A 72,089-nucleotide genomic window follows, 5' to 3' on the forward strand; every position below is an offset into this window, starting at 1 on the left:
CCTAGCTAGAACAGCTGGGACCAGCTCATCACCGTGTGGGTGTAACCCAAAACTGTATATTCTATACCCTTCCATGCCATTGCCCAGAAACTGTTAACAATAAACCATTTACAGCAGCTGCCCAGAGCACGCCTGAGCCCTCAGGTTATAAGCTGGGTGTTAGAGGCCTGTGAGATAGGAGGATGCTCCTGTCCTCACACCCATTGTGGAACTCCCCGCCCTGAGGGAGGTACTGGGCATTCCTACCTGAACCTGAGGATACATAATCTTGAGGTCTCGGGACTTCTGGTACCTCTCGTGGGATCCAGAGAAGGACTGGAACTTGGACTGGACTGTGACCACCATTCTCAACCAGACTGAGACCACTACTCTTGACCGGACTGCAACTACCACTCTCAACCAGACTGCAATCACCACTCTTGACCAGACTGCAACAGCACTCCCAACCGGACTGCGATCACCAGCCTTGACTGGACTGCAACCAGCACTCTCACCAACAGGTTTTCCCTCTCCTTTTGCTTTTTGGACTCAGGGGGACCATGTGGGGCTCAGCACGGGGAGGGGAGGCCCAACGAACACCACTCTGTTCATGCCCCAGGGTGGGATGCTGGGTCATACATCTGGGTTTTGTGGGTTAAAACCAATTGTTTGTCTGTGTAATTGTATTTATTGTATTATTTTTATTAAATTGTTATTCTGACATAATCTCTTTTGAGCTGGGTTCACTTCTCCTACTGGTTTACCTTTAAACCAGCATATAAGCCCTAAAGTACTTTGAAGTAATGAAGGTGGGAAGGAGGGAAGAAATATTGAAAGTATTGCTTTGGTACAGATTCTCCCTTTGTTATTCAAGCAGGATCAAAGATGCACTGGTATGGTAGTCTCTCCACACAGAATGGTCACAGTGTATCAAGGCATTAGCTGCAGCAGATCCACAAAAAGAGCCTGTTAATACATTTCAGAATAAATCTACTGCTAAAAGCAAGGTGTCATTAAGTTGAGAGGAGAAAATTGTATACATGAATCCAGATCCCACCAAAATCCAAGAGAAGTTTCCCACTGAATTCAATGTCAGGAGCTTATAAGAGTTAACTACATCTGTGCACATGGATCTGAAAGCATTCCAAAACACCTGTCATGATTTTGTATATGTTTTCAATATTTCTTGCAGATTTTGTGGAAAAATTAATCTTTGGTGTAAATAAATGCAGCAGATTATTATTATTTGCCTACTTTTGCTTTGAAAAAAACCTTCTTTTTTTATGTCCTAGATATTCATGCTTCTATTATTTACAAATTATTTCAGAGTGTAATGTCTGAATTCTTATATCCAGGAGCTGGCTCTTAGAATTCAGGTTTTTCCTTCTTTTATTTTTTGTTTAATTTTTGTTCTGTTGTTCCTGAAAAACCCCATTTGTAGTACTCCAAGACTTCTATAAATAATTATCAGTACAGACTGATAATCAGAACTGTAGAAATCAGGGAAGTCTTGAATGTTCACTGGTGTCTTTTTCCTGAAGTAGTGTATCTTGCATATATCTCTTTCCCTTCCCTCCTCTCCTCAGAGTATTTGTCTTGGATCAAAAAACCTGGCAAAATCACATAAGGGAGTATAAGTTTTTGCCTTGGGTCACACAACAGCTTCTTTGTGCCCTCCAGCAACAGATATTTTTTACTTTGATTTAGAGAACTGTTTTACATCTTAAGATATGAAGATATGTCTGGGATTCTCATTCCTGTTCTTGGTGATTCAGCATTGTGCATTTCAACATCTGTTTGCGAACTGCTACTAACAGACTCATTAGAAAGAAAGCTGTGTTTATTTGCATGTTGTAGCATCCCAGTTGTCAGATGTTACTGCTAACAGTACAGAAAAAAATGAGAGATGTGTGCTTGCTCCAGAAAACATGGCTACTTTTACTGCTCATTTTTCTTATTTGTGAGAGATGACAATACCTGAAAAGCATATAGGAAAATTTTCACAATAATGGTGCAATGACAAAAGTCACAGTTTGGTAGCCATTGAACTTCATACAATGCAAAAAAATCATCCTTGGTACAAAAACCTTACAAACTAAACACAGTATAAGAAGTAATCACAGGCCAGGTATGAAGATAATAGCATTATCACATAGGAGACAATGAACTCTATTCTCAATTCTCCCACAATGATGACAGACTACATTCCCTTTGGATTGATATGTAATATTATGCTTATCTTCTATAATGTTTATAACAGACTGTAGAAATCAACTGCTCCAAGAAAAGAACACAACCTTCTAATTTTTCTCTTCATGCCTTGATTAATAGAATTGTCCAAAAGTAGTTTAAAAATGTAATTTGTCTGAACACTGTGTTATGACATTCGAATAAAACAGATCACTAGGAGGGAGAAAGTGAACCTAAGGAAGCTGTAACCTCTAACGAACCTAACCTAAGGAAGTGGGTATACCTCTGCTGAGTTTATGTCTAGCACCCAATGCCAGCCAAATGCCAGTCAATCTCTTACTAGGAAGTTGTGAAGACGAGGAAGAATGGTGAAGAGAAGTCAGAGCTCATCAAAAAGCTTCTCTATTTCTTTTTGCATCAGAAGCTTGGAAGTGGTTTGGCATTTTGGATTTCTGCAATCATTTGCCCGTTTTCAGGACCAGATAAAAAGCATAGAACAGAATGCAGGAAGGACAAACAGCAGAGCTGAACAGTAGTTTCCACTAGAATAAGCAAAAGTGCTTTGATATTTGGGAAATCCAATAGGAAGCTTAGAACACTGGCATTGGGAAAGGCGATTTGCCTTTTGAAAGGTGTGAACTGGAAACTTGCTGCCACCCAGTGTCAGTAGGTATCTGTTCCCATGAATGGTCTGGAAATCCGGGGTTCCCTTCGTAAGGAGCCTGGAGCGCACTGTTGCCAGCTAAGGCACACACAGGATGAAGAACAGCCCACTGAAAGGGATGTAAACGGTGAGGGTGAAGACCCCGCTAAAATTGAGCAGTTATTCTTCCCTTGCTGTACCTCTCTTTACAAAAAATGCCAGACATTGCAAACAAAAATTGCCATTCAAATGCTGTTCAAGCCCAAATGCATGTGGAATTCCAATAAGTACTTACATTTTTGACACCATATGGAAGCAGCCTATCTCTTATTTGTTAGAAGTGGCAGTAAAATGCATGGCAGCCCATACTGCTCACTGGCAGATCACTCTATAGGTGAAAAGCTGTACTGGTCACGACAAAAAGTAATTTTAAAGTATTGTTTTATTTTAAAATTTGAGTACTCTTTTGAGGGTTCCTTTGGGATGAAGACAGAGGTGCACACTCTGCCACATCAGACAACTATGGAATTCTTCTGTAAGAAAAAACTGCAAAATTTTAGCATCATAAAATTTGACTAATAAATGGCCAGGCAGCCAGTGTAAGCACAATAATGGTGTGGCTGGAGATTTCTTCCACTACTAAAGGTGGTAATTTAAATAAATGGGAATAGTAATTACAATAAAAAGAAAAAAGCAAACCCAAAACCCAGCAGTAGCAACCTACAGAATATAGGATTTAACTAAAAAAAAAAATAATGAAAAAATCAGTCTCATTTCCTGCATCTTACTTATAGTTCCTATTCTTTTTGTCCCATTACCTGTTGTGCAGATGACTTGCATATTGAACTGTTCAATGTTTTCATAAACAAGTCTTCTTGAGCCATTCAAAAAGAGCTATAAAAACAGGGATACCGACCTGGTCAAGCAAGCAAGTTGTTTCTGTAGGTTCTGTAAGAGCTCCAACAGAAAAGTAACTGTTGCCTTTCCAGGCTCCTGACCGCATGAAGGATTTGTTTCTCTCTCTCCAGCATCATGAGTATGCAGTTGTATCAATGATCTCTCACATTTTCCCAGAATTTATTACTTCACCTCCTACTGTTCAGAATCTTCATGTAACAGGAAAAGGAAGCCTAACTTTAGAGATGGAAAGACTATACTAAGAGAATACCCCAAGTGTGTCACGAGCATCGTACACTATAGCGTATTAGTGCCGTGGTACAGCGCTTAAGTGGAATGGCCAGGAATGCCCAGGAATGCCCTTTGACTCTCACACTCAAACTATCTCACCAGTTAAGAAAAAGTTTTATGTCAACAGTTACTTTGGTCAACATCATTATCCTGCATTAAAACATACCACAATGACTTTTTGGTACATAAAAGCCTTCAAAATACATTGATCTTGCCTGTCAGAATTTTTACCCCGAGAACGCTGTGTTGGGAAGTTTAATAGAAGTCTGTGCATTTACTCACCCTTCTGGTATGTGTAAATACCTTACATACGTAGTTAACTAATATTTTTCCCCCATATGTTTCTATGCTCTTTCAATGGTGGAATATAATAGTATCTGGAAATGTTTAATATTTTTGAGAAATATTAACTCAGGTAACAATAGCATTGCATCTACTTTGTAATCCCAGCACACAAACCTGTTCTCTCCCCATGCTTTAGTACTTTAAAAAATTGTTCAAGATAGGAATATTTCATGGTTATCAACAGGCAATATTTATTATTATAACTGTGGACTCTACACATATAGTTGCATAAAATTATAATAGACCAATCAACAAAATCATGTTCATATGCAACTGTAAATAGCACTTTAGCAGAAGTTTAACACGTTGTGCATTAGTTGTCTTAGTAAGGTGACAACATAGATTCATTTCATGGGAATACAACAGTGCAAACTTTCACTCAGGGCATACACACAAACACGTGAAAAGGATTGCTATACATGCCACAGGTTTAAAATAAACCTCAAATCAATCCCTCCCACCCCAAAACAAGTTAAATGAGTAAGTACCAGCAATCTTAGCAACCACCAGTGTTACCACATTTGAAGTCTTATTTGAAGAAATGCCCTTAGATTGGAGTTTTAGGTGTAATGCAGCTATGTTATGTTTTTGTTTGGCAAGACTGAAAGACTTACAGCACTACAGAAGCACTTAGCCAGTATATTACCAGTGATGTCTGAATTACTACATAAAGTAACTGTGTAGAATACTTGACTATTGAAGGAAACAGTGTTTTTATTTCAAAAAGTGACATACAACCAAAATTCAAGTACTCAGTGTTAGACTACAGGTAATTCTGACTTTCTGTTCCTGTGCACTACATAAAGCAGATGAAGCATTATTTCATTTTTCAATTTTTATTCTTCCCTCTGGCCTGGGGAAAGTATGGAGGGAAGAACCAAACTATAGCTGCAATTCTACGTCTACAGCAGTTGGTGACAGGCATATGGGCACAACTGTCCAGATCAAGATGACCTCCAGATTGTCAACATGCAGCCTTAATACTCTCAGTTCACTCTCATCTCAAGACCTTCTTGTTCTTGACTGCAAGAGCCCTGTTGCCCCCTACTTTTTATTTGCACCCGTTTCACCACCTGTTCCAATCAGTTGCCCAGGCAGATGTTATCTCCTTTCGTGCACAAGTGAGCAGCTTAGCTGCACAATGTCATCTTTGGATAATCAGGACATAAATGGGCAGAACAGTTCCTCTCTCATAACAGGTTTTGGGAACATCTGGAGAGCTATTTACACTTCCACCTCAGCACCAGTGAAAAAGTGCTGAAGGCCATATAAGCTCGAAAAACACTTGTTTAAAAAAAACAAATTCTGATTAAGTACATTTAAATTCCAAAGAAAAAAAATGGCCTCTTGTACTATTTTAATTACTGTCTAGATTAAAACTATTATGAACTACTAATTTTTTTAAAATTATAAACACATTTTCTCCTGTTACCAAGTTAACCTCAAGACAGGAATTAAACAGAAGTTACCATAAGCTTTGGTGAAAAAATCCTAGAGAGTTACAAAGAAGAGTTCAGACTGTAACAAAATTAGTAGCAGGCATGACTACAAAAGAAAAAAAAAAAGTAATGAGAAATCTAAAATTTGTCTCTCAAAAAAAGCATTTATAGCTTTTGGTGCACACAGAGAGCACATCTTGTGCACATGGGGAATCAGAATGTGGAGGCTGTTTTACCAACTTTGCAATTTAATTGAGGAACGACAAACAACAGAAGTGTGAAAAACAAGGCCCACATGTATCGAGATTTAGTCCTCCAGTGCCTAAATATTTCTTGTTTTGAAAATGACCAAGTACAGCAGAGACTGTGCCTTCAACAAGGAAAGGAAAAAAACTAAATTTAGGCTAGCCCTCTTCGAAGCATTTCTACAAGCAGCGTAACCACTATATTAATACATGAACAACACTTCTATTTCCCTGGATTTAAGGGCAAATAAACCATCAGAAACGCACTTGTAAAAGGATGAAAGCATCAGAAAACTATAAAGCAAGCAAGGACTGTGTGCCTGTATATATAAATTTCTATAAACACACACACAAATGGTTGGGTTTTTTTGTTCATTTGTTCGTTTGTTTTCTTCGAATCAAAGCAGAACACAGTGTATTCTTTCAAATGGGTTTGGATGGGCAAGTATGAGTAAGATGGATAAAGAAAATGACAAAGGAAAAGAACAGTGAGATTTTATTTCCTTGGTAAGTGGAAGTACAGAGATGTTACTTGCAGCACTTACTGTTCTTACCTTTTAGATCCCAACTCATCACAAACTACAGGATAACTACATCAGTGGTGGAATTTACCACACAACTTACATTTTCAAAATTATTTATTTTTCTTAATAGTATCCCCACTTTACACAGGCTACGAACCTGAAGGAAACACATCTGCTTCTGAATATCGTAATAGTATGTGTTTTGGGCTGTTCAAAGTCAAAGAAGTAGTCCTGAGATTTCAGATGTTAAAGCTTTCTCCACAGCCACATGTTCCTTTGATGTTTGGATTATTGAAAACAAATTCACTGGACAGCTTATCTTCTACATAGTCCATTTCAGTTCCTAGAAGTGTCAGCTGTGCCTTCTTCTCAATAAACACTCTAACCCCTTGAAGATAACAGAAAAAAAGAGGAATTACATATAGCAAAATCATCATTCACTTTGAAATTCTCTTTTGCCAGGTGATTAAAAAAAAAGGAGCTAAATAAGAAGACTACCAGTATAACTTGGTTTCCCTGGTCTAATTTCATCACTGTTTTCACTCTACTTACAGAAGTTTGGCAACAGTCTAAAACCGTTACTTGTGTGTGGACATGCATGTCTGTATTGTGATGGGGGACAAAAAATAATGATACTGAGGAAAATAAGCTGTAGAACCTGTGAACGAGTCTCAGCTTCAGTACACAATTCCCATGCATTACAGACAGTAAATCATTTCATACCCTTCTTAAAGTCTGTGAATCCAACAAGATGACCCAAAACTTTGAAAAAACAAATGTTCTTCTCTCAGAATGATTGGTTTTTGCCCCCCCCAATGTTTTTCTGCTGCACCAGAAACTCACCATCTTGAACTACTTCTTCATCAGAGTCTCCTTTTGATTTTGTATACTCTAATGTGTAAGAAAGTCCATTGCATCCCCTTGTACGAACACCCACTTTCACACCTACCTAAAAAAAAAAAGACAACAAAAAGCCACCACCACATGCATGACTTCTCCTTTAAAACCTATTGTGGAACATCAAGTTAAAAAGTATGCAGAACAACAAAATGCTGACATTTATTATTCTTCACTGCCTTAACAGAAAAGTGAATTACCTTAATGGATTAAGAGGTAACATGTTTCTCCTTTTACAGATTTGACTGCCAAAGTAAAAGAAAACATCAGATACTTGCTGCTGTGGATCAAGCCTTAAATGATGTTAAAGTTTTGAAATAACACATTGTTGGCATCCTTGTAGGTACCGGGTCTCACAAAGACAGTTAATTTCAAAGACAGTATTTTTGTGACTTTAAGTTGAAGTTTACTCAGATGCTAAATCAGGTACTACGTAAAGATTATTGATGGTAAAATAATTATAAAGCTGTGAGACCAGACAAGGGTAGTTAACAGATTTTCACAGAACTCTTGTAATGACACCATCAGAAAATTTAATTCAAACCGCAGTTCTGAAAAAACTTGGATTTTGTCACTACCTTTATTGCCAGTTTCACCTAAAAAGCAATCCCTTCAAGTATGTATATTTGCTTACTGTTTTAATTGACCTTAAAAGCTAACCTAGTCAATGTTTGTAACACGCCATTCAACAAGTCTGACAAAAAGAGCATATCTGTAAGGAAAGAGCTGAGAAAAGGTTTTAATGAAATCGAAAACTATCTGTGCACAACAATCTTTCAGAAGTATCTGTATCACCTTCCACACACCAGTGCTTCATAACTGAAGAGGCAAATTTTGTTATCTATCTCTGTAATCAATGTTATGATAAAAATGTATCAAAACATATCACCTGCCATCAAATGGGCTCTCAGACAAACTACATCTGACCCTTTCAGACTAAATACCTTTCTCTACAGGAACTGCTACCAATAATGGGCTGGAAAATGTAAACACCATTCATAGAAAGGGAATGACTGACCATGCAACTTGTAGGCCCAAGGCCTCCTTAGGATGGTTTAAAACATTAGAACAAATAGTCTAATGAGTTGCAGATGTGCAGGGAGCAAAACAAACAATGGACCTTGTAGGAAAGAGAAAAGAGAAATAATTCTTCTTGTAATAGTAATACTTACAGTAAAGAAAATCTAATGCTTTTTTTTACAATGGCTATAAAGGAAGACTCTGTGTGTCTTTTGCTGAAGAAGAAAAGATGACAAGCTCAATTAGTTATTTGGGGAAACACTGATTACATGAAAAATACATTGTCTGGCAGGTTTCCTAAGAATTAGATGTTTTCTAATGCATGAATATAACTTTATTATTGCATACTTCACAGTGAGAATTTCTAAAAGAACTTAAATTACTTCTTAATATCAACAGCTGAAGATCTCTTTCCCCTCTAGAAGTCACCACTGTGCCGTACTAAAAGGCTTCATTAAAATGTAGCTCAAAAATATATGAAGCTTAAAACTTTTTCAGTTTTTTTAATCTCAACAGTAACTGTACAGTGAAATGTCATTACAGTTGGTTATTTCCTGCATTTCATTTCATTCCTGCATTTCATTTTATAACAAAATGAAGCTTGACAGAGAAACAATCTTATGCATTCCCCTCCAAAAAAAAGATGTCAGTATCGCTAATGAACACCTCAGTGTTTATTTCAAACTTCTAAGTTAGCCAGAAATCGTCTGCAATCATGAGCTGAGCTGTGCTAATACCTTAGCACAATGTACAGACTGACTCTGTCTATCTATACTTACATGCTCAGGTTTATCTTTCAGAAGCTCTTTTATCTTCTGAACAGCAGATGGGGTCTGAAAGACAGAACCATACACATAAATTTGAAATTATTCTGTTTGTTTGTTTATTTGCTGTGTTTGGATGTCTTAAAGTGTGCAGTGTACTTAATTTCACTGTAAAAAAATTTTATTCCAACTCCGTGTACTCAGATTTTCCTAGTTTACATTTGTCTTCTATCTGCAAAGTCCCCCTTCAGCATCAGCCACCTATCAGTATTGACTATTCTGTGTTCTACTTGAAACTGATGCCTGTTCCGAAGATACACACTCTGCTGTAAAACAGATGTCTGTTGAAACTAATTCATATAGAACACAATAACTCTTCACTTGCCTCCTCACCCAGCTCAAGAAACGCAGTGCTTAAAAGTAGGGGGTTTGGTTGTTACAATCATAGAATGGTTTGGGTTGGAAGGGACCCTAAAGATCACCTCGTTCCAACCCACCTGCTGTGTGCAGGGAACCTTCCACTAGACCAGGCCGCTCAATGCCCCATTCAGTGTGGTCTTGAACATTGCCAGGGATGGAGCATTCACAGCTTTGCTGGGCAATCTGTTCCAGTGCCTGAACACCCTCACAAGGAAGAATTTCTTCCATAAATCTAACCTAAATTTCCCTCTTTCAGTCTGAACCCTCTATTCCTTGTCCTATCACTACAGTTCCTGACAAAGAGTCCCTCTCTGGCTTCCCTGCAGGCCCCCTCTGGATACTGGAAGGTTGCCATGAGGTCTGCATGTAACCTTCTCTTCTCCAGGCAGAACAGCCCCAACTTTCTCGGCCTGTGTTGGTAGGGGAGGTGCTCCGCTCCCGTTATCAACTTCGTGGCCTCCTCTGGACCTGCTCCAACAGTTCCATGTCTGTTTTGTGTTGGGGGCACTAGAGCTGAATGCAGTATTTCAGTGGGGTCTCACCAGAGTAGAGTAGAAGGGCAGAATCATCTCTTTCACCCTGCTGGCCACACTGCTTTTGATGAGCCCAGGATATGACTGACTTTCTGGTCTGCAAGTGCACATTGCTGGGTCATGTCCAGCACCCGTGAAGCTTCTCAATTAGGCACAGAAGGGCTTATGGCCTACTTCTCTCTTCCCATTATCCTAGAGGGTGACTTTACAGCAGATAAAATTCACTGTTCATGCAGATCTAGTTGTTGCAGAAATTCAAGAATACAACACAAACATTAAAATTTCCATCACATGCCTACAAGTTTCTAAGACACTGAGAAAAGCAAAAGCATTAGTAAGATGAAGTTCTTACACTGAGCCTGCTTAAACATACAAAGCAAACCACAGATAGCCTTGCAGTAGAAAATTTTTTCTAATTACTGCTACCACTCTTCGTTTGTTACAGAACCACTACTGAAAAGGAACTACCTGCTCTGACAAACGACTGAACTGTGTGTGCACACAATCTGCCCCCGCTCCTGGAGGGAACTGACTGTACTTTCCTCTGCACGGACCCCTCTCACGATCAATTAGGCTGGAAAAGACCTCTGAGATCATCGAGTCCAACCCACGACCGAACACCAAGTTTTCAAGTGTGGCCTCCCCAGTACGGCCGCTAGTACAGAATGCACTTCCTTTATTATTAACAACAGGATATAAAGCCTTCGTGGAAACAACCTACTCGTCAGCTTTGATAGGCAATGCATTTCCTTTTTTAAAAAATTTTAAATAAATGCATAAAATACACATCCTGGGGTGCCTGTGCAACAAGGCCCCGTGCACGAAGGGCCGCTCTGGTGCTGCCCTGGGACTCTGCGGTTCCCCAGCCGGCGCGGGGGACCTTCTCTCAGCGGGATTAGCGAGGAGAAGCAGCCTCTGAACTCGAAGGGGGAAGGACGGCCCCCCCAGGCCGCTCGCAGCGCTCTCCTCCGAGCATCGCCCGCCGCAGCCGCCCCGCGGAGGCTTCGGCCCCGCCGATCCCGGCCCGGCGCCGCCCGCCCAAGCAGCCAGGCGGGGCGGCCCGGCCCCGTCCTCGTCCCCACCCGCTGTCGCCAGGGGCGGCCGCGCTCCCCGGGCCGGGGGCGGGAGGCCGTGGCGCAGCTCCCGCACCCGTGAGGAGCCTCGACCCCGGGCCCCCCCCGCTGCCCACCGGCGGCACTAACCAGGGTGAGAGCAGCGCGGGTCGCCTGGATCCTGCGCTTGCTGACGGCGCGCACCGTGGCGCGCACCACGGACGAGGCCATGGCCCACCGCCCTCGGCCATCAGCAGCGCCGCCCGCCCGCACTGACGCCACCACGCACGGCACCGCCCCGCCGGGCCCGGCTCTGACGAGCGGCGGCTCCGCCCCCGGCCCCGGGCGGGGCCCCGCAGGCGGCGGGGCTGCGCGCTGCGATAAAAGGCACGGGCGGCGCTGACGCCTTGTTCTCAGGGTACGCCCGCGGAGGACGTAGGGAAGACGCCCGTCCGGGTGTCACGTGGAAAGAGAAGGTTTTTCTCGAATCCTTTAATGTTTGATTAGTCTGTCGGCGCCCCTGAAGGACTCACGTTAACTGGTTATGGAAATACAATCTTTATTGATACAGAAAGTTAAGGGGTTGGAATGGACCTTAAAGATAATCCAGCCCTGGTATCCTGCCATGGGCAAGGACACCATCCACTAGACTAGGTTGCTGAAGGCCCTATCCAGCCTGGCTTTGAACACTGCAGGGTTGAAACATCTGCAACCTGCTTGGGTAGCCTGTCCCAGTGTTTCACCAACTTCACAGTAAAGAATTTCTTCCTAATATCTAACCTAAATTTCCCCCCTTGTTCTATCACTACAGTTCCTGACAGAGTCCCTCTCTGGCTTCCCTGTAAACCTCCTTTAAATACTGGAAGGTCACTCAGTTCTCCACACAACCTTCTCTTCTCCAGGCTGAACAGCCTCGACTTTCTCAGTCTGTCTTGGAAGGGGAGATGCTTCAGTACTCTTACTAACTTTGTTGCCCTTCTCTGGACTTGCTCCAACAATTCCATGGTCTTAAGCTGGGAACACCAGAACTGTACACAGCACTCCGGGTGAGGTCTCACCAGAGAAGAGCAGAGAGGCAGGATTATCTCCCTCAGCCTGCTGGCTATGCTGCTTTTGATGCAGCCCAGGATTCTAACAGGGCAAGTTTCAATGGTTGCTGGTGATAATATCTGGCTGCAAAAACGTATTCAAAGCAATATAGTAATTCAAAGCAACCTATTAACGAGCTCTAATCCCAAAGAAAAGCTAGCTGAAGATGGTAATTCAGTGTGCATAGAACACTGTTCTTACCTGATAGGCATCCCCATGGGGGAAAAGATGGGTTCAGGCTGTTGACTGACCCCAAAAATTATGATGGAGTCTTCCCTAATTTCCCCCTATTCTTAACTCACTTTTGTATTATTTCCTTATGTTTAGGTAGAGCTTGAGTGACTCCAATCATACATCTTACTCAGTGAGCAGTGGTCATACCCTGGGGGTGGATATCTCAGTTAGTACCTGAGATAACCTTGGGATGGGAAATGCATCAGTCCAAGGAAAATGATTTCAGCATGGTTGCTGATTCAACAGTGGGATGTCTTCCTTTATCTCTCTTGGTTTTCAGCTGCTGTGCAGCTTATCAGCTAGAAAGTACCACCAAATTCCCTCCTGTGCAAGGGAGCATGGCTTACAGTGTCTCCGTTCTGCTCCACACACCATTTAGTCCTGATACTAGTTCTGAAGTGTAACAGGACTAGTACAAGAGAATGTACCATGGAAAATTACCTATAGCTGAGCCAAGCAATTTAAAGAAACTAGCCAAGCAATGTAAATAAACAATGAAGAATGCGACCAAAACAGCCAGGTGGGCAACACCCATTTACTCTGTAACCAGCTATATTGTCTTAAAGATGTTCATAAGGCAGTCACTTAGAACTCTAGGGGCTCCAGACAGAAATGACCACCAGAGACCCCTGGTGAAGCCATTCAGAGATCTTATAAGGATATATGCTAATAACTGTTGGGATATGTCATAATATGTAACAGGAATGCAGAGAACAAAAATTAATAATCATGTAATGCTGACATATCAGCTGTAGCGAAGATACCTCTGTGTGCACTTTGGGTTGGGATAAGGCAGTTTATTTAAAGCAAAAAGCAAACTGTAAGCTTATGTGCACAAAAGTGAAGCAAAGCAAAAGATAGCAGGGTTTTTTCTCTACTTCCCATGAGCAGCAATGGTCAGACACTCCCGAGCAGCAGGGCTTCAGCACACGTGACGGTTCCTCAGCAGGCAGCCATTAGACAATGACTGCCTGCCTACCTGCTCCTTGCCTTAGCTTTTATATCTGAGCTGACATCATATGGTCTGGAATATCCCTTTTTGTTAGTTGGCCTACTTGGGTCCCCTCCCAGGATCTTGCCCTCAACTGAGGAAGCAATGTTACAGTGCTGATGCTGTGCTCAGCAGTAGCCAATACAGTGGTGTGTTATCGACACCCTTCTAGCTACCAATGCAAAGCACAGCACTGTGAGGGCTGCTGAGGGGAAATGAACTCCAGCTCAGCCAAACCCAGTATAATCACTCACAGTCTACCATGCAGGCATAAAAGGACAGAGTATGCACGTGGCTCAAAAGAGGTCTTCTAAAACTATTTGTTTATTAGTATTTATTACTACATTTTATTAGTATGAATTTAGTTGTAAACTATTATTTTATTACTGTTACTTTTAATATAATTCCTTTTCTAGAAACTTTTTACTAATGCAGTGTGTCTATGTGCAGAGTTGCTCCCTTGAGAACATACTCTCATAAGGCAAACAGGATATCTTCTATGTCAAGAATTGTTATGAAGAACTTACAGATCTCCAATTTTAATTTTCAATCAATCTCCTATACTTTACAACTTAATCCAGCAGATATATATGCTATGCCTCCTCAACTGCATTTCTTCTATGTCACACATCCTGTAAATTATGACTGTGGTATTTAAAAACTTTTTAAGCAAACAAAGGATTGCTTAATAGTTTAATGTCTGTAATATATATCCCAAGTTTGGGCATTTCACTTCAGGGCTATGAGATTAGCAACTATACAGAATTAGTAGTTGCATAAGAAAACAGCATCTTCAAATGAGAAGACTCGCGGATCTGCAGAATGAGTTTTTATCCAGATGCAAGTTTAGAAATTTCACTGTTGAAAATGTCATCACTGAACTACAAAGTATCACAAAGAGAAAAGGGTGAGTATACATAAATCTGATTACGTTTTTCTTTTAAAAATAACTTCTGTCTTTGAGATTAAGCCATAGTCCCCTAGAGGTTTACACAATTCATTCTCATCAGCAAAACTGGAACTCTGAACAGAGGGTTAAATAAAGCACACAGAATTCATGTCAGCCTTTTTTTTATATATATATGAGTGAAAAACTACAATAATTAATTTATTTTTGAGGGAAGAACTGACTTTATTTCAGATGATGAAATATGCTATAGAAGATAAAGTTGGAATTATTTTCTCTTTGTTGCTGGCATATGTTTTGCTTGAAATTATGTTTAGAAAAGTACACAGAACAAATTCTTTGTGAAAGTAGCACATCTAGAAGTTCACAGATAGCTAACTTCAGATGGATGAAAACCAAAGCACGAGTTAGGATCCCAGTTCCTTAAGACCACTTTGGCAATTATAGTTTTCAACTTTAATAAAAATAGATGGACAAGGAAAAAAAAATTGAACATGATATTTTAAAACAAGATAATTCTAATAACTCATCATTAATTCTACATTTATGTTAGGAACATTGAAAACTACAACCTAAGAAAAATTACAAGATCTTAAATCTGATTTTTTTTTTAAATTTATTTCAGATTCATAAATTAACAGTGGTTTCCATTTTAACATGTAATTTATTCTTTCCTGAACAAGATAAAATGGTACATTACCAGCTCTGGAAGGACTTCAAGTAAAGCTCAAGTTCATACTACTAATGAATGTAAATTCTTGACTGGTACAAGGATTCTCTTCACATTCTATGAAAATGGATGTGTGTTTTTCCCCATTTGCCAAATATAATAACTCTATTCCTTAAAATACTTCTATTCCTTTTGTCTGTATCCCCAAGGCCTTGAAAAAGATTCTTAGCAGCAACAAAACAGGACAGACCTGTTTCTTAGTCTTTTTTTCTGCTTGAACACAAGCACAGCAGCAAATGAACTCCCATGAAGTCACAGAACAGAAAAAAACCTCACAAAATCTCAACGGTGCTCCTTGGCCAGGGATTGTTTTACATATGTTTACTAGTGTCTATGTTTTCAGTTCTCTACAGAAATTAAAGATAATGTACCAATCTACAAACATTTCAAACACTTACACAAGGATTCAGTAAACAATTAACATTAATAAATATAATTTGCTCCTTCAAAAAAATTAATTTTTGAAGAAAATATAATTTATTTGGCTTGCACACAATTTTAGTGCAGTTTAAGATGGTCAGGTGGAACAGCAAAACCTTGAAAACAGTTCATTTTAGTACCTGCCCTTTTCTAGATGATTTACCTAGTAAACAAATACAAAACATCACGGCTTTCTATTAAAATGTTTAAACAATCTATTTAAGAGCAGGGTTCCATATTAGAATCCACAGTTGCTTGTACTAGCAATCTAAAATAAAACTTAAGTCGAATGTTGTCTGTGCTGCTGTCCTGTGAATCCAGATGCTTTAGCCAAGGACATTTCTTTTAAATGAATGATGGGCCTGTACTGCAATTTACCAGTGCTTAATAACCCTCATGATTCTTGTTGGGTCCTCTTCTGTGAGGCTTTTCCCTGAGTCATGTATTTATTGGAAAGGCTGCCTAAGATTGGGAGGAAGAAAGCATCACACTTTAAAGGTATTGTTTTTTTCTTTCTTTCTTTTTTTTAAAAAAGACAAGGCATAAACCAACTGAAAGAATCAGAAAGGAGAAAATTACTGTTAAGTCAAACTATAATGAAAGGACACACAGATCAATTTTAGATCATTACCTGCTGAAGGACAGTAAGAAATATTAAAATACAAAATTGAAAATCAGCATTTTTTTCAACTAAACACCTAATGACAGATCACTTTGTGTTAAAAATCCCCAAACATAGATTTGAAAAATCCTTGCGGTGAAGACAAAATCCACTGTGTCTTCCCAACAAAACTGATAATTTGAGATAGTTAATTGCAGTAAAGTCTTTACAATCTTTGGAAAACTAATTAGGTCTCCCTTCAGCTGCCTCAGTAGAGATTTGTATATTATAAACCCAAGCTGCTAAAAGGTTTGCAGAGTTGTACTAGAAACTCAAAATAATTGAAAAAAACCAGTTGTTTTTAAAATCTTCATTGTACCTGTTAATAAGTATGTGAAATTACTGTAAGGAAGCTACATTTGTAATCATGCATCTGAAGCAAAACATCTCTGATCCAGAAAGAACACATAAAGGCCTTTATAATATAATTTCACTACTGCTTTTAAATGTAATTCTAACTTGTTTGTATTTTGGCAGCTCAGACCAAGGATGTAGTTTGATTGTCTCTCCTAAGTTATTTTATCATGTATAATTCTAGACAATTACTCTGAGGAAGATGCCCAAGAAAGCACTCCATGTTTTGTCCCTGAACAACCAAAGAACCCCATCTGTGCCAAAACAGGAAAGAGATACTGACAAAAACCCACCATATCCTTCACAATAAAATAAGTGCACAGAATGTTTATGCCCAAGTTTTGCTTCCAAAACAAAACTTAAAAATTGTACATGTTTCCAGCTGAAAAAAAAAAAAAAGGGTGTCTTCAATCTATCCAGACTGCCACTATGTTCAGCAAATTAGGCAGAGGTCCCATATGGAGTGATGGAGAATCATATAATTATAGAATAGTTTGAGCTGGAAGGGACCTCTAAAGGTCATCTAGTCCAACTGCCCTACCATGAGCAGGGACATCTTTAACTAGGTCAGGTTGCTCAGAGCCACACCCAACCTGACTTTGAATGTTCCCTGGGATTCGGCATCCACCACCTCTCTGGGCAACCTGTGCCAGTGTTTTACCACCCTCATTGTGAAGAACTTCTTCCTTTAATCTGACCTTAAAGTTGACTCTCAGTTTTAAACTGTTACCCCATGTCCTATCGCAACAGTTCCTGCTAAGAAGTTTGTCCCCACCTTTCTTACAGGCCCCTTTCTATAAGTGAAAGGCCAAAATAAAGTTTTCCTGGAGCCTTCTTCTCCAGGCTGAACAACCCCAACCTACTCAGCCTGTTCACAGCAGAGGTGCTCCATCCCTCTAATCATTGTTGTGTCCCTCTTCCAGAATCGCTTCAACAGGTTGATGTCCTTCCTGTGCTGGGGACCCCAGAGCTGGATGCAGTGCTCCAGGTGAGTTCTCACCAGAGCAGAGCACTGCCCTCAACCTGCTGGCCACACTGCTTTTACACAGTTTCTAAATTGAAATGAAGAGATACAAACCTGACTGGGGACTCAAAAACACTTTTCCTTTTTGTTTCTTTTTTTCTTCATGTATAAGCACTCCCTATAAAAAACATACACACATCAACAAAATTGAAATATGTCATTCTACAACATAAAAGGTTTTCCCTGAAAGTCATTCTTAATTACTTTATATGGACTTTAAACCATATAAAAAATAAAAGATCAAACAAAAGGGACACTTGGTGTTTACCTGATTTAATCTACCAGCATGTTTGACAGCACTGGGCAAAGAAGGGGATCCACACAACACTTCTGGTTTTGAGCCACCTGAAAAAGTCATAACAATGAGTTGCTAACTTGAAACTAGTGTCCATTTCAGATATCATAAGAGAAGAATATCAAAATATTTGCAATCTAGTATCACAGAAAATAGAAGGTAAGACAGTGTAAATTTCCTCAATTTTATAACATTGACACAATGTGACATGCATCTGAGTCAGGAACCCACCCAGAACCAGGGAACTTAGAATGAATGAAGATATGGTGATAAGTGAATTGTCCGTAGTCTTACAAAATGTAGCAGATCAAAGATCAAAGGTTCATTTGTTCATAGTACTTTATTCAACTAGAGAGAACACTTCAGGCACTAAGCAAGCAATATAAGACAAAGCCCAACCTGTAGCAATTCCTTTCAAATTCAAATACAGAAATTCCCAAAATTCAGGTAACAGACAAAAACACCTACTCCAGAATTTATTATTTTAGACATATATACTGTACAGCCTAAGCATGGTTCCCCTATGATGAATACTAAAAACCATTAGCTACAAGTCAGGCATATTCCCCTCCACCTTAGCAAACTCAGTATCATGGCAAACAGAATGGCAGAAAGAAAAGCTGAACGAGACAAGGTCAAAGATAAACAAACTCAAAAGTTAAATTTAGACTTGACATACACCTTCAAAAGGTCAGAGGCTGAATGAAGCATGGCTTCAATTTTTAAACATCTTTTCTGTCCATCCAATACTTCTAGTGGTCTATCAAACTAGGAATCCTAAATACCTTCACAGTTCTGAATATATTTGTACCACTTTTCTCCCTCTTCCAGTATTTTAACAGTCTTATGCCCTCTTTCACTAAATACATCTGACTATGAAGGGTCTCCTGACCTAAGCCAGAATGTTTTTGCTAGTAGAGAAAAGGTGGTTTGAAAAATGTTTATACACAAGATTCCTATCTGTTCCTTTAAGAGGTCAAGTCATGAGTAATCTGTAATTCCAGCCTGAATTTAAATGCACTTAGGTTTACCTACAGGGAACTGTGACACAGTGTTCCTTTGGAACCTAACCACAAGTACTATCTATTGTCTTAAGCCTCAGTTTTATTAAGAAAGATATTCCTTCACAACACAGATGATCCAAATTATTTAAAGGATGACTTAGATACTGCTAAGCAGAAGTATTTAATTTTTTCATTCAGGTCTGTCAGTCAGGATCTGTAAGACGGACTGCTGTATCCCTCCAACTGCTGAACTGGCAGAAATATTCTTTATTTTATTTAATTCACAGTATTCTATCTGAGCAATCTGTATACTTTCATACTGACTTCAGGTTCATATGGAATAATTCTGGTTTAGGTGATGTGAAGAGCTCTATAATGCTAGCTTTTGTTGCAATTATGATGTACTGGAATAGAAGCTGTAATCTGAAATGTTAGCAAGCTCATATATTGTGACAACACCGGAAGCAATTTCAACATAACTGATACTCATACCCTTTTCATTACAAATATCTTATCTGCTAAGGGAAACCATACCAGATCCCTTGAGATACAGCAAATTTCTGAATGAAAGGTGAAGATGAGGGGAAAAGAGGTTAAATGTGACTGCCTTTAAATAAAAAAAGATAGCATTTACATGATGCCTTTCAAGGTAAAAACCTTACCTGTTAGTCGATCCTCAAAAAATTAGCAAAAACCTATAAGCGCTGTTTAAACTATTCAGCCTGATCTGTTTCATACCTGCAACTCCTTTATAGTGTGGGCATTCCTTTTTAATATGACCTTCTCTTCCACAGATAAAACAACGTTTTTCTCTTAAGTCTCTGTCTTCCAGGCGCTTCCATTTCTCTGCTGGTTGCCTGGGAGTTTTCTCTCTTCCAGTTTCCACTATTACCCTTGCTAGTTTCCTCTTCTGAGGTGTACATACATGCAACTTCCCCTCCTTGATTGAGCTCTCCTTTTCTGTTGATTTATTATGCATTTCTTTGTCCTCTTTGCTTCTTTTCTCCTTGACTTCAGCATACCTCTGTGTACCTTCATAATCACGACGCCGTCTTAGTCTGCAGAAGCAGAGAAATGCTGCAGAGTTCACAGGCCTTATGTTCATACACAGAGTCAAAAAAAACCAGAATGAAAAACCACATGCTGTCCACAGACAACAGCAGTTCTTCAGTGGGTTAAATAAAGTGAATTCATGTACCTTTCCCTTTGACTCTCTTACCAAACAGTGCTACACTGATGTAACATATATTTAATAACTTAACTTTACAATTAGATGACAATACAGTCCTAAATTCTAATAGTTATAACTCGAAAAGTATAAACATGACTGAAAATCTGAGTGCTCAAGTTGCAGACAGTGGAAGAAAAGACATATGAAGCAAAATGCCAGCAAAGTGTAAAAAAACAGGGCTGTTGTTCTATTTTTTTTCCTATTTGTACAATTTGATCAAAACTCAGTTCCTTCCTTCTGAACCTGTGCATATTCACTCTAAAAATCTCTCCTACTGGGAGAAGCTTCTAACATTCTATGTAACTTAAAGATCTAGCAGTGGGGAAACAGCTACCACTGCCAGACTTGTTTCATCTAATATCTTTATACATGACCTAGAGAAGGAGACATCAGTGAAACCTCCAAGTCTGTTACTAGGCTCCTCTGGTCATGAGATGCAGTGCTAATTGCAAGTAACTTGAAAATACTTCACAAAACTGAATGAACGGGCAAAAGAATGGCATGAACAGGCAAAAGAATGGCATGAACAGGCAAAAGAATGGCATGAGCTTCAAGGTGAGCTTCTTTTTTTTTAAAAAAAAGCAAAAAGGAAGACCTGGGGCTGTTTAGTCTCACCTCTGCCTGGTAAGATCATGGAGCAGATCCTCCTAGAACCTATTGCTAAGGCATGTGGAAAACAGAGAGGCAAATGGTGACAGCCAATACACCTTCACTAAGGGCAAATTATGCCTGACATATTTGGTAGCTTTCTATAAGAGGGCTACAGAGTTGGTGGGTAAGGGAAGAGTGGCTGATATCATCTACCTGGACTTGTCCAAAGCATTTAGCACTGTCCCACACAACATCCTTGTCTCTAAAATGGAAAGACATGGACTTGAGAGATGGACCACTCACTGGAAAAGAAACTGGCTGGATAGCTGCACTCCAACCATTGTGATCAATAGCCTGGTGTCCATGTGAAGACTAGCTATGGGTGGTGTTCCTAAAGGTCTGTATTTGGACCAATATTATTTAACATCATTATTAGGGACATAGCAAGTTAATGGATGACTAAAAAGAGATTGGCTTCGAACAGATACAAGAAAGTATTACTTTACACATCAGTCAGAACTCTTATGGAACTGGTTGCCACAAAAGACTGTTAAGGAAACCAGGACAATCAGGTTCAGGAAAAAACCCCAAACAAACAACTAAAAGGATGAAATCATAAAACAAATCCAGTCCACAAATGAGCATTACCAGACCAGGGCATGTATATGCTCTAATATCTCTTATACAGCAACTGCAGATGCTGAGGGAATAAGTAAGAAGAGACTACAGAAAACACACAACTAGTTTGCATTCCATAGACAGCACCCCTATTGCAATGAATGGACAGAGGACTCAAATGTATCAGTGGTTTTACCCACTAAGGCATTTCTGTTCTTAGATGCATAATCCCACTTACTTTCCCTCTAATGTTTTGTTGAACATAGCTGAGTATGTGCAACGAACTAGTGTTTCACTTTAGAATGCAAGATTAAAAATTCATGTGAGACAGTAGTTTAGACATTTCACACCACCTTCAGCACTCTTTAATTTCAAACTATCATCAGCTACTGTACTTGCATTTGCTGAAGCTGAGTAAATGTCCAAATTAATAGTCTCAACAATATAAGTTCACAATTCTCTAATGTGGAGTAGAACAGCTACTTCATCAAGCCAATGTATTTTTTTATTTAGTTATATAAAAGCACAGGTGATTTTTAGTTACAACTTTTAACATAGATAGACTTTAAACAATGGTTAGATTTTGCCATCCATCTTATAAGTTAGCATAAAGGCTTTTTCAAGATTTCATTCTTTTTAAGTTTTATTTGTCAGTTTTCACTATTTTATAGACATGAAGTCTTTACAGAGATTTGTCTAAACTAGAAAACAAAATGAAACGATCAGTTTCAAGTTTAGACATTTCATAACAGGAAGAGCAACAGAAGCCATATAGCCAATTTATTTGTTGCAAAAAGAAAATTGTTGAATATTTGACATGTGGTTGTTCAGGGTCAGGAAACATTCTCTTGGATGTAAAACAGAACATTGTTCTCATATGTGTATGCTTATAAAAAATAATGCATTTTTGTCTTGCTTTTTGACATGAATTACAGGATTCTGTGAACATGATAAAATTGTGTCTTGCTGGGAACGCAGAGTTCTGGTAGTAGATGCTATTGAATAAAAAAAGTATAAAATGCATCCATGAATGCTTTTCACGGAACACAGTTATTGAGCTCTGCTTTTCTCTTTGACTACTCCTTTCCTATATGATGAAGTGCAGAGTCAGCATTGCTACCTTAAGCTAAACAGTTTTGCAGCAATACCATCCACCACTGCCAAAATTGGTACTGATACATCTTAATTTCAGCAGTGAAGGAAATAATCTGCAGCATGTACAAGTTCTGCTTTAGCATTACTATTCTAATCTTTCTTAAATAAACCTAAGGGAAAAAAGTTACACACAGACACCAATACTATACTCACTTTCGTCTCATGGGACAATCTTTCATGAAATGGCCAATTTTACCACAAGTTCTGCAGCATCTATCATTTGGTGCCAATTCTCCTTCTGTTAGTACCTCAGGATCAAAAAAGTACTCCTGTAGAAGAGATGCATTTAAAATGAAAATCCATACACTTGGGAATAAAGACAGATATGTAGAGTGTTAAAACAATAGTAAGAGTTACAGAAAAGAATAAACTTGGTGTCTGCAGCTGAATCCTGAAAGACTTGGTAAGTTAACTGGCCGCTGACCTCTTCTTTGACAGGCAGCCTAGCAACCAGGTCTGCATGCTCTTTTATAAAACTGCAGTTTTAAGAAACGGTGGTTTTGATCTGGATTAAAATATGTAAGTCTGTACAATGAAACTGTGACTTGACTAGCATTCTGCTTACCAACATATTTTACATGCAAATAACATTAAAACAGTACTCATCAATAACTCACATAAAGGTTTTTAGAGTACTGTGGAAATGTAAGAGAAATAGTTTAAAGTAACCATACTCCTGCTAACAGTAAGTTACACGCCAAAGAGCACACACATACTCCTCTTAGAAGAACTTACCATTTTTGATGGGTATTCTTTAGGAAATATTTTTATAGGGGTACCGAACACCCTTCTGCCATTGATAAAAGCCTTCATTATAAAATTTGTCACTGGGGAAGAAAAAAAAACCAAACTGAAATACTCATCTAAACATCAAACGGGAAAGTAAAATGACATCTAAGACAAGATCTTCGCTTTGTAACCGAAATTGTTAACAGAAGACTTACTTTTTCTTGACAATCCAGCTCCAAGATTGTGGTTCAAATCAAAGGGATCTGTAGAAAAAACACGACAGGCATTACTAAGTCCAGGGCAAGATCGGTAAGGCATATATACATATGAACAACCCAAGGCAACTATTCCAGATGCAGAATTAAGACAGTGAAATCGATCTGTTCACAAATCTACTGGGAATAAATTAAGTCCATGGACAAAGGATCACAGCTGTCCAGCTGTGAACCAACTGAATTATTGTAAAAGAGTAAGCTGAACGTGCAAGCAAGAGAATAGAAATTCTTTCCATGAAAGTGAAATGGGCCAGAAAATGATTTACAGAACACTTCTAAAATGTGTCACTGCATTTTCTTGTCAGAGACCATAGTGTAATACTTAACAGTGTAATCATACACAGGGTTAAATAAGTAATGTAAATATGGGCTCAGCTAAACTTAGTATTTTTGAGAAAACCTCAACTGCATTACAATTAATTGCTTTATCAAAGCATTTCCTTAAATCTATTATTCTGTCAGTTACTGTCATAATGAAAAGTATGAAGTCTGCTATGCAACTTCTTTTCAGTAGCAAAAAAACCCCTTAAGCACTACCAAAACTGAATCGCAATTTTGTGATGATTTGAAAACAAGAGCAAATAACTTATAATCTAGTAACAGCAAAATAAATAAGCCTTATGAGAAAACCAGAATTTTCAAGTGGGCATTAAAGAAATTCGTATATTCACATACTTCATATGCTTTTACCTTCAATTACAATATATTTTGAAGTCCACTGCTTCTTGAAAGTTGTGAGCAGATTTTTTCTCCTAATGCAGATGACATGCTCTTTAAAATCAAATTCTTCTGTGTAGAACCGGAGAAGTCCCAGCCACAGTTGCCCAACAGATTCAGTGTTTTTGCCATAGTCTGGCCAAACAACTGACTGAAAATGACAGAAATATTTTTATGTCCAGTATTTACATTAAGCAGAATAATTTCCATAATTTCCAAACTCAAACAATATAAGTCTTATTTTATAAAGAAACACAACTGAGTTATACCAGAATACTTCCTTTCATAATTGGTATTAATAATCCAATAGTGATTTTAAATGGTATATTTTTTAATTTATTAAAAACAAAAGTGGACAACTAATAAAACTTCTAGCATTAGGTTTTGCCAGTATAAAAAAGAATTTATTAATTCACTTTATGTATCTACATTATAAAATAAAATTATTCAACAGGATTAACTAGCTATGACCAGATATATAGAGGGTATTTTTAAGAGTTATCTCCAATCGGTGAGACATACAGAGCGACTAATCATCATGAACACCTTTTTGATCTATTTTTTCAGATTTTGGAGATTATATTTTCACAGATGAATTACAACCAACCATATTCTAAAAGCTTTACAGCACAGAACTGGGATTTCAAAGCAGAAGTTCCTTTACTTCCACTCCTATATTTGTTGTTTTTTCAGTTGTGATAGAGTTAGTTTTCTTCTTTGTAGCTGGTACAGTGCTGCATTTTGGATTTAGTATGAGAATAATATTGTCAACACGCTGATGTTTTAGTTGTTGCCAAGTAGTGCTTACCCTGAGTCAAGAACTTTCCAGTTTCCCATGCTCTGCCAGCCAGCAGGTGCACAAGAAGCTGGGAGGGAGCACAGCCAGGACAACTGATCCGAACTGGCCAAAGGGACATTCCGTACCACAGAACATGATGCTCAGTATATAAACTGGGAGGAACTGGCCAGGAAAGCCCCATGGTTGCTGGGGGATGGGCTGGGCACTGGTCAGCGGGTGCTGAAAATTGTACTGTGCATCTCTTGTTTCTCTTCGGTTTTATTCCTCTCTTTTTTAATTACTATTATTATTAATAGTAGTGGTAGTATTGTAAGTATTATGAGTATTTTATATTGTTTCAATTAACAAACTGTTCTTATTTCAATCCACAGGTTTTTTTTCTTTTGAGTCTCCTTCCTACTGGGAGAGGGTGGGGGGAATGAAAGATTGGCTGTGTGGTACTTAGTTACTACCTGGGGTTAAACTACAATACTCAACCACTATATTTGGGGACAATGTCTTTAAAAGAAATTTCTTTTCATTTGCCCAGCTACAGGTAACAGCATTTCCAATTAGCCTGATTTACTTACCAACTCCTCTATCTTATCAAAGAAATATATGTTCCAGCCATCAACTAAAATTTCAGGCTTTTTTGGTTCTTTGTAGATCTGAAAGTATAATATTAAAACTCATTAGAAGAGCCCCTCATATTCAGCACTGACATTCTTCTGGTCAATACTGTGTACAGATATGCGTTTCTTTCCAACATACTGTACCTCTTGAAGAACAGGGATGACAGGTGGATTTCTCTGTTGAAGAAAATAAAGCACCATAAGAGTGTATGCATAAGATGACAGGCTACCTCGAGATGCATCTCCAATGTCACACATCTAGAAAAAGAAACATGATTTGTATCTTTCATGGTTATCACTCCTTGCTGCAGGCACTACTGCTTTCAAATGTCTGAAATATACTTACTTTTGTGAAGACTTTCATTGTGTAACACAGATATTTTACTCTAGGATCAATAGCTGCATAAGATGACAGAAGTCTTGTGTTATGCAAGGCCTACAAAAATAAGAAAGTCATATAGAAAACACCAGAGTTCTGAAGACATTAAAGAAATAAGCTGAAAACACAAAAAACAAAAACTCTAAGTTGTGTCCTCAAGAAATGCAGATGTGAAGCCTGCAGAGTAGGAACACAGATTAAGAAAGGAAGCATTCCACCATGAGGTTATCACCTGCTCTGTTAAAAAGTCAATCAACTTCCTTAATTTCTGTGGATGTGGTACCAAGCAGCACTCACAGAACAGTATTTCAAAACAAGAAGTATTGATCTACTACTGCAGTTTAATATTTGGTAGAAGGTAACTTCTTGAACCAAGAGTCAGTCCAGAAACATGAGAGCTACCAACGGACCCATATGGATGCATAACTTCAAGAAAACTTTCAGACTTACTTAGTGGTTGAGGTGTATTCCTAAGACTGCTCTTGAACTCATTCAAAATCTTCAGAAAGCTTAAGAACTGGCTTTGAGATTTCACTTTGCTTTGTTTCAAGGAACTGGCTTTCAAAATTTAGAGATATTGAAATAAACAAAACCTGGTTTTAAAATATTTGGCCAAAAATATGTTATAGTTCAGGCAAGCTGGGTTCAAAATCACTACTTCAGGTCTCAAGGCTAGGCAACAGCCATGATGGGAAGTGGAGTGTAAAAAGGCTGAGGTTACATTATTTTCTCTCATTTACAGAAAGACACTTAAACCACTATTTCTTACTCTTAGTGAAGAACTAACAGATTTTGTTAGAAAAGTGACAACTCCAAAGTCGCAACTGTGCAGCTGACTCCACTAATAGTCAAGTAAAAAAAAAAAGTTTTTTTAAAATATAAAACTGCAATAGCTAATTGGAAACAGTCAATCACTTCAATCTCAAGAAGGGGAGAGGGGGTGTTGTGAGGGGATTGGGGGCACTGAGGGCATGAAGTGTTACTGGTGAAGATATGGAATGACACTGAGCTCCTGGTCAGTGATGACACAGGGAATGTGCAGCTCCCTGTGGGTTTGGGACAGGAATGTGGCACTGCATTGTACCAGGTGGATACACTGCAGCAAATCACATCTTCAGAAAAGGTCTCTGTTAACTCATAGCTCCAAGGATGCAGCTCAAGGGATGGCAGCGTTGTAGTTGTTGTTGACAGATCAGTGGCACTGCCGGACAGCACCAGGCTGCCTCTTCTGCTCCACGTTCAGTTTGATACTAATCTGGATGTAGTTGGTATGTGTCAAGAAAAACAATTCCTAGTGGTTGGTGAGAAAAGCGGCAACTTCCATCTTATTCACATTCCATCCAAACAAACCTTGCTAACTAAGATTTTGGTTAAATATTCTTCAACTGAAAAGGGCTTACTTAAACCTCTTTATTGTAAAAGATATTGCAGATGCAGATGTTTATCACATGTTTATTCTCACAAGCAATGGATGTTTCTGCGTTATATGTCTCCCACTTGCTAAAACACAGGAAGCAATGAGAAGATGGACATGACTATAGCAAAAAAATTACAAGGACAGATAAAGTCAACCTTCATTTCCACAGAGGAGCATTACAGCCTGGGCTGTCAGGATTTTGTGATCAGCAACACAGTGAACAAGATCCATTTGATAACTGGGGATTAAGGAGATCACGTGCTCTCCAAATGGGAGGTGGACACTACCAATGCCCTGGCCTCTCTTCAAAGTTTTGCTGATTCAAGTTTGGTCAAAAGTGCCACAAAACTTCAAGTCCTTGACAATCTGCTGTTTGTTTTAGATACAGAGAACATCTTAAGCATGTGGGATGTTTATTCTCTTACTCTAATTTGGGATTGGCCTTGAATACATACTCAAGAATTTCTTCTAACTACAGAATCAGATTCTTCTCAAGTCTTGTGGGAAGGGCTTGCCAACCTTAAACTGATTGTCTTGACTATACCAGATAACAAAATAGATCTGCAGTTTTTTGCTATAAGACATAAAATAAGAAAAGGAGATAACCTTACCAGAGTATTATATAAACTGATGTCTACTTCAAGACCACTTCTGACATGGAAAAATTTGACAATGGGGACTTTTGCAGTTGTTATAGGCAAGACATTTCTTAAACCTAGGACAAAATGTTTTATTACTGAATGACTACAGTACGGTCCTAATAGTATCAAATAACTTCTAACTGTAGCAAAAAGGCTACAGAATAAAATCTAGTTGATACTAAACTTATGTTGGTCAGTTATGTTTTAATAGTGATTTTCGATATGTGTCAAACATGATCAATCTGCTAAATATAATTTATACATTTAGCCCCCTCAAAAAACCAAGATCAGTCTAAATAAGAGAGAATATTTCTTTATAGAGAAATAAGCTTAAGAGAGAATTGACAGTTCACTCTAATTGCACAAAATTAACTTGAGATCCACCAAAAGAAGCACTAAGAAAGTCAATGATTTCTTGCAGAAAAAACAGAATTCTCATTGCAAACTTGTATCAGAATATCTTTGACTATCAACTTACTCCTCACTGAACATACAAATACAACATAACTACTAACTTGAAGCCTCAAATCTTAAATTGTTTGTTCTTATATGTAGGTTATAAATATCTGTCCAATTCAGATGTGGACCTATTATAACCTCATAGACCCACATATGCAAAAAAATAAAAAAATCCAAATGTTCACAATATTTAATCTCACTCTTACTACTATTCCCTTTGATCTAATTTTATCTTAAGGATTTTCATCTACAGTGCCCCAGAACATTCTCAATACATCAAGTGAAGTCACATAAACAGAATCACTTATTTTAATTTTCCAGAAAGTTACCTGACTGTTTCTTGAGAACTTTTGCTAAATCTTCAATGATTCTGATGCAATCAAGTCCCTAAGACATTAAGAAAAAAAGTTGAAAGATTTATCTGCTCTATTTTAGCAAACCTTTTATTATGTGCCATTAAGGTTAAAGCTGTATAATTGAATGTTTCATGTTATACAAAATGTGTATATGTCTGAATACCAGAAACTGTTTCAAAATAGCATGTATCAACAGTAGGCAATATATTAATGTAAGCTTTTAAAAAAAACTGATATTAGGCATGAAAGGAGAGTAATGTGCCCTTCCACTGTTTACCATTCCTAGTTGTTTATGCTACAAAGCATGTTACTTATCCGCACAGATAAAACTAGAAGTGCAGAATTCAGAAGAAAACTGGCTACTGAAAGTTATTCTTAGATTAATGCTTAGATCAACAGCAAAAACCTTAAAAATAATCTGACTTTGTGGCACCTTCTTCTATATGAAAAGCTTCTATAAAATAATAAATTTGTTACACTAGATATACAATATAACAGTAAAATTTTGCATTTTTTTAACAACAAAACCAAAATACTTTCAAACTACCTCAGCTGTTTGCAGTCCATCTATGGTCATACAGATATCAAGGTCACTTTGTTTGAAGCCAAAGCCATTTTTTGAGGAGCCAAACAAATCCAGCTTGGTTCCTGTAAGAAATGTGATGTATAAATCAAGTTAAAATAATTATTACAAAACTACTCTCTGCAGCTTTGATTGTTTTTTTCCTTAACTTGCCATTGTTCTTTCCTACTGTGTTCTAGATATGAATACATAAAACCCCCCAAATTTAAATGAAACCCTTAAAAGACTTAGAACAGAAATTAATGTAATGAAACATGGCAATGCTGGTATAAATGCAACATTTATATGTTAAATGTTCAAAACTAAAGTGTTTATTATACTGAAATTATATGTTTTCTTGGAAAACACTCAAGTATGAACAGTCAAAAGTATAAATATGAAGTTAGAATGGGCTTTTTACCTGGGAAATCCTGTCTAATGAAGATTTCCAAGTTTTGTCTTATATGTTCCCGAGCTTGATCCTCTACTATATTTGGAGCAAAATCATCTTAAAAACAAAAGACAACAATTTAGGCATCTGTAGAAAGAGCGAACAGCAAAGATTCAAATGAAAATAGTGAGGGGTTTACAGTAGGGCAGGGGAGGGGAAAGAGAAGAAGCAAGAGAAGATTCACATATGAAGGAAAGAAAGCAAGGATGTAGGAGAAAAATACCTGTTCAAAGAAAAACATTAATTAGACAAATAATGCATTTTGTCTGGTCAGAAATGGCGAGAGAGAAAGGAGGAAAGTTGGGTCACTCTGAAAAGAACAAAAGTGGAGAAGTATTACAAAACTGTATTTTGACTGTTTTTTCCTAGAACATTTAAGTCTTTGTTTACTAAAAACCACAAGTTAAGTAACTAACAAAATTCAAAGCAGACAAATGTAAAAGCATCAGTCAAAAACCCCACCCAAAATCAGATTCTCAGAAATTAAATTTATTTGCCTATATGAGTAATCAGCCAGCCACTCCGTGGAAGACAAGTCTGAACACTTTCTGTTTCTCTAGATACAAACTACTCAGTAGTCCTAATAAGCTGTTACAAATCTTAGAATTGTATCTAAGAGTTGGAGGCTGTGTAGCAAATAAAGGGTCACCCTTTGTAATGCCATTAGCCTGTGGTGATTTCATTATTTTTTCTGATTCTTTTTTTATGACACAACAATATTCAAAGGAAAAAACTTACGGTAACATTGGACACAAACTTCATCTAGAATAACTGCAAATTTGGGTGTCAGTGCTGGCAATGGGTCAAGCTCAATTTTCTTGAAGTCTTCTGGACAATCACTCTTTAGATGACCTTCCCGTTTGCACAAGCTACATACTACTGTAGGAGACTGCATGAACAGAAAGCAAAGACCGGTTTTAAAAACTATAGTCCTTTAATGAATTTGAGCAACACTTTCATATAACTTCTAATAGAACATAAGCAATGTTTATGTTCTGATACAGCTTGCTTACCTTGCCCTTTGTAAAAGCTTGTTTACTGAATTCATAAAAAAGTTCAGATTCTAAGCACTGCTCTGTTGCTGTGTTGTCTTCAAGATGGCTTTTCTTCTCATTAAGATCTTCTTGACTCAAATTAACCCGCAGAGGTCCATCTACATTTTCTTTGAAATGTTTATTCTCATATTTACTTAGGATGGAAAAACCACCTTCTACCTCTGACAGTGCATCATCCTCTCCAGATCCAGTGTATGTGTTATCTAGTTCATCTCCAGCTCTTATGGTAACACTGCATTCTCTCTGAAGGTTTGGTGCTTCCTCCTCTTCCTCTTCATCATCTGAGTCAATAATTTGGGATATTTGACTCCATGCTGAACATATGAATTTTTTTGGGGATTCATCCAGTTCATCAGTACCTTCACTGCTATCCTCATCAATGTCCATCTTGTCATCCATTATACCACTGCACTTTAAGCCAAACCCATCATTCTCTGTAAGTGCAGCATATTGAAAACCTTCTAAGTCTGAAGTACTACATGTCTCCACATCATGCTCGTTCACTGTAACTAGGAAATCTCCACTGTCACTGTCTTCATCTATTCTCTGCTCAGCAGCCAAAATATTATTCCATTGTCTTTTTGATTGTTCATGTTCCTCTTCTTCCTCCTCTTCTTCATCTTCATTTCCACTCTCTGTCTCTTCACAACTTGGTTTAAAATCCTCATTATCTTGAGAAATAATTTCCTCGATTATACAGTCTGATTCTTCATGGGTAATTCCCAAATGACTTATATCATCAGCCAATTCTTCTTCTGTGAAACTTTCTGAGCCATCACACAGTTTTGAAGGACCAATTTTATGTTCCTTGGGAGTGCATGTAGTCTCTTTTACACAATCTTCCACTACTGCTGTGTTTGTTCTACCATCCAAGTTTCGCAAGTCAGAATCTTCATGCTTTATAGCAGCTTTCCCATGGTTTGGCATTTGGGATTTCTCCTCACTGGCATTTGAAGAGGGTCTTTTGCTCAATTTTGCACTTCTTTTATGAGGCAAGGCAAAATACTTGTAAGTTGCTCTCAGGCAGTGAAGAATATACTCATACATTAGCTGGCTGTTCAGAGTTCTCGCCACGTTCCTTTTGACTGAATATGGGTCTAGTAAAAAGAAGAAGTGAGCCAGCAGTGAAGGAGTTCACTTTTTAAAAAAAATACACTTAAAGCTTTACAGAATTTGAATATACTACTGTTAAGTTACTCTTAAACACTGTGTAAGGACATATGATCTACGAATTGTGCTGAAGACAATTTTTAAGTTCACTTAATTACTTCTGATAATAATATGCAAGAGAAATACTATTTAAATTGATTCTTTTCAAGACATATTCTAGTACATTGGAAAGCACAAGTCAATATTGAAAATTTCCAAGTTATAACACGCAATGTCAATAGCCAAGTCAGTACTCTACAAAATTAAAACAACAGTTCTTTGAAGTTTGTTGAGATACCTTCCACAGCAATGCGCTTTTTAGGCCAATCCTTTGATTCACGAGACACTGTTTCTTTGAGTCGTATGCTAATCACCAGATCAGCCATATTGAACTCCAAGGCATAGAAACGAAGCAGTTCAAGCCAGAGCTGACCAACAGGTGCTGAACACTGCTGACCTAAATTAAATACTAAGGGAACCTGTCAATTACAGAAGAAAGTCTTAAATAATATTTAGTGCACAGGTGTTCAACTGTTACACTGCCTCGTATTTCATCTGCAATATAGTATGACAGAATTTATCACTGCTACTATACTCCTGCAATTGCAATATAACTGCAATTAAAAAATTGGAAGGCATAGTATAAAATCAGATTATGAAACTTCAAAATTAAAGACTGAAGCAATGATAAAGAATAGCATCAATGATAACAATTGCTTCTTTAAGTTTTTATGCCATAATTTATAAATTTCCAGGAAAGTAGCATATCTCATCTAACAGGACAGAATGGATTATAAAGCTCATTTTTTAGTGAAGCCTAGGCTGTACTGTTAACTCTCATAACATGCAATCATATAGTGATACCGTTTCTTACAAAGCTGTCATAGTAGAAATAAGGAAGAGTTCAAAGCAAAGAGGAAATATTTTCCATATGCTTTACCTGCTTCTGAGATAAAACTGCTCCAACTGTATAAACTATTCTCCCATGACAGATTAAAACCCAGGGTCTTATCAAAGAGTTTGAAATAACATCTATTTGCCTGCCAGCTTCTTAGCCAATAGGTAAGGATATCCTATAGGTATATCCTTACCAATAGGTAAGGATAGCAAGGCAAGCAGTCATGCAATTGCTTAGTTCAGCTCATGGTTTTGAAACATAAATACAAAACTAAAATAGAAGATGGCTCTTTTTTGTGAACAAAACCAATTGCTAGACTACTACAGAAATAAATTTAAAAGTTCCAACCTTGCCCCTTCTAGGAGAAGTTTCTTGTGGCAAATCAGAATCATCAGTAGGGTTATGCTCCCAAACCACAGCATCACTCTTGACTTCTTTCAGATGAAAATCAGTTAATTTGTTTAATGAGAATCCTCCAATCTAAAGAACCAGAAAAAGAAACATATAGCTAAGCATCATACGAACTTTAAATCTTACCACCACTCCCTATGACAATAAGCCAAATGAGAACAGAGCAAAGTTTAAAAATAGCTGTTACAGGTCTCAAATATGGCCCAATCTTTTTCTCTCTTCTCCACATACTTCTCTACAAAAAGCTCTCTACAAAAGCTCGATGCTTTTGGAAGTCTGTGCACTCCAGAAGTGTGGACAAATGTGAGGTGGATTGAGAACTGGCTGAATGGCAGATCCCAAGAGGTTCATAATCAGTGTCACAGGGTCTAGTTGGAGGCCTGTCACTGGTGGTGTCCCCAGGGTTCAATACTGGGCCCACTGTTATTTAACTTTTTCATCAGTGACTTGGATGAAAGGACAGATGCCTCCTCAGCAAGGTCACTGATGACACAAAGCTGGGAGGAGTGACCGATACCCCACAGTGCTGTGCAGCCCTTCAGAAGGACCTCAACAGGTTGGAGAGATGGGCAGGGAGGAACAGTCTGAAATTCAACAAAGGCAATTGAAGGGTCCTGACCTGGGGAGGAATAATAATCTCAGGCACCAGCACAGGCTGGGGACTGACCTGCTGGAAAGCAGCTCTGCAGGGAAGGACCTGCTGGACAATAAGCTGTCCATGGGCCCGCAGTGTGTCCGTGTGGCCAAGAAGGCCAATGGTATTGTGGGGTGCATTAGGAAGAGCATTGCCAGCAGGCTGAGGGGGTGATCCTGCCGCTCTACTCATCCCTAGTGAAGCCACGTCTGGAGTGCTGTACCCAGTTCAGGGTTCCTTAGGACGAGAGACATGGACCTCCTGGAGCAGGTCCAGCAGAGGGCTACAAAGTTGATTAAAGGACTGGATCACCTCATGAAGAAAGGCTGAGAGAGCTGGGCCTGTTCAGCCTCAAGAAGAGACAGCTGAGAGGGGAATCTCATCAATGTATACAAGTATCTGCAGGGAGGGTGCAAGAGGACACAGCTAGGCTCTTCTCAGTGGTGCCAATCAACAGGACAAGATGGGGCAGAAAAAGATGAACAGGAAGTTTTACCTGAACCTGAACATGAAGAACTTCTTTACTGTGTAGGTGACTGTGCAGTGGAACAGGTTGCCCAGAGAGGTTGTGTATTCTCTCTGGGGATATTCAAGAATTGTCTGGATGCAATCCTGTGCCATATGCTCTAGGATGACGCTGCCTGAGCAGGGAGGTTGTAGGAGGCGTGTCCAGGGGTGCAGAGGCAGGGAAGCCCAGGGGACATGCATGGAAATATGTACCCTCATTGGTCACAAGGTCACATGGTTTTAAGGGATAAAAACAGCACCAGGTTTGAACTAAACTCTCTTTGATTACCATGTCATTGGGAAGCTGACTCCATTTCTTTATTATATAAAGACCCCATGCGACATGTGGCGCCCGAACTTGGGGCTTAGAACCTACATTAGGCCAGAATAGAAATCCCTGAATCAGGGGAATATCGGTAAATTCCGGTTATCGTATTCATTTTTAGAATATGGGAATTTTTCACCGAAAAAAAATCAGACGTCTTTAAGCTGTTGTCTCAGCCGATACTGAGAAACACAGTTAGTATAGAGAGCTCAAAAAAAGATTAGGGAAAGTGCACAGGAACAGAGAAAAAGAAAAAAGAAGAAGAAGCCGAGAAACCGGGACAGCACCTGTGGAGAGAGCGGAGCGGGGTTGACTAACCACCTGAGCGGTGAGTGAGCTGAAAAACAGCGCCAGCAACCTACACCGTGGCCAGGGCTGCTCCCTGAGCAGCTGTGAGCCCACAGCTCAGAAACCCGAGTGGCGGAGCGCGCCGAACCCCGTCGGGACTCCTGCCGCCCGCTGCTTGCCGTGCACTAAGCACCAAGCGTGAAAGCAGCGCCACTGCTGCTTGAACACCCCCAGCTCACCTGTGAGACCCTGTGAACCCCGCACTGGCACACTTTTCCGCCAAGCGGAGAAGTGCCGCTGCTCCGTGCAGCCCCCTGCCCACCCGCACTCGCCCGCCGCCTCTGCAAGCCCCGCGCCCACACTAAAAGCAGCACGGGACCCGTAGCAGCTGCACCACGAGCCCACTGCAGCGCCTGAGCCCCCGCCCCGCCCAGTGGACTGTGGGAGCTGGCAGCCGACTTCTGCCAGCCCGTGCATGCCTACAGCTGCCGCGTACAGCCTCCATGCCACCGAACCAGCTGCCGGGAGCGCCGCAGACTGTAAGGGAACCTCAAGCGCTGCCGCGACCACCGCCGCTGCTGCCACCGCGACCGACGCACCGCGCTGGGAGGTCCTCCCACCATCTGCCGCTGCCCCCAAGCCACTGGAGCAGCAGCCGACACCCAGACAGCACTGGACGCCAATGGAGACGCCGAAAAGAAAAAAGCAGTGAAGGAACAGCTGATCCAGAAACCAAAAGTAAATCTCAGCAGCTGCAAAACAAAGGACCCCTCCACACATGTGCATCGACAGCGGCAGGAATAAGGTAAAAAACATGGGAAGTTTTTTCTCCACCAAGATTTCACAAAACACAGACGCATTATCTATCCTGCTAAGACCTTACCATATACAAGCCACAAGGGCTGAATTAACAGAGTTTTTACATTTCATTAAAGCAGCAGTCCCAGAGCTGCCACTGGTGGAAGCTCTGCACATAGAAATATGGGACAAGATAGGAAACCTCATGAAACTGAAAGCTCAGGGGGGAGACCCCCAAGCTAACAATGCCATTTCAGCCTGGCAAATCATAATGTCTGCACCACACAGAGCCCACAAGCGGACAGTAAAAGCACCCAACACCAACACACCACCCCCCACCCACACTACTAGTCGCAGCCTGAAACCTACAAGTAGAAACACAAACGCACAGAGTTTACTGGGAGGGGAGGGAACTGCTCGTGAGTTAAGTTACGGATTGGGTGCCGATAGCCACGGGAACACGGGTTGTTGGGAGGGAACGAAGCCTGTAACGTGGGATCCCAGCCCCGCATGCGCGGGATCAGCGCAGGGGACTCTGTTGCAGCAATGAGGGGGGGAACCCAGCCTATTTGCCACCCCCGCTGTAGATGATCAGCGACCATGTGCGCTGGCACAGGTGCAACCATATTCCACGCCAAACGGATCAGAAGTCAATCCGTCTCTTCTGGCCCCAGCGCCGCCCTGCTCCAGTCATAGGCACGAGGGGAGGGTTGGGGGCTCTCCCCCACGCCACGTCCATCACCCACCACCACCCCCCCACAGGGAACCGGGTTTACTGGGGCCACAGGGGGGAAGGGTGTGGGGGGATGAGGAGGAGGGACCAGGGATGGTTCCACCAGGAGGGAGTGAGGAGGCAAATGGGGAAAGGTCAGTTGACAAGGGGGAACAATGTCAGGAGGAGGCATTTCGAGTGGGAGACTTGCAGGTTATTCATGCATGCCCAGTCGTTTTTTGCCAATGTCAGCCCCCTCAATTCCAGCCTCTGCCATATGAGGTGACAAAGGAATTGAGGCAATTGGTAAGAGATACTGGCGTGTCCTTAACCAATACTTTCACGTATTGGGAGACATCGAGTTCCATCTATTTTTTCACCCCACATGACTAGAAGAACCTAATGAAATTAGTTCTTAACAACACTCAGTATACAGTCTGGTTAACTGACTACCTGGAGAATTGTGCTACATGTGCAACCAACACCCAAGCAGACATAATTGCAAACCAATTAACCGGGGAAGGAAATTACAGCACAGCAGATGCCCAGTCAGCCTGTCCCTGGGAGGTGTACGAAGTAATAGCCAAACAAGCCCTACAAGCCACGAGAAAGCTACGCACTACAGACCAGAATAGCAACCTGTCATCCACAAAAGTGTTACAAGGTTCTACTGACTCATATTCACAATCCCTAGATCAGCTGCAATCTGCTTTAAACAGGCAAGTTGAGTACAATGAAGTCAGAGAGATGCTTTATAGGCAACTGGCTTTTGAGAAGGCAAACCCAGACTGTAAAAGAGGTTTGACCCTACCAAGGAGTTGGCTCTGTGGAGCACCAGTCTGCCTCTTTAGCCATAGCCCTAAGCGCCCAGCTAAGAGTGCAGAAAGGGGCCAGACTCAGAGCGAGTTGCTTTAGATGTGGTGCCCCTGACCACTTTCAAAGGGATTGCCCTTGGAGACCCTTAGCAGCAACACCCCACAAGCTGTGGATTGGATTTTTTGGGCTCTCAAACCATGACATACATAATGCAGACAAGGTCACACATAGAAATGCCAGTACCAATAGCTGATGGGAACCGAGAGGCTGACAAAGCAGCTATGTTTAACACCGTACCTAGAGTCTTAGAGCAAGCAAAATTGCCTCATTAATTTTTCCACCAAAACGCACATTCACTGAAGAGACAATTTCAAATAACACTCAATCAGGCTTGAGACATAATCATGTCATGCCCAGACTGCCAGCAAATCACACCCATGCCATCTCAGGAAGGCGTTAACCCCAGAGGGTTAATGGCAAATGAAATTTGGCAAACAGATATCACACACATAGCTGAATTTGGCACATTAAAATACATACATGTAACAGTTGACACCCGTTCACAATACGTAACTGCCACAGCACACTGGGGAAAAGGCCAAGGATGTAATAAGACACTGGCTCAGTTGTTTTGCGACCCTTGGTACTCCAAAACAGATTAAGACTGACAATGGACCAGCTTTCATCTCAGAAAAGGTAAGAAACTTCCTATCAGATTGGGGAATCTCTCACACCACAGGTATTCCACACTCACCCACTGGACAAGCAATTGTTGAAAGGGCACATTGCACACTGAAAGACATGTTAACAAAATAAAAAAGAGGGGAATCAGTCTGCAAGAGCGTCTGTGGAAAGCCACGTCATAAATTTTTTAAACTGTGACAATGCTGAAAAAAGCAGGCACGAAAGGCAGCACAGGCCTCAAGCTTTCGCCTCTCCCAAACCACCAGTCATGGTAAGAGATCTGATTTCAGGGCAGTGGATGGGACCAACGGACCTCCTGACTTGGGGGCGAGGCTATGCCTGTGTGGCTACAGGAAAGGAGCTGAAATGGATTCCTTCCAGGTGTGTTAGACTCTACCTAGGTACACAACCACAGCAGCAAGAACCAGAGTAACGCAGAAGTTATAAAAAGGTTATGTTTACGTTTCAAGTTTACATATAAAGGATGACCAGTGTGGCAAAATGCAGAGTCTATACAAAATCCATGAGTGTGTGTATGATGAATGGAATGACGGCCATCAGAGAATGTGTGAGTAAATGAATAAGAGAGTTGTTTGACTGGACAAGTGCCTTAAACACCAAACACCTCACAAAAATAACACTACCTCCGCCACATGGACACTTTAAAAGAATTTAGTTTGCTAAGCTTACCCTGTTTTTGAAATAAAGTTGAACTCCCCAGTTATTTAAACCCTCAGATTAATAAAAGTTATAAGTCTACGCACGGTTGGGCTAAGGCCCCTAGGTTAATAAAGTTGTTTTTCCAAGCTGTACTACCCCCTAGAAATATAAGAAGGCTTAAAAGGTTTACAATAGATGTATAAGAAGCCAAAGCAAGCGATGTATTGGGTCATTGCAAAGCTATGGTAGTTTATAATGTACTGTTCTATTGTTTGCACTGTTGTTTTTGCACTGTTTTCGTGACTGCCTTAAATAACTGAGAAGGGGGTGATGTGGAGGCGTGTCCAAGGGTGCAGAGGAAGCAGCCAGGGCAGGGAAGCCCAGGGGACATGCGTGGAAATATGTACTCTCATTGGTCACATGGTTTTAAGGGATAAAAACAGTGCCGGGTTTGAATTAAACTCTCTTTGATTACCATCTCATCGGAGAGCTGACTCCATATCTTTATTATATAAAGACCCCACACGACAGGAGGTTGGACCAGATGACCCACTGTGCCCTTCCAACCTGACCCATTCTGTGATTCTGTATCATGCAACCTTGTCTTTGCACATTAGACAACCACACACATGTATCTTTTACTTACATCACCATATACAACAGGACATTTTTACTCATCCAGTTCTCTCATCCAGACAGTGGAGATGCTTTGGAATGAGTCACTAATGTACTGAAGTAAATTCTTAACTACAAGGCCCATGTAATTGGTTACAGACACTGGAATATGCACACTTAATATAACAAGATTAAAGGAACAAAAATGGGTGCCATGAATATAACACCTAAATGGTGTCCTGCAGAATTGGATTCTGGATTTGCATCCGTAATACAAGTCTTGATGTTAAGAAGCATTTCAGTTTCTAAAACCAAGAAATACATGCTCTAAACTTCTAATCTGATCCCTTGGGCAGGTATCACACTAGAGTGCTCCCCAAATATGGTCTATGTTTTGAAGAATTAGATGTCAAACTCCAAGATACTGTTTTGGGATGTAGCTATGTGGGGATTGAGTTCACAAGAGTCTGGAAGAAAGGCCAAAAAAAAAAAAAAAATTGTTGCAAAATGCATTATTCAATGTCCAGCTCTCCTTATTCACAAAAGGGGTAATAGAGCACTTAATTCGATGGCTAAGATTGTGAAATGTAATCTTACAGCCAGGCATACAAAGGTCAGGTGTAGTCTGGATGAATTCACGTTCTTAATTCCTGCAGAAATGGCTTGCTTATGGCTTGCTCAGAATAGCATGAAGCTGACAGATTACAAAGCACCACAAGCGACTGGTCCTCTCATTCACACTATTCACTGTATAAATACACATACCCATGATCCCAAATAGACAGGTAGTAAAGGCTCTTTCCTCTGTTGTAGGAAGAAAATAACCATTAAAGCGAACACGTAAGGTGACAAGCCTCCTTCTTCAGGACGATCAACACAGCACAACTGCAAAAACGAATTGTGCAGTCATTAGATTTTGAAGTGATACCATGAAAAATATTCTTTTAATTACGGTTCAGAAGCCTTACACATTAAATGCTGACAGAAATTCAGATATCTTTGAGCTTTTAATGGATGGAATTTGTTCTCAAGGCCTGTATATTTACTGCAGGTATGTTACTACTGTAACATTTTCAGTATAAGAGCCATAGAATGCAGACTGTGCTATATGCTGTCTGGTTTGCCATTTTCAGAAAATGATGACTCCTTTTATGTAGCCACAGTACAAGACAAAAGTTTTTCAATTTTTTAAATTAAATAATATTTTAATGGTGAGCACACAAAGTTTTAGAACACATTGTTTATTCACAAGATGGTTTTCATCTACAGTGGAGAAAAGTAGTTTTTTCCTTTATTTTTTTTCATAATGGATTAAGTTTATGGGGAACTCGCAATTCCATTTCATATACATTCCTCTGATTATTTTAGCAAAAAAGCAGGATTCTTACAGTCTGCATGTTACTGAATGAAGCTTAAAATTCTCCTTTTGAAATTTAGCAGGACATTATTGCAGACAAATGATAGTTACATAATTTACAAAATTTACAATTTATAAAAATCTATACCCTTATTTCAACTCTTTTTCCAAGGACTGTTTCAACAATTGTTTTCTCAACTATAACAACAGTCTTACCAGCATAACACAGAAACTCATTCAATATTTATTCACAGATGGGGGAACACAAATGACTCTTACCTTTGCCCAGTACCTGAAGGCAGTCACTAAGGGTATGACAGCAGGTTCCAGCTTTCCAAGTGTAGCCAAATGGTTTGTTGTCAGACAAGCATTCTCATTCCCTGCACTCACTTTACAAATAAGGCCACTAAAACCCAAAAAGAAACAAAAGATCTTGAAGGTTTTGTAACAACACCCATAGGCCAGATAATATGTCACAGAACAGTGTAGCAGAAGGCTATAAGGTAAGACTTGAAAACCTCTCAAAGACTGTGTCTCTGCATGAAAAGCAGCATGCAATACTAATTTGATTTATGGTTAGGTTGAAGATATATGCATTATAATTTCCTGTAAAAGTGTTTTAAAATACAATTCAAGTATTTTTTTCTAACGATATTAATTTACTGAACTGAAAAAGTTACAGTATTAATTTCCTTCATGAAACAAAAATATCTCCCCATACCACAACCACCAGAAAACAGTTTCTGTGCTGTTTACACAGCACATGAAATATTTTCAAACATGAAGAAATAAAGGTAGCAGCAAATAACAGGTAATATTTTTATCAGTAGCTGTTTATAGAATGTTTCATGAATCTTAACTGATATCCATTAAATGGGCAAAATAAAATAACTTTCACTTGTTCTCAAAATACTAGCAAAGCTAAGCAAACTGATCTTGTCCTTACCGAAATCTATAATTTAATAGGGTATGTAAGCTATCTATAAGAAAGGAAAGTTTCTGCTTAAGCAATTATCCCAAATGGAAGGGTAAGGGTACATGCTGGAAGCCATAATGGTTGAAGGGATTGGGAAATACACAGCTGACGACAGAACAACCCTTACCCTCTTATTCTAGGCTAGGAATGACTTGCCCATGAGTGTTAGTTTGTGTTTCAAGATCCATGGAACTGTAATAATTTAGTACAGAAACGTCATTTATCAGATGTTGGTACACATAATTTACATTGCTATATACTATTAGAACACACAAAGTGACAACTGAGACCTTTGCTTTTCTCTGCACACCACCACTGGTACTCTAGCATGGAAATCTGCATCAACTTCTGTAAAAGATTCTAGATAGGAGAGAGAAAAAGAAGCCATGTTAAGCATGGTGTTGACAAAAAAATATGTTGAACTGGATGGAACTAGAGGAGTACAGCTAGAATTTCAGCTCCTAATACAATGACTAATTTTGAGAAAAACAAAAAAGTATATCTGATGATTTACAAGAATGACTGGATTAACTGTTTCACATGTGATGGGAAGAGTATGGTCTATACAATAAGCACTGTTAAGAAAATACTGAAGAAAAATGGAACTTTTCATATATACACAGACACAACAGCTGTAATTAAGGAGGTATATTTAGGTTAAGAGCTGGTTTCAATAATTTAGGCATACATACAGACAAATGACACCTGTGGAACAATGCTAGCATGAAAAATAAAAACCCATATATAGAAAAAAATCAAAGTTTGTTTTCCCTGGTTATCTGACAATGCTCTATATAAGTACAGAACCGGCTTGCCACATGATGCAATGTCTTTTTGCTATGCTTTTAAAATCTTTTTCCTCCTATTCTTTATACAGTTTTCCAAATACAATGCAGTTTCATTTTAATCTAAACACTAACAAAGTACAAATCCTGCTGCAGTCTTTTCTCTGAGTAGTGTTTATTGCTTCAAACTGGACTAATTTTTTGATGTCTCACTGTTTCACTGGGCCAGGAAGAGAGAAAACTATGAAACAATTCTAGAAACTCAACTCAAAAATTCTGAAATGACAAGGTGGCTGAAAAATTCTCCAAGACCATAATGGTCATTTGACCAGACAATAAAATGTACATACAATAACGGTGGGGGTAGCACTGAGAAAAATCTAGATCAGTAAATACATGCACGTTTAATATACATGTTTGGAACGATATGGTCTGACTTCCCAACTGCGGGCATAAAGCAGGGCAAGAAAGCAGTGAAGCTTTTTGCAATTTGCATTTAAAAAGTACAGAACTTTTTTCTGCATATTTTCATTTTTTTTGCCTGCATATGCTTGAGTTGGTTTGAGTAAGTGTACTCTTTTTAAAAGATTTTAAACTTCATTTCCCTGTATTAATGCATAGAGTTGCATTCATTACCCGAAAAAAACCCCATGTGTGTGTATGCAGTCATTTGCACATGGCCCTCACTGCACTAACAGGCATGTGCACAATTACAGGAAAAGAGACCACATGTGAAAGTACCAAGTTTCTGTTACATGTTAAGGAGCTTAGGCTACTTTCTGTACTATGCATGGCTAATAGAGCAGTCTGGGGAAAGAAAGGCAGCAGTCTACCTCATGTGTAATGACATCTTCACTTACAATGTAGAAGAGAGCTTCCTACTAGGAATTTCTCACATCAGCACAACTAGTGGAAGTTCAACCCTCATAACACTGAATAGCAAATCAAAAGCAATTCTGCCAATGTATTCTGTCCTGCAGTATTTTTCAGCCTCACATCTTTCTAAAAAAGGGATAGCATTTGGCCTATCTGTTCAACAGAGATGAAACTCAACAATACTAAGCAGTAATAATTCAGTGGAATTGAGAAGGCAGCAACTTTTTTCTTACCACTGCTCTGGAGACTTTCTTGCACAAGTAAGAGAACATCTGGTTGAGTCATCTGTCAATAAAAGGAATAAAGCTGTTTTCATAGCTGTCAAAAAGGTGATTTTCTACAATTCAAATTTAAAACATTGCCTCTAGGTGTATTTGGCTATTATTAAGTTGTATCAAAAGGAACAGGAACTCTTCTTATTTTGAAGGAAAAAAAATTCTGAGCAACTGTAAGTAAAGTTATTTTTACCTCTATCAAAGACCTGGTTTTGGGAAAAAAACACTATGAGAACTACTATTTCAATGCTTAAATATGACTGCATTCTCACATAGTGCATCTAGATCAGGTAACAGACTGCAATCACAGCTTTTTAAAATCATATGCACTTTAAGAACTTGGATCATTCTTTGTTTCCTAAAGGAAATGCTAAATTCTAACAATGGCACTGTCAGATCAACTACAGCAGGAGTAAGTTTAAGTATGGAGTCAAGTCCTTAATTCCTTTTCAGTGTTCAAGCACAAAGATGTATAGAAACAAGTAGCATGACAAATTAAGACTTTAAATTAGTCTACCTATAAAACACGTAATATGGATTCATGGCTCAAATACAACCTAGTAGTCAACACATGCATATATGTGAATATGTCAGTACAGTAACAAGATCAGTACAGAAACCAGATCACAGAAGTGCCATTTAATCCATATGTAAGAGAAAATGAATAATGATCTGTCTCAAAGGACTGCTAGAGCACAGATGTTTAAATGTTTTCAGTTTTTCAGAAGGAAGTTTCAACAAAACACAAAGTTGTATTATACTGCCTGATCACTACTCTTATATGAAGAAAGGAATGTTATCCCAAGACCAGACCTGCTTTATTTACTCACTGGGTTTTCAGAAAAAATGTTACTACCACACTGTAAGATATACTTAAACTATAATCTAAATAAGATACAAACATTGAAAACTACTTAGACATACTTAATAAAATAGCCTTACTTACATGGGCAGGAAACTGGGTATCTATGTTTATGTCTGAAGTTTTGAACCCAAATCTGCTATAGGAGGAGCCATACAATCTTAATGAACACTCTGCAACAAAAAGAATTATACTGCATTTACTCTATGCCTAATTCTAAGTCTGTAGCTACTTCACAGCATTGTCAATAGATCTTAAACCTACAACGGGTTTTGATAACCCCAGGAAAAGAAGAAGGTCTTCCAAAAACCCAGAATTGTTAGTAAATCCTGCCTTCCATGCTGCTGCTAGTAAAGGTTCACCATGAAGGTCAAATGATCCCCATGTCCTTTTCATCTTCACTTTTTACTGCAGGTCTGTTTGGGTCATGAGCACCATTGTAATTTAATTCTGAAACATGGTTGTATTGCTACATCATGTCATTCAACAGACTAGTAACTAAATACACTGTTTTAGAGTTTAGCTAGCCAAGATTTTTAATTCACTTTTCATTTTACAAGCTGTCTGGGTTTTGTGTTCTTTTAGTTGATTTCTTTTTTGTTTGTTCAGTTTTTGTTGTCATTGTTTTGTCTTTAAGTTGGCATATCTAACACTTAGAGCAAATTGCAAATAATACCTGGCAATTTTTGACGCAGTAAGTTTTCCATCACTGTTTTAATGTTGAGCCTTTCTTCTAGATCTTCATTATTTAAGCCAAACTCCTGCACTACATTTTCAATAGCAACACCAATAGCTTGTATCTGCGAAGGCGTCGGAGGAGGCAGAGCGGTCAGCAGTTGTTCTTCTTGCTTTTCCTTTCGAGATAATAAGACTGATATTTTAATGGTTTCCTCGAGTTGCTTAATGTACTAGAATGAACACCAACATCTCATCCCAAGTAACACCACCAGAGGTTTTCCAGATAATGCAGGTAATCAGAAGCAATAAAGAATCTGATACTCCAGGAGCCTTCAGTAATGTGCAGAGGTATATATACATGTATTTGGTATGTTAAAAAAAAAATCACTAATTCTTTCCTCACCTATGAGGTGTGAAAAGGTAGGAGTTAAAGAGGAAGAAACAGAAAACCTGCATAGGACATATTTTTGTCTACTTCAAGTGGAGAAAATAAAAGGAACAGAAAATATTTCATTAAAAAAAACAGTAAAATTGACACTGTGCTGGAAATTATTTTGATGCTTATGTTCAAAACAAACCCAATTTTCTTCAAATATAAACAAGTTCTTAATCAATGAGTTCTTAATTTTTATAATATTTCTGAACTGAAATATTCACTCTGACATATAGGTTATAATTTCTAATTCTGCCATACCAACTACATTTCCTTATTGCTACTGCTCATTCCAAAGTCCAGGTCCCAACATTTAATCTTTTTACCAGTATCACCAAGTAATAGTTTTTAAAAAGATTGAAACATAGCAAAAAATGAACGAGGAATTATTTCAAAAGCAGTGCAGTTTCATTGTCATTAGCGGGGTAAGGAAGGTATCATAAATATGCATTTTATACTTTTTCTTGTCCTTAACTCACCTTCAGGCTTTTCTTGTGTCTTTTCTCTTTAATATGCTTATGAGCAAAAGCCACTGATTCAATCAAAACATCACACAATTTGCAGGTATATTTTGCTGATGGGTAGCTTCGAGGTTGCTAAAATACAGATAATAAAAAACCCCTAAAATATACAAAGATATTACCTTCATTCAATACCCTTTCTAAGTTGAATGACTAACTCTGAAATCTAGAACCACTCTAACTTCCCTAACTCCATATTTACAGTCAAAAAGTTTGCATATCAAATATAATGCCAGAATAATGATGCTACTGTGTCAATCACCTTATCTTTTACAGTAGAAAATACCCAATGCCCATGAAAGAATATATTAACTAAACAAACAACTGCTCCAGCATTTTAATTAACATCTGGTGTTAATTCATGAACTAAAGGAGCATCCAGTAAATTGTTGTCAAAGACTTATTGTAGTAAAAAACCCAAAAGGATAACCCAACTTCGCTTGACCATTCATTAACAGAAACCATTTTTATTTTACTAAAATTCTGTAACTAAACTTTCTAGCTACAATCAGAGAAATTGCTCAAAGCATACTCTCTATATTGTATTTACAGAATAAAAAAAATAGGAGAGATCTATACAAGTAAAGACAGTGGCACCTTCTTCAGCCTATAAATGCAGTCTCGCTTCAATCGTTCTTCAGCTTGCTGCAGCCCGAGAAGTTCTTTTGCTGACAGCCCAGATTCATCTATGACTGGACCATCCCATTCATCTTGATCACACTCATCTTTTCTAGTTCTTCTTGATCTTCTTGGTTTTCTAAGCTTCTTCATTTCTTATAAAGAGTTATGAGAGCAAATATATCAAATAACTGCAGAGTACCACACAGCATTTTTTAATTTATTTTTCCTTAATTACCATTCTATTTATGTGCAAATCAAAGAAGGCACAATTCATCTACCCTGTATGGTTTCATAATCTCTTCTGTGCAAGTCTGATACTAATAAGAGTGTATATTAGTTTCAAAATCTACAGTACCTTTGTTATGAACTACAAAAAACCCTACTGATTTGTCCCATTGAAAACAATGACCTTATTCAGACACCTCTGTTAAAACTGGCAAAAAATCAAAACTCAGTGTAATAGATTTCGCTGCCTAGCTGAAATGTACCTGTATGTCATCATAACAATAAGGCAGAATATATCCAAAGATTTCAGGATGCCTGGTCAGGCTTTGGTAGAAGAATAAGTTAGACCTGTTGGCCACTACAAGTATCACAGATTGAATAATTTGTAAAGGCTAAAAGCACTATGGCTTACATGACATATAACAACTTATTAACAAATGGTTATTACTGGTGATAATGTCATTTGCCTTTCAATTAAATCAGTATATGCATTAATATTGCCTTCACATTATTAAATAGACAACTGAAAACAGTAAGAAGCCCTGTTGGCTACTGAAATCAATAAAGAATAGACTTGCTAAGTATTTGCAAATATTGCTTAATGAAGCTGCAAAACATACTAATAATGCTTAGAAAGCTTGTTATGTTTACAGCAAAAGTTCTTGAACAAATTATTGTAAATACCACATCTACTTTTAAGCAGCTTTTGTCATCACTTTGAAGCAGAAATTGCTATTGGTCCAAAGCATACCTGTAAAAATCATCTCAGGAATGAATACACATAGGTCAGATTTTCACACTGACTGCAGATCTTACCTTTCACTTGTACAGCTATACAGGATATCCAGATGCATGGAATTTCTACAGTTCCATTCTCCTAAGAAAGTTTATGTAACTTCCTTAGACTCCCAAACCTTTATTATAACATGAAGTTCTAATTTGTAATAATTAAAAAAAAAAAAGTAAAACTCCCAGATAAAACCCAGCTGCTCTACCAAATACATTTAAAAAGTTTCTTTTCTGTGACCACAATTTTTGTTTTTAATAACTGGCAAAAGAGAAACAACATGGTTGTGTATTTTCAGTTATTTGATTCAGTTCACTAAACAGCATGCATGTGCTAGCAGTGTAAACAGGACCAGGACAAGAATGGTAATATAACTTCTTTCAGCAGCAGCACAAGTTTAAGCAGGAATAAACAGAACTAAGGCTTAATAGGTTGCAGGGGCAGTACTCCAAAAGAACCTCCAAGGAGCAGAACAGAAGTCTGAGCTTCTGAACTTTACACAACCCTTCCATTATTGCATTGACTCTCCTGCTCAAATTTCTAAGACCTTCCACAGCTGTTTGACTACGTTTTTAACTGATCAGTGTAGACAGAAACTGAAAAAAAGGTATATTAAATTAATGTCTTTACATGAAAGACTGTGACAACTACCTACTTATCAATTATTTCTGTAACCACTAATTAACTTTAAAAAAAATTAAAAGTAAATAAATACTTCTCATATTTGGTAGTTACAACAGTGACAACCTAATTATAGGCTAACGATTAAATAAAGTACTAAAGGCAAGTTAAAGCTCCAGCAAAAAAATCAGTGCCTCAGAGATGTTGTAAACTCCTTACTTACGAGCTACGGTAAAAAGACATGGAAAAGGACAACTGCAAAAAATATTTCAAGTAAAAGAAAATGGTAAAAGAAACATTTTTAATAATTCTTTGCTAGTTGACATAGAAGTAGAGCTTCTGAAGGGACCTCAAGAGGTGAGCTATGCCAAGCCTCTGTTTCACAGCACGATGAAAAGAACCTTGTCAATCCTGAGCAATGCTCAGGTAACCAGTTCTTAAAGGCCTTCAGGTACCTTTTTCCTAGCTTTACCATTGGAAACTTTCCCTTTATTCCTCATCTGAATCTTTCTTGCTCAATTTTGGGCCCACTGTTTTGTATCTCATCTATTGGAAAGAAACAAGACAGATTACTATATCAGATTTTTACTACTTTCCTAGACAGCAGAATCCTGCCTCCCTACCCTATCATTTCGCAGAAAGATTGGGCATTGTTCACAGTTTTGACTAGTTTCTGTTTTCTGTATGTTTTCACAATCTTCGTGCCCTTCTTTTAACTGTTTCCATTTTATTCATACAACTGGGGTGCCAAAACTGGACACAGTACTGCAACTGAGTTTACAAAAAGCTTTTAGAAAAAGGGGTACTCGAGGCTGTATTTTTCATGCCTCACAACACCATGACACTTCAGTCATTATCATCTTCCAATTCACTATGATTTCAGATTCTTCTCTGGAAAAAGTACTGCCTTATAATAACTTTTCCTCCTTTATTTGTACAGTTGATACACCTACTTTAACAATGGCATTTATGTCCTTTGTATTTCATCCTATATGTAGGTCATTTCTCCAATTCTGCAAAGTTACTTTAATTGACCTTCCTGCTTTTCTGCATTCCATTCCTACCAGTTCCACAGCATATTCAATTTTACTAGCACACAATTAATAAGCGTGGAGTCTTCACTCATCATTACAGTAGTATAATAAACATTGAGTAGGACAGAATCCTCACTCACTAGATGTTCACTCACTACTTCTTATAATTTTGACAAAATCTTTAGTTATTTTCTGAGTAGTTATCTAATTAGCTCTGCAAGTCTCTTACATTAATTCAGAGAATTTTCCTCTAGTTTACTTACAGAACTGTCACATAGGAATATCTAAAGTAGTACAACATAGTACCAGCAATACCTACCAACTGCTTTTCCCATGTCCACAGGGACTTTATAGAAACAAATTGCGACCTGACATACCTTTTTCTTAACAAATCCATACTTACTACTACTTATCTCTGTTACTTTTCAAATACTTAAAATAGATTACTTTATTCATTCCAAAACAGACTCTCAAGATTAAAGCTGTATACCAGTTTTTTCAATTCCACTTCTAAGAGACAATTGCCCTTTCCCTATATTAGTAGCTCACTTCCCCTAAGTTCTCAAGTATGATTGTCAGTGGTTCCAAAAATGTATTTCAGTGAGTTCCTGAAGTTTCACAGAAAAAAGTTCATTAGATCCAGTAAATTTGAGAATAAACTTGTGAAAGCATTCTGATTTTGCTCTCTCCTCATACAAAGTTGAAGTGTGTGCAGTTTACTTCTAACAATGAGACACTGGGCACCTGCTCACAGTTTATCTTTTTAGTGACAGTTAATATCAACAGATAGGACATTTAATTCCTGGACTTCCTGGTATCAACCAGCATAGCTTTTCCTCTGAGCAGGGGGATCAGATCAGTGCTGTCTTTGGCTCCCAGTCTTAACTAAAACAATACAGATTTCTTGTCAATAGGTGTTCTAGTAGCACCTCATCTGTGCCTTAGTCTTTCTTATTTTATCTAATCTTAGCCTCTTCTTTAGAGCTTCCTCTTTCTGCTTTACTTGCATTCAATGAAGATATTAGAGTACTGATCACTTTGTACTCCCTTAGCCTGTCCTTCCTTGCATTTCAATGCTTTGGGCTTGCACTCTCATTATTAGTACCAACTGTGCACAGGAAAGTTCAATATATATGGAGAATTAGATTTGTGTTATTGCTGTATTAAGTCCTCACAATACTAACAAGGCATTGTTCTCAATCTTAATTAAGACACACTGTTACAGACCTCATAAGTAGCTCCAAAATCTGCATCAACTGTATCAACTTAATTGGAACATCCCTTACCAGCTCTGACGACTCAATTGTACAGGGAAAACTGCAAACAGGAACACCACAGATGCTGCAACCTACTCACTCCTACCACTTACAAACCAGTTTACAAGAACAACACAATTTATAAAACAAGTTCTGTACCATCTGCTGTAACAATTTGCTTAAAATGCTGCAGTACAGTGCAGTCAATAGTTTGCAATATATGACAAAACAATTTTTTTCTTTAACAGCGAATTCTTGAAATTTTACTTTTCAGTAACTCATGTAGGAAGCTACTTCACTGGATAGCTATGCAAAAACAAACAAACATATCAATTACCAGAAGTTCCTTTCTGCACATCTGGCACATCTTCGCTCATTAAGTCTTCCTGAAGTTGTGGTCTTACATTTCTTTTTCCAGCACCTTCTACCTCATGAAAAGAGCCCTTTCTTGTCCTGCCATGCACAGGAACCCAGGAAACAGATCGGTACTCTCTCCAGGTGTCGAAAGCACAATGGTGGTCATCAGATACCCACTTCTTCATCGGGTCTCTTTGGGTATCATTTAACTTTGATGCTTGACTGGAAGTTGTGTTTTTAAGTGAGTTTGGGCTACTCAAAACACTATGTGGCCCTCGCCTCAGACTGCTTCCATAACGACCTGGTGTTCCCTTTCTCTTTTGCAGGCTGGTATCTATTTTATTGCTATGGCCATTTCCATATTCATCCATGGCTCGGTAGTCTTTCTGTAAGGGACTTCCTTTTAATTCTTCTTGATGCAACATGTCCTGTTCCTTATTTTGTTTGGCAAAGCAAGGTTTTGCAGCATCTCCCATGGTTATTGCTGTTCAATTTAGTGATTCTCACCTAGAAATCAAAAAGTTAAAAGCTGTATTTTAAAAACAATCAAGCAATAAACACTGGCTCTTATTTGTTACAGAAATCTCAACAGTCAAAGCCCTGGCTCTGAAATAAGGCAAGCAAGTATTGGCAGAAACAAACAAAAGGCAGTACAAAACTCAGCTAGGTTTCTTCTCTTAAAATGTCTAAGACCTATAGATTGTTCATAAAATGCAGAGGCAGCCTATGGCTTTTCCGGCATTAAGGTCTAGATGCCTTTAAAAGATATACTTAATTTTATGAGTGTACATCAGAGTTTCAGCTCAGTACAGGAAAGTTTTGAAAGAATGACTGAAGGAATTTTGTGGCATGTCGATAATGTAGGAGATGACAACAAGGATGGCCTCAAAGCCATTCTACATAACTGTTCACCTTGAAACCGTTCACCCTGTTAAGAATGAAAATTGTGATGATCAGAGGAGACAGAGATGAAGAAGTTGAGCTGCAATCTAGCTGTCCGGCAAATATGATACAATTATTTAGAAACAATGCACTCCCTGGGGACTCTGCACATTTTACCCACACCATCAATGTGAGGTCTCACAGCATTCAGTATTAAGTACTCACGTTCACATTATTTTAGCATTGCCTAAAACATCTGGGCTACTGATTAGCTTGTGTACCTCCACCCCCTTCCCCAGCCACATTCCTGTTCTTACTGTGAAACATTTCCAGGGAGCTGTAACTCCCATGTCGGCATAAACCCATGTGGACTGTGAAAGGGGGAACTACTGGAAGAGACTGCCTAAATCACATAAGCAGCAGTGGTCTCATCAACACCGAATATTGTATGATTTACAACCAAATAAAAAAGGTTTTCTCCCAAAATATGTGCAGGTGCTTAAAGATGCAGATAAAGCTGTAGAGCATTTTCAAGAAGCACTTAAGCAGCAGGAGATGCCTTTCTGTTGCCCTTAATATTGAAGTAGGGTACCTGATTTTCTTACCTTTTTTTTAAGTTCTGCAGGCCACAAAGGAACTCTTAGGCATCTCAGTATCTGCTTTCTATAGGCCTGAGGCTTTCAGTTCTATCCCCCTCTTAAGCAGTTTTTTTACTCCTACACAAGCAACAAAACAAGTAGGATTCCTGTCCTAAAGATCACAATTCTTAGGCAGTTATGTACAACTATGAAAATGAAGCTACTACAGCTAAGTGCTGAAAGAAAAGTTCCAAACGCACAAAGTGTACTTGCTTCCTATTTAAGGAAAGAAACCACTGTCAAATCCGAATTTCAGAGCAACCTAAAACCAGCTTGTTTTAGAGTCATCCCCAGAAGCAACGCGCACACGTTGCCGCCAGGATGGATGACGACACTTCCCTGTGCTGGAACGAAGCAAAAAGTCAGTTTGCGCTCGCCTCCGGCTCCCAACCACCACTGAAGGTGCGAGCCTGGCGCGGGCAGGGGGAAGGGGGGGCTGCCCTAGACGGTCAGCGGCATCACAGATGGGCCCGACAAGGCTCCTGCGGGGCCAGAAGCACCAGGCAGCGCCGGTCAAGCTGCCAGCGGGACGCAGGCAGAGGCGTTACGATACCGGCGCACGAAACACGCTACGTGGGCCAGGGCTCCCTTGCTCCCACGCCGCAGCTCCCGACTCCCTTCTCCCCGTCTTCACATCGCTGACGAAGGCCCCCAGCCCCCTCCTGCCGCCCTGACCCCGGGGCAGGGGCTGTGGCGACACACAACCCGGCCCCGCCACCTCAGCCGGACAGAGCCCGCGGGCGGAGGGGCCGCGGCAGAGACGGGCCGGCCAGGGAGGGAGGGAGAGAGGCGCACGGGCGGACAAGGAGGACAGAACGCTGGGGGACACCGCCCGCCGTCAGGAAAGGCCTCGCCCTGCCGCCGACCGCTGAGAGAAGGGCACTCACCGCCCGCTACCGCTGGCCCGGCCGCCACCCGGCGCCCGCCATTGTGCCGCGGCGGAAGCAGCGCTGGGCCCTCGGCGCGCCCGATCTGCGCGAGTCTTCCGGCTGCACGGGCCCGCCCTCCGGCCCGGCGGGGCGGGACAGGGACGGGGAGAGAAGAGGAGGGAGAGGGAGAGGGAGGGAGAGGGAGGAGGCGGGAAGCACCTATGAGGGGGGAGGGTTCAAGGATTCCCCTGGGACTGTGCGCGGGAAAGTCATACCAACAGCCGGGCGAACGCGCCACTTCGTTTTCTGCGGGACCCAACTCCAGTCACAGAATCACAGAATAAATTAGGTTGGAGAAGACCTCTGAGGTGATCGAGTCCAACTTGTGACTGAACACCAACTTGTCAACTAGAACATGGCACTAAGTGCCATGTCTAGTCTTTCCTTAAACACTTCCGGGGCGGTGACTCTACCACCTCCCTGGGCAGCCCTTTCCAAAGCCCAATCACCCTTTCTGTGAAGAAATTTCTCTTGATGTACAACCTAAACCTTCCCTGCAGCTTAAGACTATGTTCTTTTTTTCTACTGCTAGTTGCTTGGGAGAAGAGACCAATACCCACTTGGCTACAGCCTCCTTTCAGGTAGTTGTAGAGAGGGATAAGGTCACTCCTGAGCCTCCTCTTCTCCAGACTAAACAACCCCATCTACCTCAGCTGCTCCTCATAGGACTTGTGCTCCAGACTCTTCACTAGCTTTATTGCCCTTCTCTAGACTCCCTCCAGCATAGCAATGTTCTTGAAGTGAATGGCCCAGAACTGGACACAGTACTCGAGATGTGGCCTCACCAGTGCCAAGTACAGAGGGAGGATCACTTCCTGGGTGTTGAAGAGGTGCATTGTGTGCATTGCACTCATCTCCCAGGAAATGCAATGGAAAATAAATGGATTAGCACAGCAGTCACAAAACTAGTACAATATAATCAAGAACTGCTTAATAGTTTCTGAATGTGATGTTGTTGTCTCTTTCATGGGAGAACTGAAAACATTGCTGCACCACCAGGTACTGAAACCAACCCAGTCATACAGCATGTGTGTCTCATCAAACAAGACCCCTGGTTGCAGCAGCTAATGTTCAGAGCAAACTACCCATGAGAAACATAAACACAAATTACAGGAACTGGGAAAACCCGGAGCAGGTGCGGGAATGGACACATGCCTGGTTTCTTGTAGGAAAAAAAAATTTTACTGCCTGTCGCACTAAGTTACCCTTCTCACTAGATTACGTGATCTGTGCATTTTGTGAATATTGCTTGCATTTGCTCAGCCTCTTCCTCCTACAATTTCATCCTGTTTCTGCATGCTCACTTCATTACCTAATTACTGCCTGGTTTAGGAAAGTCTCTTCCTGCTGCTCTTTTGTATTCATCTTTATGGAAAAGAGGTGCTCTTAGCAAACCTCATGAGAATTCACCTTCCCATTCCAATTCAGACTTCACTAGCAAAATGTGCATATATACTGACTTGCAGGAAACAAACCCCAAAACTCACAAAGGGTATTGAAGCAGGTATGTTTATTGCAGTGGCTGGATGCATGGGGAGTAATCTCGCCAAACATGCAGCCCCTTTTAAGAGATACAATGTTACATATGCATTGTTGTGTTACATATACATGAGCTTGTTTCATATGCATTAACTGTGTCAGCAAATTCCTGAAAACTGGGAGAGGTAATCATTAACATATACCACACCTCCAACTCCACCTCAGAACACGCCTTGGGGATCTTCATTTGGGGGGTCTTTTGGATGAAATAAGCAGTCTTCCTCTGCCCTAAACTTTTCACTTTTGCTAAGAACTGCTGAGCTGGCATTGTCCAATTACCTCAAAACCAGTATCATCTCTAGGAACCCCTCTTTATCAGTCTTCGAGGTCCCTCTTCTTAAGCCTCAAAGCTCCTTATTGAAACTCCAAGGTTTTCTGCTCCTGCTAGAGTTCTCATTATAAAGTTAACTGTATGTGTGTCTGTGAGTTAACACAAGCAAGCAAGGCAATTTAACAGTACTCTATCTAAAATTAACTCTAGTAAGTATCTAAGGCTACAATCTTTTATCACCATTCTCTATTTTGATCATCCCTTATCAGTATACAGGTTTTGAAGGGAGGTAAATAGCAGAGATTTCCAAAAATCATTTATGGCACCTTTCCATACAAGAGTTTATAGCCTGGTGCTTTGTATTAACACTTGCAAGATACTTTCGCCTTCCCTTCCGTTACCCTTTCCTGGTAAGACAATTTCTGGAGAGGGCCTGGCATGGAAGAATACCTTAACTTACCAAAACAATTACTGTGAGCAGATGTGGCTGGGGGACTGGCATGATTTAACCTCAGCCAGCAACCAAGCCCCGTGCAGCCGCTCGCTCGCTGCTTCACCAGCAGGATCAGGGGAAGAATCGTAAGGGTACAAGCCAGAGAACTTGTGGGTTGAGATAAAGATAGTTTAATAGGGAAAGCAAATGCCACACACACAAGCAAAGAAAAACAAAGAATTAATTCACTGCTTCTCATGGGCGGGTTCAGCCATCACCAGGAGAGCAGGGTCCTATCATGAGTAACAGTTACTTGGGAAGACAAACACCATCAGTCCAAATGTCCCCTTCTTCCTCCTTTCCCCCAGCTTTATATACTGAGCATTGTTGAGTGGTTGGAGACTGAGCATGTTTCATGTCATATTAACTGTGGTGAGTGAAACAGTTTTTGGTTTTATGGAAGCTTCTCACTAGTGCACATATAGAAGACTGTCTAAAGTTTCTGCAATTTTTATTAAACTAAAATTCCTGTAGTTTTTATAAAACTCACAGATTCTTGTTTAGATTTCCATTAGATGGATTATTATATACTCAAATATTATAATTTTCTATGATGAGACAAAAGAAGAGGAAGTGAGCTAAGAGTGTCATATGTCCTAAACATACTTGGTACTTGGAAAATCCAGATTTTGATCAGCTGATATTTTTTTCTAAATAGGTAGCATGAAGATGCAATTAGTCAGTTTTTATGAGAAAAAGTAAACTTAATATACTGATTACAAATATACTGAAATGGGAAAGGTAGCTAGCAAATCTTCCTAAATTTGTCTGTAATAAAAGAAAACAAGAGAGAGAAATTGAAAAATAGTAAAACACTACAACTCACTAAGCCAAGTAAGAGCAGCCAGATGCATATAAATTATAAGACTGAGTTTAAAGAACAAATCATGGTATTGGGCATCACAGAATCATATTTTATTTTTTAAGAGATGTAATCTCTTGAATTTTTTGAGTGCTGATCTTGAATCTGCTGCAGACTTTTTGGTCCAGCTTAGAGCAAGTCACTACATTCCCAGTTTCTCCAGTTTGAGCTCTTTTAGCTCAAACAAGTATTTTATATATCTTTTAAATATCTTTTGGTGTGTTTTATTGTTGTCATACAAAAGATACTGTTTTCCTTTACAAAAGCTTGTCCACCAAGAAATAAAAGATTGTGTTTTTCTGTCATTTTGTGAGATAAACTGGGGCACTTTGGGATCCAAAACCTGCCATGCTTGTGCTAATGGGGCAGGATTGCCCAGGCACAGAAATGGTAGGAAGCAGAGACAGACTGCCTGTTTTGACTATGACTCAAACATCTCTTGGAGCCCCACAGATACCTGCTGTCTTTGTGTAGTGGGAATGTTCATATTTTCTGGTCTGTGTTTGGCCCCAGCCACCTGTAGTAGTTTATATTCTCCCTGCCAAGTTCAGTGATAAAACAGTGAATTTGTCCTTGGAGGGAGAACTTCTGTATAAACCATTTTAATTGGTGTTCTACTATTGGTTCATTGTCTGCCAAGGGCATTTGAAAGAGAAATCGAAGAGGAAGGGAGGAAGGCTCGACCCCCAACTCAATTAGAAAAGACCCCTAAAGCATACTGCGCGTGCGTCGGGGGATTTCTGAAGTTCTCACGCATGTGCTGAAGGGATGAACTTACATAACCAAGAGGGTGGGACTGGGAACCTCTGGCGGGGCGGTACTGGCCACACCTTCCCGGGCAGAGGCCCTCAGTGGATTGTATAAAAGCAGACAGGTTTTCCGTGTGTGGTGGGCTTGCTCTACACGAAGGATCAAGTTGCCTTTAGCGAGGACGCCTGCTATCGTGGGAGCCTGCTAACCCTCCAGAAAACGCAGCTGCTGCAGAGGATTTTATAGTATCTGGAGCAGGTAAGATCATCCCGTAAATGGCACCTAAGTGAGTAGGGTGTTGTACCTCCTCTTTGGTTTTCTCTTTCTCCCAGGTGCCAGTTTATTTCAGCCACTTCTATGTAATAAATGTGTGTTTTATTGAGCTTTCAACGGTGTCTTGTTTTGGAAGCTTCAGTATGTTCCGAACTGTCATCAACGAGACGAGGCTATAGAATTTAGGTTGCAAGGTAAAAAGGTATTTATTAATGCCAACAAGCAAAAACGGCCAGCCGGGCGACCGGAGGAAGCTCAGTTCCTGCCGCGTCCACGAAAAGGGGAACAGAAACAGCCCCAGTTATACCCTCCGAAAACCACCTCCCCCCAAAGTCACGTCATCCCTTCATTGGTGGAGGTTTCGCGGGCTACATCCTGCTTGGTTCCTTCTTCGCGGGCAATCGTGGGGTTGGTTCCTCCTTTCGCGGGCAATTGTTGTTGCTGAGGGGTGCCTTCCAATGATTTCAAAGTCCTTGTCTCTATGGGCCCAGGGTCCTGGAATTTTCCATCAGGATGACGGTTGATCACCCGGGTTCCTCATGGTCAGCCCCTCCATCTTGGTCCCTACTAATATGCTTAGGCAAAACCGTTTTTAGATCGTAAAGTGCTAAATCATTATTGCGTTGTGTGTTAGTCATCCGCAGCACATAGAACTTTGTGGTTTTCAACATTGCATAACAATTAACCTTATAATTATTAACCGGACAGTTCAATACAATATAGCAACTTAATTAACTCTCTTAATTGATCAGCAAATTTCCTTAATTTTACTTATCACAATCCCCCCTCCTGATTTCCTCATAAATTTGCTGGTCGAATTCAATTACAGCTTCTCTGGCTATTTCTAATAGAGAAGCTCGATCTTCCCCAGAAGATGCACCGCTCATGTCCTCATACTGTTGCTTTACTGTTAGTAACTGTACGGTTTCAATTTTGCTTCTTACAAAATTCATAACTCTGTTTAAAATACAAGGTCCGAAGATCAGTGTCGCACACAACATTAATACAGGTCCTGCTAGGGTTGAAATCAATGTTGTTAGCCAAGGAAACTGATTATGCCAGTTGTCCAACCAACTATAGGAGGTATCTCTTTCCTTTTTTCTTTGCATTATTCCCTCCCGTAATTTGGTCATAGACTCTTTAATTACCCCTGAATGATTGGCATAAAAACAGCATTCTTCACCTAAGGCTACACATAAGCCTCCCTGTTGCAGAAAAAGTAGGTCCAGCCCTCGTCTATTTTGCAAAACGACTTCAGATAAGGAATTCAAAGATGTTTCCAAGTAAGAAATAGATTTCTCTATTCTATCCAGGTCCTCATCTACTGCTGCCCTTAAAGCAGTTAGCCCCTGGCTGTGCTGGACCAGAGAGGCAATTCCAGTGCCCGTGGCTCCCAACCCTAAAATCATTGCTATAGTTACACTTATAGGTTCCCTTTTCTGTATCTTGTGCTTACTCTTTTCCCATGAATCTAACATTGATTCCCCGGACCGATACAACATATGGGGTAAAACAGTTATTTGAATACAAAATTCATTATTCTTTTCAAACACTAGTAGAGATACACACGGAATAAGACCATATTTAGAACATATCCACCATCCACCCTGATATGGTATAATCCATTTGCTCTCTCCTTTCTTGAATTCATTCATCTTTGTGCTACATAATTCAATGCTGTTTAGAGGGACATTTCCAATGCACGTCCCTTGCCCACTGACCTGTGACATCGTGAGCCCTGTGTTTCTCTCCCCCCATCTGCACTGGCTCGGATCATCTTCAGTACTCAGACTAAAAGTCTGATTCAGCCCTATTCCTTCGTAAAAGGGAGGTCTCACGTCATAGCATAACCAACAAGACTCGGTCATGTCAGGGTCAGTATGATTTATGGCTCGATAAGAAGCCTCTACCATATTTAGCAGAGTTTCAGTTCCTCTTGGCATAACTCTTTCCTTTTTACTTACTTCGGTAAGAGGAACTTGTGTGGTTTTGGGTTGTTGTTGTCGCGTTGTATCAACAGGAATTACCTGTACTTTTTCTTTCTCTTTGCCTCTTGTTGTGTCTCTAGGTGTTTTCATCTCTAGATTAGGTCCTAGAGGCTGAAAATGAACAGTCAGTGGTTGTTTCTTTATAGTGATATACTCCCCTGGGTCTGCATATAGTCTGTCCAGTCTAACTCCCCAGGTTCGTCCGGTCAGCCATCCTCTATCCTCGTGATTTAAAACTTGCACCTGCAGGTATTCACAGTTAGATGGGTCATTAGGGAGCACTAGCCCTCCAAATTGCGGTGGCTGACAATGTGGAGGTCCCCACTGCACTCTGAGATATTTGTCGGGTCTCTCGGATCGCCATGCCAGGGCTATAGTTTCACAACCCCAATACCCACAGTGATAGTGTCCTGGATAATTGCAATACGATTTACCTGGGTTGGAGGTTGGACACCAATAGGTAGCTCCCTTAATTACTGTGATAGAGGGTTTGTCTCCACATCCTTGAGGTATGCTGTTAACTAATAGGTCACACACTGTTACATTGAACTTTGGACTTGCTGCTGTTATCATTCTACGAACCACTACTGTACCTCTAGACCTAGTCAATGTCCATTCAAATGGTTGGTGGGCCTTTACCAGAGATCCTGCCATTATAATTGCAAAAATAATTATCCAATTTTGCCCCATTTTGTTCGAGTCTCCTCTTTTATCTTGTATCAGTGGCTCTTTCTGTTGAGTCACCCTTCCCCACACGCTCTATCCCTCTGCCTTCCTCTGTCTGTTCCTTTGCCGGGAACAACAGGGACTTAATTGTCTTCTTGGCAGCAGTGATATTCTTCAGGGGATAGACTCATTTCGCTTAATTGTCTTTCCACTGATTCGGGATGAGACTCTTCCAAACTCAAATTTTGGACCCTGTCAAGTAACCCTAGTAATTCAATATGCCTCCTCCTATTTGGTTTCATCAATTTCCAAGAAAATCTAGTTCGGCACAACTCTGTTAGTGCCCTAGTCCAATTTGTCTCATATATTTCCCAGGTCTCTGGAACCAGCCACTCCCATCCACAAAATATTCTTAGTATTTCAGCATTTGCAATTTGTTCCCTTATAGACTCTGTGGTACTGGTTCTGCACTTAATACAGTATGCTTGCCCCTTTAATGAGACACAACGCCACTTTTTGCCACACTTCTTACATCTGCACACAACCCATCCAAAATGGGTAGAATCTGGATGTTTTATACAGGGTATACCATGTGGATGTTGTCTTTCTGGTATGTTGGTCTCTACCTCACAACAAAAGGGTATCACAACTTGGGTCCCTACGATTTTGTACAGTCCTGAACCTCCTGTTTGCTCAGGCAGTCTCTCGAGGTTCCAGGAAGCAAAGTTCACCCTCCTCAAAATCTGTCCTTTAGGTACCTGAAAGAAACTGTACAGACTAGATCTTACGCCTTCTTCATCAGAATTCATCAGTCGGTTCTGCTCTCCTGATTTTCACTTGCAGGTCTCCAGGCTTAGATGTGACCTTCCACTCGTTGCTGGTTGTGAACCGTTTAACTCGGGAGGCGTGCGTCCATCCTCGCTCAGCCGTCCGGACTGCAGTGTCTGTAGTGAGGAGAACAACAAAAGGCCCCTCCCACTGTGGAGTTAAAGAAGTTTCTTTCCAGGTCTTAATTAATACCTGGTCTCCTGGCTGGAATTTGTGTATACTCATATCTAAGGGTGGTCTCTGAGCCACCAACCCTTTCTTTCTTAGTTCATGCCTTCTTTTCATTAACCCAATGATATATTCTTGAAGGATAGAGTCCTCTACCTTTGGGTGATCCACGGGAGCCCCGAAATCATATGACATACCGTACATCATCTCAAAAGGCGATATACCTGTATCCGTTTGAGGTTGAGTCCTGATGTATAGCAACGCCAGGGGAAGACACCTGACCCAATTCATTTTAGTTTCCAACATCAATTTTATCAGATGCTTTTTGATTTCACCATTCATCCTTTCCACCCTTCCCGAACTCTGTGGGTGCCATGGAGTGTGGTATTCCCACTTAGTCCCTAATAGTTCCATTATTTCCTTAATTACCTTTGAAGTAAAGTGGGTCCCTCGGTCTGAATCTATATTTTGAACCACTCCATACCTAGGGATAATTTCTTCTAATAATATTTTAGATACCACCCTAGCAGTACATCGGGTTGTGGGGAAAGCTTCTACAAAATGGGTTAGATGGTCTACTAACACCAACAGATATTGGTATCTTCCTACCTTTGGCAGTTCTGTGAAATCAACTTGAATTTTCTCAAAGGGCCTCTTTGCTAGTTCCCTGCCTCCTTGAACCTTTTTTCTCAATTGTCCTCTATTTACCTTTTTGCACGTTATGCATCCTTCCAAAACCCTTTTAGCAATATCGTACACTCCAACACATACATATCTGTTTCCGAAATGGTCCACTAAGGCTTGAACACTCCAATGCGTCTGCTCATGTAACTTTCTCATCATTTTACGAGCTAGACCTTTAGGTATCACTTCGCGTCCATCAGATAACAACCATTTTCCCTGCTCTTCTCTTGCCCCAGCCTGCAACAACTTTTCCTTTTCTTGATCACTGAAACACTTTGGAACTTGTTCACTCTCTGACCCTTACTCATTTATCACTAGTAAGGCAGCTCTCTTCGCCTCAGCATCTGCTAAATTGTTTCCCCTCGCTGTCACCTTTAATCCTTTTTGATGTCCCTGAACGTGCACCACAGCTATCTGTGTTGGACCCCTTAATGCTTTTAAAATTTCTCTAATCAAGCTCTCATGTACTAATCCTCGGCCTTTCGCATTAATTAAGCCACGCTCCTCCCATATCTTCCCAAAGGTATGCACTATTCCATAAGCATACTTAGAATCTGTATACACAGTCCCCACTTTGCCATTCAGCATTTGTAAAGATCTCAACAGAGCATACAACTCACAAACCTGAGCGGACCAGGCACTGGACAATGGCCCTGACTCCCTAACCTGGAAGGTGGTCCCGTCTATTATAGCATAACCAGACTTTCTTTTTCCATCTATAATCTTAGATGACCCATCAATATACAACTTTTCACCAGTGTTCAACTCTTCTTCTTCTAGATCTTCTCTAATTTTTGTCTGGAGGTTTATGACCTGTATACAATCATGCACTACCTTTCCTTTAGGATCCCCGTACAAGAATTGTGCTGGGTTTTGTAGATGTGTCACTTCCAGCTCCAGCTTAGGAGTATTTAACAAGATACTTTCATATTTCAGTAATCTGCTATCAGTCAGCCACTTTTCAGCTCTTTGTCTAAGCACTCCTCTGATATCGTGAGGGGTATACACCTTCAATTCTCCTCCGAAGGTGATCTTCACAGTTTCTTCCACTAACAACGCTGTAGCCACTATCGCCTGTAAACACGTAGGCCACCCTCTGCTAACTGGATCTAATATTTTAGAATAGTAGCCTACTGGCTTCTTATGTTCGGCCCACTTTTGAGTAAGCACCCCATAAGCCGTTCCATTCTCTACATTCACAAACAGATAGAATGGCTTTCTTGTATCTGGCAAGCTGAGTACTGGAGCATGTATCAAATCCTCTTTCAGTTTTTCCAACTTTTCATCATCTTCTTCATTCCATTTCACTAGTCCATCCCTAACCAATTTTTCATACAGGAATTTCACTTTAGTGCTGTAATTTTCCACCCATTGTCGGCAGTATCCCAGGAGACCTAAGATCTGCCTGATTTGTCTTTTATTCTTCGGGGCCTGCATGGACAATATTCCTTTTACTCTATCAGGGTCCAGCCCTTTACACCCCTTACTCAGCCAATGCCCCAAGTATTTGACTTTTTCCTCCGTGAATTGCAGCTTGGACTTAGACACCTTTAATCCTTTATCTCCTAAGAAATTTAGGAGTCTGATGCTCTCATCCCTTACAGTCTTAGCATCAGTTCCTGCTATGAGCAAGTCATCAACGTATTGAATCAAGACCGCCCCTTCACAAGGCCTAAAGGACTCAAGAAGTTGTTCCAAAGCTTGCCCGAACAGATTCGGCGATTCGGTGAACCCTTGAGGTAACACAGTCCACCTCAGCTGCTGCTTCCTATGGGTGTCCGGGTCCTCCCATTCAAAGGCAAAAAAGTTCCTGCTTTCCTCCTGTAGAGGACAGGCCCAAAATGCGTCTTTCAGATCTATAACGCTGTACCACTGGTATTCTGGGGATATTCGGCTTAGTAGTGTATAAGGGTTCGCCACCACTGGAAACCTCGTCACTGTTCTTTTATTTATCTCCCTTAAGTCTTGTACTAGCCGGTAGGTTCCATCTGACTTCTTCACCGGTAAAATAGGGGTATTATGGGGAGACATACAGGGTTCCAGTAATCCTTTGGCCAATAACTTTTCCGCAACTGGCTTAAGGCCGATCCTCCCTTCATTTGGGATGGGATATTGCTTCACCTTGATAGGTTTTTCTGGTTCTTGTATAGATATTTCAAAGGGTTTTATGTCCAATTTCCCTATCGTATCTGGGGTACTCCATACTTCTGGATTAATTTTTGCTTCATCTTCTGCTGTTAGTGCATAGATTTTTACCCTCAGCTCTTGCTCAGATACTTCCAAATTTATTCCTAGCTCAATAATTAAATCTCTTCCCAGCAGGTTATATTCTGCCTCGGGGACTAACAGGAAAGTTCCCAAAGCAAACTTATGAGAGGCTTCTATTTCCACATCTTTGATTATCGGGACCTTAAAAGGTTCCCCTTTTGCACCAATGACTTGTGCTTTATCAGTAGATATTGCACAACCCTGAGGTAACTGTTGTAAAGTAGATCTTTCTGCTCCTGAGTCTACAAGAAACTCAATCACTTGATGCTGAGGACCCACTTTCAATTTTATCAAGGGATCTGTGCTGACTTCCTCAGTCTTCTAAAAAGACTCTCTCTTCCTGCAGCCGCTTCTTGCAGTCTCGCTTTATATGTCCTTTTTGACCGCAATGATGGCACTCAATCCCCTTGGGATTGATTCTCCTATATCTCGGCGGCTGTTCTTCACTCTTAGATTTAGAAAACTCCCTTCTAATCTGACTTCTGTCATCACCCTGTCCTCCTTTAATAGCTGCTAGTAACACCCTTGTTTGTCTTCTCTGCATGTCCTCTTTCTTCTTCTGTTTCTCTTCCTCTTTTACTTCTTCTCTCCTGACATACACTTCCTGAGCTTCTCTTAACAACAGATCTAAACCCTTTGCTTGCCAATCTCTGTTCTTTTCCAGCTTTCTTCTAATATCCTCCCACGATCCTTGTACAAACCTGAGCTTCAATATTGCCTGACCCATAACATCATCCTCAGGGTCTATACCAGAGTACAACTGAAAGCTCTTTCTTAGCCTCTCTAACCATTCTGTGGGAGATTCATCTTTCTTTTGGTACTCTTTGAATGCTCTGTCAATATTCTGTCCTCTAGGAACAGACTCCCTAATGCCCTGCACTATCATACTCTGTAAATCATCCATCTGAGCCCTATCTGCAGCTCGCTGATTGTCCCAGTTAGGCTTTACAGCCGGCCACTTCGTATCAGCAGCTGGTCCCTGCTGGTGTCTTCGGTCCCAGTTCCTCATGCCTGCTGTCCTAATCATTCCCCTTTCTTCTACAGTAAACAAAATGCCTAAAATAGACTGCATTTCATCCCAAGTATAGGTATTTGGTCCTAAGAATTGATCAAACCTTTCGGAGACTCTGATAGGGTCTTCTAATAGATTTCCCATTTCTTTTTTAAATGCCCGTACATCTCCGGAATTTAACGGCACGGACACAAATCCTATCCCACCTTGTCTGCCTGTTAGCGCTGTCTCCTGGAGGGGGTATAGTTGGGAATGTAATGGAGGATCTTTAAGATCTTCAGGCTCATATGGACTTAGAACTGTTTCACTAGATTGTTCTACAGTTGTATGTGTAGGAGTAGGGGGCAAAATGGCTGCTGCTCCTCGTCCTTGTGCAGGTAAGATGGCGGATTCCCGCCCTTGGACAGGTAAGATGGCGGATTCCCGCCCTTGGACAGGTAAGATGGCGGATTCCCGCCCCTGGACAGGTAAAATGGCGGATTCCAGCCCCTGGACAGGTAAAATGGCGGATTCCCGCCCTTGGACAGGTAAGATGGCGGATTCCCGCCCTTGGTTAGATAGAATGGTGGACTCCCGCTTTAATTCCACCGGAGCACTTGGTATTACAATGCTCCCTCCATCACCGGGTGGCACATAAGGTGGAGGAGAGTTTAAAGACTCTGGGTCTCTAAATAAGTCCACCCGCTCCTTCTTTTCCCTTAAAGGGAATAAATAATTCTTTTCACTGGCCTCTAGCCATATAACTGCGTAAAAACTTTCCTCCGGACAAAAGGGTCTTTTACCACTAACATACCAATTTAAAAGTTCACAGACCCAGTCCTCAAAGGTGCCATACTCTGGCCAGTAAGTGCTGTCTCCAATCTTTTTACCTCCCCACACTTCTATACAATAATAAACCATCTTCTCCCTTGATCTTCCAAAAGTGCAGGAGTAACAGCTCCAATTCCTAAGGAGCCTGCCTAGGGGGCTTTCAGATGGAATCCCCTGCGACCTAGCCTCAAAGCCGCTTCTCTTTAATTCTTTTTCCTCCAGGGAATCATCTCCAATCCTTCCCTGGAGTTCCTTCTTCACATTATTTTTAACCTCAACCCGAGGTTCCTCTTTTATTGCGGTAGATGAGTCCCTGTCAAGATTCCTTCTCCTCTGAGAGCCGCAGCTGCCTAGCGCAGACTGTCTCTCTCCCAGGGGGTTCCGCTTCGAGTTCCTACTCTTGGGCCCTTCCCCCAAGATCCTGCCTCTAATATTTCTACTAGAGGGAAAACCTGGTTGCTCTACCGTACAACCACCTGGCTGCTCTACCACACAGCCACCCATGGGACGGGAAACCTTGCTCTTCCCGGATCCCATCTTCTGAGGTGCCTTCTTTCACTCACTCACACACCGCACAAACGCTTCCCCCTGTTCGTGGCCCGCTCCCTCACGGAAGACGGGAACCGCACTAATAAGGGGTCCACAATCGCTTCGTTCTTAGAGAACGTCTCACACAGGCACACCTCAGGAACCCCTCCCCACCACAGAGGGGTCTACTCACCTCTCCCTAGATGAGTCTTCGCTCTTTATGGCAGCGCGCGACGGCACTGGAGCGGACCGTCCCCGACCAGACGAACACCTGCCCGCAAACCGAGCTTACCCAACAATACCTGTCCGAACCCGCGGTGGGTTGGACTTCGTCTGGACCCGCATGCAGAGATTACAGAGACTTGCGCAAACACCTTCTTTTTGCTTGTATGGCCTTAATAAATAAGGTCGGTATGGAGTTGCTGAGAAGTAAGATCTCTCCGGAGCCGTCTAAAATGAGACGGGGGCGCCCTTTCCAGAAAGTATTCTCACCAATCAGGGGGTCTCCATCCGAGTCACGGCACCAAATTGTCATCAACGAGACGAGGCTATAGAATTTAGGTTGCAAGGTAAAAAGGTATTTATTAATGCCAACAAGCAAAAACGGCCAGCCGGGCGACCGGAGGAAGCTCAGTTCCTGCCGCGTCCACGAAAAGGGGAACAGAAACAGCCCCAGTTATACCCTCCGAAAACCACCTCCCCCCAAAGTCACGTCATCCCTTCATTGGTGGAGGTTTCGCGGGCTACATCCTGCTTGGTTCCTTCTTCGCGGGCAATCGTGGGGTTGGTTCCTCCTTTCGCGGGCAATTGTTGTTGCTGAGGGGTGCCTTCCAATGATTTCAAAGTCCTTGTCTCTATGGGCCCAGGGTCCTGGAATTTTCCATCAGGATGACGGTTGATCACCCGGGTTCCTCGTGGTCAGCCCCTCCATCTTGGTCCCTACTAATATGCTTAGGCAAAACCGTTTTTAGATCGTAAAGTGCTAAATCATTATTGCGTTGTGTGTTAGTCATCCGCAGCACATAGAACTTTGTGGTTTTCAACATTGCATAACAATTAACCTTATAATTATTAACCGGACAGTTCAATACAATATAGCAACTTAATTAACTCTCTTAATTGATCAGCAAATTTCCTTAATTTTACTTATCACACGAACCCTCCCTAATACACTTTGTCACCTCAGCATTTCACTGTTGTAACACTCTCCAGCTTGAAAAACTATTAGAAATACAGAAAATGTTGCTGTTTGTCTTCATCAGTGAAAGATTGCATCACTTGCAGATAAATCAGAAAACTCGTCTGCCAGATATTTTACAGTGGTATTTTCTGAAGACAGTGGATCTGACCATTTACACCTGAAAATAACCTGACCCACAGAAGTTGGTGTCCCCTCCCAACTTCTTCTGTATACCTCCAGAATACTTGCTGGTGGGCTGACATGAGAAGCAGAAATGACCTTGTTGCCGTGTAAGTGCTACTCAGCAGTAATTAAAACATCTCTGTATTATGAACACTGTTTCCATCATAAATCCAAAACACCACCCCTGTAAAAGCTACCATGAGGAAATCTAACTCTATCCCAGCCCAAACCAGTACATTCCCCACCCATTATTCCATATAATTTATGTCATGTTCTGGTCACGCCCTATCTCAATACATCCCATTTCCCCATAATGTGTTTGTGAAATGTCCATAAATATCCAAAAAATGCTCACTTTGTTCACTTGAGATACTGAATTCAAATCTCACTGAATTATATATTCATATGCATCAGAGCCAACTCACTCTGAATGTGTGTGTGTGGGGAGGGCTGGGCTGAGGCCTGCAGGTACATGATAAAGCCTGCTAAGAGCACATGGCAGACCGGCAAGCACATGGCCTGCAGCTCACATGGCCATGAGTGCCATGTGGCTGGGCTGTCAATCAAGGAAGGCCTGCCTGGTAGCCTGCCCACACCACACCCCCTGGAGCCTGTGTTTGGCTACAGCACGCCTTACTCTGGCGAGGAGAAGAGAGTACTCAGTGACCCAGGTGTCTTGCCTGGGAGGCAGGACCAAACTATAGAAATGCGGGACCATATGGCTCCATGTGAACCATTGAATCTTGGCAGTAACTATTTTTCTCTTCTCTCTCTCCTTCTCTCTTTCCTTCTTCCTTCCTTCTTTACTCTTTTAATCTGTTTTCTTGTTTTACTCTTTTTTTGCGGGTAACTTAAAACAAATGATCTGTGTTTTATTAAAGCTAATGTATTGATTGTTCGTGGTGGATTTTTTGTGGAATGGGTCTTTATGCTGGGCATTTTAGTGCTTTTCTTTGGTTGTATGTTATCTGTTTTATGTAAAACTCTTTTGCCAAAATATCTTATTTCTCTCACTAAATTAAAAGAAATTCTTTTAGAGAAAGCATAGTAGCATTTTCTGTGGATGTGAACTTGAGGTAGTAATGAACCAAAGGCTTTTTAAAAGCCTTAAATAAATGAAACTGCTCTGAGCAGCTTGTGGCCTAAATCCAGAGTGTAACAGCCACGAAGATGGTGAAGTGCCTTGAGGGGAAGCCATATAAGGAGCGGCTGAGGTCATCTGGTCTGTTCAGTCTGGAGAAGAGGAGACTGAGGGGAGACCTCACTGAAGTCTACAACTTCCTTGTGAGGGGAAGAGGAGGGGCAGGTACTGCTCTCTTCTCTGTGGTGACCATGGATCGGAACTGAGGGAATGGCCTGAAGCTGTGTTAGAGGAGGTTTAGATTGGATATTAGGAAAAGGTTCTTCACTGAGAGAGTGATTGGGTAGTGGAACATGCTCCCCAGGGAAGTAGTCACAGCATCAAGCCTGACAGAGTTGAAGAAGTTTTTGGATGATACTCTGAGGCGCATGGTGTGACTCTTGGGTGTGACTATGCAGGAGTTGGACTTGGGTCCCTTCCAACTCAACATATTCTGTGATTCTGTGAGTCTCCCTTGGAACATCCAGAACAGCATGGGCAATCAAGGTGCTAAAAAGCGCTGTGCTTAAGTATCAACTGGTACAACTTTCAGCTGTAGCGTGATGGGCTTCAGGTCCTCTATACCCCTGGCTCCAAAACCCTAGATGTCAACCATGAGTCTCTTCAGGTGCTTTCTGTGAGAGCTCTGCTCCAGGGGGGCCATTATCCCCAGCTGAGGTGTAAAGCACATCTTTAACATCTTGTCCTGTCCAGACTGACCCAAGTGCTACTGCATGAACTATCTCCCATTTAATTTGTTCAAAGGCTTGTTGCTGCTCAGGGTCCCATTTAAAGTTGTTCTTCTTCTGGATCACTTGATAGAGAGCATTTACAATCAGACTGTAACTTGGAATATGCATTCTTCGGAAACCCACAACACCTAAGAAATCTCGTGTTTCCTTTTTGGTAGTTGATGAAGACATAGCTGTTATATTATTGATCACATCCAATGGAACATGATAATACCCATCTTGCCACTTTTTTCCTGCAAACTGGATCTCCTGTGCACACACTTTGACCTTATGTTGTTTTATAGCAAAACCAGCTTTCAAGAAAATCTGCATTAATGTTCTCCCCTTGCACACTTTCTTCATTGTATTACCCCACACAGTATATTGCAGATGTTCAGGAGCTTCACCTTGTTTGAGTGCAGTCTGGATGAGTCCATGGCAAATGGTTTGTGAGCATCACAAGGCCTGTGTTTCTATGGTTGGACCAGTTGATTTCAGATGTACTGGATACCCCTCCATGTGAAAGCAAACTGTGGCCTGCACTCTGCTGCCAAGGAGATCAAGAAAAATGGATTAGTGATACCAGTGGTTGCATACCATTTGGCTGCCCTTGACTCGACTTCACACTGGAGTTCTAGCATGTCTGCTATGGCAGCACTCAGTGGCAGTGTGGCTTCATTCAGGACACAGCAGTCCACTGTTAGCCTCCATTTTTACATTTTTACCCTGACCATATGGGACTTATTAAAGGGTGAGTGAGTCTTAATAATCGCACCTCGGCTCTCCAGTCACTGGATCAGTTTATGTGTGGAAACCCCAGAGTCTCCATTGGTGCAGTAGTGTCCCTCGTGCATTGTCATGGTAGCAACTGACACCTGATGTTCTCTAATCTGCAGGAACCCCACAGTGGAAGGATCCTCTGAATGACCAGGCAAGGTAGACAGCTGTTTAATCTTCTTTGTACTCAAGGCAGCTATACCAAAAGGACGTTTTGGGTCCTTGGAATACTCTCTCCTGAAGTAGTCTATGCCAAGGACACATGGACCCTCTGGACCAGTCACAATTGCCACTTGTTCCCAGATTGGCTTACCTAAGCCTCTAACACAGACAGTTCTTGGGATCCTTGCATCTCTCCAGAAACAGAGATGGATGCTGTCCCTTTGTAATCTGATGGTATTAGTGTATACTGTGCACCAGTGTCCACTAGAGATTTAGACTCCTGTGGGGCTGATGTTCCAGGCCATTGAACCCATATGGTCCAGTAAACCCAGTTGTCCCTTTGCCTCATTGAAGGCAAGGCCCTTCTATTCCTAGCTGGAATCTGCATTGCTTAATGTTTGTAACTGCAAAACAGAAGTCCTTTCATCAGAGTCAAAAGTACAATCAACCCTTCTACTCTGCTCAACAGACAGTGGGTCATTAATTTGCCTGGATGGATGTCTTTTGGCTGTTGTTTTTCCTTGCAGTACCTGTACATGTGCTTTTAGTGCCCAAGTAGGCTCATTATTCTACTTCCTCATGTCCTTCCTCTGATCAGGAAGAACTATAAGGTTGCACGTGGTGTGTGCCACCAGTGCTCTCTGCCTTGAACAGAAAAAGAATCCCGGAATCATAGAATTGTGGTTGGAAAAGACCTCTAAGGTCATCAAGGACAACTGCTAACCGAGTACAACTGTGTTCACCAATAAATCATGTCACATCTGTGTGTATTCTAATGTGGTGGTTTGAAAAAACACAGGAATTTCAAAAAGGCTAATTTAAAAAGTTTATTACAATTTGTTCTAATGTGAGAGAGAAGAAGTTTTCAGACACACACACACATAACTTGGTATAGGAGGAGGGGAAATTTATATTACAATTTATTATACACATATATATACAAGTAACAACTTAACTATCTCTTCTATGGTAAAGCAATATATGTACATTAGATTAAGTCCCTCCTTTCTTTCAAAAAGAGTCCAGGAAGAAAGAAGAAGAAGTCCTTTTTCTTCACTTTTAGGCCACAACTCTTCCAAATTAATTTTCTGCGGCTTTTGGAAATGTCTCTTATTTTTAAGGTAGCAATTTTGATTTGTTGTAGCTAGAATTGTTCTTTCTTCTAAGGGGTGTGGCGGGGTCGACCCCAACT

At 40.4% G+C, this 72,089-nt stretch overlaps 2 protein-coding genes and 1 long non-coding RNA gene across 7 annotated transcripts; 1 reads left to right on the forward strand and 2 right to left on the reverse strand.

The window, feature by feature from the left end:
* Positions 1–4,511: 4,511 nt before the first annotated feature.
* Positions 4,512–11,543, reverse strand: ISCA1 (iron-sulfur cluster assembly 1). Of its 2 annotated transcripts, none has more exons than XM_032675985.1 (4): positions 11,390–11,543; positions 9,250–9,303; positions 7,397–7,502; positions 4,512–6,941 (listed from the first exon to the last, which is right to left on the reverse strand). In XM_032675985.1, exons 1-4 carry the CDS (start codon positions 11,468–11,470, stop codon positions 6,793–6,795), a joined length of 390 nt encoding a protein of 129 aa, XP_032531876.1. In that variant the 5' UTR covers positions 11,471–11,543; the 3' UTR covers positions 4,512–6,792. The 2 variants fall into 2 exon arrangements, with proteins under 2 accessions (XP_032531876.1, XP_032531877.1); XM_032675986.1 differs by lacking the exon at positions 11,390–11,543 and adding an exon at positions 10,197–10,243.
* Positions 11,544–13,609: 2,066 nt separating this feature from the next.
* On the forward strand, positions 13,610–22,042 carry LOC116780313. The gene is made up of 3 exons (XR_004354416.1): positions 13,610–14,460; positions 20,558–20,734; positions 20,773–22,042. It is a non-coding gene; the product is annotated as an uncharacterized LOC116780313 (long non-coding RNA).
* On the reverse strand, positions 15,053–53,662 carry TUT7 (terminal uridylyl transferase 7). 4 transcript variants are annotated; one of them, XM_032675095.1, is made up of 29 exons: positions 53,563–53,662; positions 51,136–51,662; positions 46,852–47,027; positions 46,213–46,329; positions 45,299–45,476; positions 44,707–44,795; positions 43,719–43,770; positions 42,115–42,184; positions 41,128–41,254; positions 40,257–40,376; positions 33,390–33,521; positions 32,442–32,622; positions 30,953–32,091; positions 30,678–30,828; positions 29,910–29,996; positions 29,474–29,574; positions 28,900–28,957; positions 28,082–28,185; positions 26,021–26,110; positions 25,819–25,932; positions 25,633–25,710; positions 24,238–24,415; positions 23,488–23,535; positions 23,279–23,370; positions 22,697–22,812; positions 19,687–20,006; positions 17,918–17,994; positions 17,704–17,767; positions 15,053–16,072 (listed from the first exon to the last, which is right to left on the reverse strand). In XM_032675095.1, exons 2-29 carry the CDS (start codon positions 51,629–51,631, stop codon positions 16,005–16,007), a joined length of 4,623 nt encoding a protein of 1,540 aa, XP_032530986.1. In that variant the 5' UTR covers positions 51,632–51,662; positions 53,563–53,662; the 3' UTR covers positions 15,053–16,004. The 4 variants fall into 4 exon arrangements, with proteins under 4 accessions (XP_032530986.1, XP_032530989.1, XP_032530987.1 ...); XM_032675098.1 differs by lacking the exon at positions 53,563–53,662 and adding an exon at positions 52,985–53,001; XM_032675096.1 differs by lacking the exon at positions 53,563–53,662 and adding an exon at positions 52,876–52,989.
* Positions 53,663–72,089: the final 18,427 nt, after the last annotated feature.

The sequence above is a fragment of the Chiroxiphia lanceolata genome, chromosome Z (assembly GCF_009829145.1).
Source record: "Chiroxiphia lanceolata isolate bChiLan1 chromosome Z, bChiLan1.pri, whole genome shotgun sequence".
NCBI lineage: Eukaryota > Metazoa > Chordata > Aves > Passeriformes > Pipridae > Chiroxiphia > Chiroxiphia lanceolata.

Coding starts and splice junctions, on each gene's coding strand:
- ISCA1 (XM_032675985.1), bottom strand. CDS start 11,470: ATGGCCTCGTCCGTGGTGCGCGCCACGGTGCGCGCCGTCAGCAAGCGC. Junction 9,304..11,389: donor CCCGCGCTGCTCTCACCCTG/GTTAGTGCCGCC, acceptor TCTGTCTTTCAG/ACCCCATCTGCTGTTCAGAA. Junction 6,942..7,396: donor TGAAGAAGTAGTTCAAGATG/GTGAGTTTCTGG, acceptor GTTATCTTCAAG/GGGTTAGAGTGTTTATTGAG.
- TUT7 (XM_032675095.1), bottom strand. CDS start 51,631: ATGGGAGATGCTGCAAAACCTTGCTTTGCCAAACAAAATAAGGAACAG. Junction 28,186..28,899: donor AGTTCTCAAGAAACAGTCAG/GTAACTTTCTGG, acceptor ATTTTGTCCTAG/GTTTAAGAAATGTCTTGCCT. Junction 16,073..17,703: donor GTTTTTGAGTCCCCAGTCAG/GTTTGTATCTCT, acceptor TCCCAATCTTAG/GCAGCCTTTCCAATAAATAC.